Consider the following 72,089-nt stretch of genomic DNA (forward strand, 5'->3'; position numbering starts at 1 on the left):
TGGGGACACTTTAAAAGTTTTCCCAATTTTTCGGACTGACTGACCTTCATTTCTTAAAGTAATGATGGCCACTCGTTTTTCTTTACTTAGCTGCTTTTTTCTTTCCATAATACAAATTCTAACAGTCTATTCAGTAGGACTATCAGCTGTGTATCCACCTGACTTCTGCACAACACAACTGATGGTCCCAACCCCATTTGTAAGGCAAGAAATCCCACTTATTAAACCTGACAGGGCGCACCTGTGAAGTGAAAACCATTTCCAGTGACTACCTCTTGAAGCTCATCTAGAGAATGCCAAGAGGGTGCAAAGCAGTCATCAAAGCAAAAGGCGGCTACTTTGATGAACACTCTTTTTTGTTAAGTATATAATTCCACATGTGTTATATCATAGTTTTGATGCCTTCAGTGTGAATGTACAATTTTCACAGTCATGAAAATACAGAAAAATCTTTAAATGAGAAGGTGTGTCCAAACTTTTGGTCTGTACTGTATATATATATATATATATATATATATATATATATATATATATATATATATATCCATTGGAACTAACAGTCCTACTGAGGACTAATCCAGCTTCATATATTTAGTGGTGATAGCAGGATTTAGGCAGGCAGGCAGTGTATGTGGGTGACTGCAGTGCATATAGTGCAAGAGGGTGCATAGCACGTTACTGCTGCTGCTGATCTTACAGATATTTGTAGACATAGCCCCATGTTTTTTTTTATCTTAATCCTGGTTATTTGCTTAAAAATCAATCCAGAGTACACAATTTTTCTGCTCCATTTGCTTGTTCTCACTGCAGAATAAAGTCAGATCTGATCCATATTTCAGCGATAAAAATCCAGAAATTTAAACTGAACGTGGAAAATATTGGCCTCCTTTTCCATTCTTTTGCAGTGTGTCAGTCAAGCTATCCACACTAGGTGTCTGTGTAGGATAGTATTAGCAAATTACAGGCCTGCTATTTAAAACCGTGGTTCTCTGTCAGACATAACACCTATAACAGTGTTCCAAAATCAGACATTTCTTCCATTTTCATTTCGTTGCAATGTGCCGGTCAGGCTATTCACACTAGGTGTCTGTGAAGGATAGTATTAGCAAATTACAGGCCTGACATTTAAAATTATGGTTCTCTGTCAGATGTATCACATACTGCGTTCCAAAATCAGCCATTTCTTTTGAATGTGGAAAATATTGTCCTCCATTAAAAATGGGCAAGGTGCATGGCATGGGATGGGGAAGTGGATGAGATGGTGATGGTGCATGCAGAGTGAGAGGCCGAGGACATGTCCGTGGGCAAGTTGAAATTGTGCCACAGCAAACACCCACATCTTTTCGCTCGACCTTCCTGTCCCAATTAATAGGGGACCACAGAACACCACTATTGAGCACAGAGTAGTGTCAAAAGGTTATTGGTTGGATAGCAGATAATGCTTCCAGTCACTTAGCCACCACCACCACCACCCTGTCTTCCACACGGTCAAGTCTCAGTAGCTGTGAGTGTGGACCGCACATTCCTCTCCCTGATCCTCTTTCCTCCCACCATGCCGAGTGCCCAGGACAACTGATTCCATACTAGGACACTCAGAAGAGCAGTTCACTTTTCCATTTGTAGATTAGGGCCTCTCACCTGGCCAGCTTTAAGCGAGTCAAGAGGAGATGCCCAAATATTGGAGCAGCCACAGTTACATGAAGGCAACGGTGGGAAAGTGAAATTACTGTCGCAAGACGTGGATGATGATGATGAGACACAATTGCCAGAAAGTCAGGAGGAGGACCAGATTGCCAGAAAGTCAGGAGGAGGACCAGGGTGCGTAAGTGGAAGACGAGGTGGTGGATGATATAGTAACTGACCCAACCTGGCAAGGGGACATACAGAGCGAGGACAGCAGCACAGAGAGGAGGGAGGCGTAGCACCACAACAGGCAGGAAGAAGCAGTGTGGTGGCCGCAGAAAGAAGGCGGGAAAGTGTTCCTCGTAACGCCAACATGACGGAAGTTGCCAGTACAACTGTTAGGTCTTCCCGAGTCTGGTTATTTTTTAAAGGCTCTGCAGATAACCCGAAAAAGGCCCACCACCTGCCAGGTCAGAATCAGCAGGGGTAGAAAAACTAGCAGATTCACCACCACCAGCATGCCAGCAAAGCACATGACTAAGGGGGCCGAACTCCAGGGTCCAGCAATAGTGTCTGCGGGTGACACCACTGCTTGTTCTGCTCTTGAGCTTGCGTGCCAATCCTCTGTCCATGGAGCATGCCAAGATGCCTCCCGCCCTGCACCTGTCATTGCACACTCTCAAATAGCACCATCAGAAAGCACGTCCACGTCCCTGTCCCAGCGCAGCGTTCAGTTGTCCCTACCCCAGTCCTTGGAACGCAAGCGCAAATATGTAGCCAACGCCCCACAGGTCATACTACTAAATTTCGCTATTGCTTTCGCTCAAAATGTTGTCTTTTAGGCTCGTGGAGACGTATGATTTTCACAACCTCATGGCGGCGGCCATGCCTCGGCACTCAGTCCCCACCCGCCACTATTTCACCCTGTGTGCCGTCCCCGCATTATACAAGCATGTGTCCCACAACATTAGACATGCCCTCAACAATGCAGTTACTGGGAAAGTCCACCTTACCATGGCCATGTGGACAAGTGCTTGTTGGCAGGGATGGAACATCTTGCTGACAGCACACTGGGTTAATATAGTGGTAGCTGGGAACCAGTCAGACCTTTAGGGCAGAAAATGTCCTCCCGAAGTCGAGGATTGCGGGGTCTGGGTTAAACAGGGTTGCCCCCACATTCTACTGCTCCTTCACCTCCTCCTCCTCTTCAGCCTCCATCTATGAAATGACCACATTAGCCGCAAGCTGGAAGCACAGCAGCACTGCCTTGGCCAAGGGGCAATAGGCTGTTCTGAAGCTAATATGCTTAGGTGACAAACCGCACAATGCTGAAGAGTTGTGGACAGCTCTTAAAGAGCAGGCAGATCAGTGGCTGACACCACGGGACCTACAGCCAGGCATGGTCGTGTGTGACAATAGCCAGAACCTGGTGGTGACTCTGAGGCGAGGCGAGCTCACACACGTACAATGTCTGGCCCATGTGCTTAACCTAGTAGTACAGCGGATCTGCTTGTCAAAGGACTCCACCTGTGTGCCCATTTTAGAAAGTCAGCTACAACTTCCACCACCCTTGCCGTGCTTCAGCATCGTTTTGCAGCTTCCAGCTCACCGACTGATCTGTGATGTCCCAACACGTTGGAACTCTACATTGCAGATGTTGGGAAGGATTTGTTAGCAGAAGAGGCAGCTGTTGACTACCAGCATCAACAAGGCCATCAGTATTCAGATCAGACTCGACACATAAAATCTCAGGAGTGGACATGGATGTCAGACATTTGTACCATCCTCCAAAACTTTGAGGATTCCACCAAGATGGTGAGAATCATAACCATAATTAGCATCACCATCCTGCTTCTCTGTCTTTTGAAACGCTCTCTGCTCACAATTAAAAATTATGCATTGCAGGTTGAGCACGATGAGATGGAGCAAGAAAGCCTACAAGGTGATTCCACACAGCTTAGCAACATTTCATCCCAACGTGGATTGGGTGACAATGAGGAAGAGGAGGAGGAAGAACAGGAGCTAGTTTCCTGTGATATAGACGGTACTACCTGCACAACTTTCATACCGTCTGTTCAGTGTGGATGGCCTTAGGACAGGGTGGAGGATGAGGAGAAGAGCATGGTCAGTCGTCCTCTTGGTGACGACATGGAAGTCTTGCCTCTTTGCAGTCTGGCACATATGGCTGAGTTTATGTTACGCTGCCTTTCCCGTGACTCTTGCATTGTCCAAATTTTGGGTGACAGTCAATACTGTTTGGTGACACTTCTAGAACAACGCTACAAGAAGAACTTTCTGTCTCTTATTCACTTGCAGGACAGGCCTAATAAAATGGGGCAGTGCGAGAAGGCACTTATTGCAGAATTAGTGATAAAATTCCCATCTGAAAACGCTGGCGGCAGAGGTCACAGTTTGTTGGACAACAAAGGAGTACAGGCAAGAGAGACACAAATGCAATCCAGCAGAGGCAGGGGAACACTGTCAAAGTTCTGGGGCAGTTTTCTCAAACCCTCCCATCGCACAGGCCCAGAGGCATGGGGTAATCTACCAAGGAAGGAAAGGTTTCGGAACATGGTGAGGGAGTGCCTTGCCAACTGTACCAATGTCCTCCATGATTCCTCTGTGCCTTATAATTATTGGGTATCCAAGCTGGACACATGGCATGAACTGGCTCTCTACGCCTTGGAGGTCCTGGTCTGCTCTGCCACTAGCATTTTGTCAGAGCGGGTTGTTAGTGCCGACAGTGGAATTTTAACTGATAGGCGCATTCGACTGTCAACTGAAAATTCTGACAGTCTGACTCTTCTTAAATTGAAAAATGGCTGGATTCAGCCAGACTTCTCAACACCACCGAAAGATAGCAGTGTAACATAAGCTCAAATACATTGTCTTTTTTGGGAGGTCTAACGCTATTCCCATGCACCTCTGTCTTCACACTCAGACATGGGTATACACTTCCTGATTTTGTCTATTTGTTCTTATCCTCCTCCTTCTTCGAATCCTCATCCTCCATCACCATATCACCACCATATGTACCATATCAACATATCTAGGTCTCTTTCAAGGTGTATTGGAGTTCCTCCAAATTTTTGGCAGCTGCATAGGCAAATAGTATGGGAGACACACTTCCTAATAATGGGAGCATTTTTTGCAGGAGTCCCTCTGACCTCTACATCTCTTGCAAGCTGCAATGGAGTTGCTCCAAATTTTTGGCAGCCATTGCTTCACTGCATAGGCAAACAGTATGGGAGATGCACTTCCTAATAATGGGAGCATTTTTTACAGAAGGCCCTCCAAACCTCTACTTCTCTTGCAAAGGGCATTGGAGTTCCGACAAATTTTTGGCAGCCGTTGCTTTACTACATAGGCAAACAGTAACAGTATGGGAGACACACTTCCTAATAATAGGAACACTGTTTTCAGGACGCTCTCCAACCTCTATGTCTCTTGCAAGGGGCATTGGAGTTCCACTCGTTAATAATGGGAACAAAAAAGCATAGCCGACTGCTGGCCCTTTAAGAATAGAAAGGGCAGTCTGATGGCCCTATAAAAATAGTCTTTGTGACTTTCAGAGTCCCTCCAAATGAAGCAGGATGTGTCTGATGATGTGTCACACACCACATGGCCAGATAAGGTTGTAAAATGTTAAAATTACATTTCCCAGTGAATGCATTTGTCTTTTTTGAAAGCAATGCAAAAGTGCAAAAACGAATCAAAAACGCTATGTGTGACCATAGCCCAAGGTGTGGAGAAGCATTTTTGTTTTTGTATATTTATTTTGCCTTATATACAAGTCATTACCCTGGAAAGAATGTTCCTGAACATATTTCCCTGGAAAATCCATTTTGGTTTTGTTTTTGTGTGTTTTATTGTGAGTCCGTAAAAGTGGCGTAATACCTCTGACAAAATTATTGACAGAAGTGACCTGGGAGTCAGAAATGCTTCCAGGGGTCTTCCCCATACTGTTACCATGTTATTTGAACACTGTTCCAATCGATTTAGGCAATTTTTAGGCCCTCTGCAGACCGCCGGGGGAGCCGCCGGCAAAATGTTCGAGTTTCACATAGACTTACATTGGGCTCGTTACTCGGTCCGAGCACTTAAGCATTCCAATTTGCTTGACTCGAGCAACGAGTACCCAAGCATTTTAGTGCTCGCTCATCACTAATAAAGACAATTGTGAACAGGTACAAGCTAAGAGAGCCACTCTATCTGACTAACAAATTAAAACTGCACTCTGAAATGCTATAATATGTAATCATTTAATATATGAAATTAAAACTGCATTACACCTATAGAAAACATGTCAAAAAATTAAAATACTTAGTACACAAATTGGCCAATTTTTTGTGAGCCGAATAGCCAGCTAGAAGGCGTAGCTCTTTGTTGGGACCCTAAGCCTAACATGATGCCTCTACTTAAAAATGTTTTAGGTTGATGGGAGGAGTGTGCCCCTTGCAGCTGGCTGTTGGGCTCACACAAATTGGCCAATTTGTGCACTAAGTACCTTGTACTTAAGTACCTAAGTATGGTAAAAAAAAAAAGGGTTAAAAAAATTGTGGCATGTGTCACTATTTTTGAAGACCCTTAATATTTTTATTTTTCCATGGATGTAGCTGTGTGGGGGCTTATTTTTTAATACATATATGCAGTATAAATGACCTTTTGGTTTTTAAAGCAATTTTTGAGGAGGTGCAGTGACTGAAAAAAGTTATTTCTGATATTTTCATTTTGTTTTCTCTTTTCAATGTTTACTGTATGAGTAAATTAATTTTATGTTCTTATAGACTTGACTTTTACAGATGCAACTATACATACTATACATATTTTTTTAATTATTTTTTATAATATATATATAAAAATGGCATCAATGAGGGCCTTCAGAGGACCTCCGAATGCCATGTTAACCCATTGGTGCCCTGCTATTGCAATAATAGTGGCCAATGTGTGCATCGACAACCACTCCATTTAAAGCGGTTAATAGAGGTTAGCCAAAGGTTAACAGTGGCATCTAACTCTCACTGCAGCAATCAGAGCTCAGCACAGTTCTTGTATGTCATTTTGCGCTAAGTGTTTAAAGGCAATGTAATTGATTAGAAATTCATGGCTGACTTTTTCCAAAAGCAGTTCCACCCTGTTTAAAGCTTGGCACTGTTCCCTTTAAGGACTCAATCACACTCCCGTATAATACGACCATCTGCTATCCTATGATTTATCGGATTGCACTCTGCCAAATGTTATACTGTGGGGCAGTGCTGATCAGCGTTTATTTTCTCATGGCACAATTCGGCATGAGAAAACAAATGCAGTATGCTGTGCAGGCATCCCATGATAGGATCATGTGCATCCATACAAGTCTATGGGTGCATGTGAAACACTGGACTGTACTCAGATGTCATCCAAGTGCAGTCCGATGTATTTGCATAGACAATGGAGAAATTGGGTTCTCCACCTTCTCCCCATCTCTGATACCATTTTCTTATGTGAGAGAAATGGATCACAGTAAGCTGACACTCTGACCAAAATCTGACAGAGCTTGATCAGAGTGACATTAGCATAATTGGCCTGATTCTCTCGCATGAGAAAACATACAGCCCAGTTCCCCCGGACTAAGGCTATATTCCCATGATGAGCTTTTGGTGAGTTTTTGATGTTGCAGAAATTCTGCAGCATTTTTTTACTTATAATGTAAATTTATTGTTTTTTTCAATGTATTTTTGAGTGGTTTTTTTTCATTAGTATTTATCTAGTTTTCTGCATTTTTTGCCTATTGTTGATATGTCATGTTTTAAATAAAACTGCTTTGCTTTTGTTACTTCATGGTGTTTGGCTTTGACAAAACTTTATTGATGTAATAATTTGCTGATTACATGCATTTTTGATGTGTTTCCGCTACAAAAATGCACTAAAAACACGTGCGTTTTTACCTGTGGATTCTCCTTATCTAATACAAGTCTATGGGAAAAATCCTGCATATCCGTAGGAAAAATTTACATTTTGTGGATTTGCAACACACACCGCAGTTCACTTTGCGCTGAGAAAAAAGCATAGTGGGCATGAGATTTCTATAAATCCTATGCACTTTGCTGGAACTTTAAGGCGACATTCAAACATTCCTTATTTGGACAGTATTTTACATCAGTATTTGTAAGCCAAAGCCAGGAGTGGTTGTAAAATGCTGAAGCGGTGCACGTTTTTCTACTATACTTTTCCATCTGATCCAATCCTTGTTTTGGCTTACAAATACTATTGTAACAACTCCAACAAATGGCTTTACACAAGTGCCTAGTTAATGTTAAAAAGTAAATTTTATTGATCACAAAAAATATTTAAAAACATATTAAAAAGTGAAACAAACCAAATACACAGAAATATGGTGGGTACACCTGGATGTGGTTTAAATACACCTATATTAAATTACAATTAGCGTGTTATCCTTGATAATCAATAAATATAAGCAACACGAAACAATGCATTTCATTGTGAAACGCGCGTCGGGTGTGGTGGGTCCCTGAAAGAAATTACTAATGTAACGCATGGCACACTCTCTCTATGTATGTAGCCATTACAAATCTTGTCATTAACTTATCTCATATTTTGGGGTATGTGATTCAGCCTTTTGTGAATGTTATTGCTATATAAACAGTTATTATGCTATTATGCATTTATATTAAAATAGATATTTTGTATTAATGGACAACTACATGTTACATTTGTATCTGATTGGCTTTATGCTATCTAGTTCATTGTAAGGCTGTGTTGCTTATATTTATTGATTATCAGGGATACCATGTGGATGTCGTATTGGCGGTCATTAAGGGGTTTAGAAACAAGGAGACAAGTGATCATTATTGCATGGAAAGACTTTTGGAATTTTTACATTGTGCAATTAATGTAAACTTAGCCATAATTAATATAACATAGCTCGTGTGAGGTACAGATAAAGATATTTAAAACCTGCAAATTTATAGCTTGGAAAATGAACTGATAAATTATGTATCTTTAAAGGGAAATTTGCAGCTTTGTTATTAAGATTCTGAATTCCATCACCCTGATGTTCACATCAAACTATCACCTTGTCAGGCAAAAAGCCTTAATCATCCTTTTTCATATGAAAATAGAGTACAAAAATAGAACAATTTGCATTTTCATTACCTTCCACTCTTTTCCCACGACCATTACTTGCATCAAACTGTCATTTTGCAGACGTTACCAGACAAATGATAGCACTCTTACAAAGCATGTGCTTATTATATTGTGGCATAAAAGTGTAGAGTGGTTAAAATGAAAATTTCATCCATATTCACAAATATATAGAGAGTGGTTACACAACCTAATTGAGTAACATAAAACAATGTAACAGTTTTTTTTATTCACAGCTAAAAATATTTAGCATCATTCTACTTTTATTATAATAAAGTTGATTAATTATTTTAAATAATCTCACTGTTGAGTTCAGTGGAATAACTCAGGTAAAATCCAATGACTTCATTTCTCTACTTACAAAGACGATTTGCCTTTTTCTGCCGCTGTAATTATCTTACTTGTAATCACTGTTTACCCCACATTGATCCCTTTTCCAGTAGTTTCAACACTGTGATGTAATTATAATTATTTTACTTAACAATCCCCCCATTTGTAATTCATATCACTAAGACATTTTACTCTGCTTATTCACAGTGTTTTGTGTGGGAACATGAACATGTTCATTAATGTCCTCATGGATTTTAAAGGGTTATTCCCAACTCACACATTTATGGCATATCCTGTAAATATGATAAATGCAATTCTCAGACCATGGACATTTTAAAGCAAAGCTTGGCTGCACAATTCCAGCCAATTATATTTTATTCTGAAATGCTCCAAGGGAGAGGCCTTCAATGCCTAATGACGACCAATACGTCTTTTTACTGACCTTAGATATAAGAGAATATCATCCCCCAACAGGTGAAAATGCAGCAGCTGTCAACTGTACACTATAGCTGACACCCTGCTTCATCAGTCACAATTGGTGTTGGAACCAGCCATGGCCATTTAACCCCTAAGATGCTGCTGTCAATAGTGATGATGGCATCTAGATGATTAAAATTGCATGGCAGCTCCTTCTTTAACCCCATTGGCACCTAGAGATTGTCATTGTGTAGTCCTGATGCTTGCCATGGCAATCCAAAGCCAAGTATTGCCCCCAGGATCTGACAGCAAAGTGGCCTGCTCAGATTTTAGCATCACTTTAGTGATAAGAATAAAATGTTTAATTTCTGACATTCCACTTTGGATTCCTTCCTGAAAAGAAAAGTTAATAAACTACCTGACAGTAATTTTGAATATGCTGAGGGGTACTACTTTTATATTGGTATAACTTTTAGGGGTTTTCCATTATAGAGGTCCTCCAAGTCACTTCAAAGCAATATAGGTCCCTAAAAAAATAATTTTTGTAAATTTCCTTGAAAAATTGCTACTAAATTTTTAACATTCTAACATTCTAACAATATAAAAGGACATTGACAAATGGTGTTGATGCATGGTAGATATAAGGTAAATGCTTTTATTAATCATTTTGTGTGGTATGACTATCTGGATGGAAGACATAAGCATTCAACATTTGAAGATAGTTTACATTCTGCTTTTCAAGATATATTTACTCTTGAACGCTGCAGTGTTTCAGAAGAAAGCATACCTGGCTGCAACTACAAATCCAGTGTCTGATTTAGTCTGCCCATTGTTTGGGCAGCATGATTAAAATGACAGTTTCCCTCTAAGGTTTGTATTATTACTAGAGTTGATCAAAAATATTCACAGGACCCTGGTCCAACATCCAGGTCAGTAGGTGTGCTTTCTGGACCAAAACTGTGCTAACCTTTTCCTACCTGTCAGCATCCTGACACGTCTTCTGATTAGTACACCCAGCATAATGACATCATCGCAGAGTGACCCACATATGATGTCACGTCTTGTCTAGTAATCAGAAGAGATCTATGACGTGCAGGGCTCTGGTCTGAGTACTGAAAATCTTTTTGCTCAACTTTAGTTCTTACGAATGTGAAAATACCAATTATACATGATATTTTTACTTTAAATTCTTTTCTGACTAAGTTCTTAGAATATGCAATATCTTGATCACTTTTATATTACTTCTATAGTGCAAGTATTATGCCTGCCAGCAGCTTCAGACTGGAGTACTTTGGGCTCACTAGAGAAAATCATTCTTGGGGCCCACGATGGTTAAGTGGCACTAATTGCACAGTCTGACCTTACCTTTAGCTCCCATCTAGTCTGGCCGATATTGGGGACTAAGCGTTTGTAAGAATGCGTATTCCCAACTATCAACCTGTCTAAACAGTCCAGTACTTGCATTTTTGAGTGCGTTTTTTACATGTGGTTTTATCGCGTTTTTGATTCTGCGTTTTTTGCCTCTTTTTGGTATGTCATGTTATATATAAAGCTGTTTGTTTTTAAGAATTCCAGGTAATTGGCTTTAACAAAACTTTATTGATACAGTCTTGTGCAGAGTACATGCGTTTTTTGCCTGCAAATTTTGCTCATTGAATGCAATTCTATTTGAAATATCTGTACATAAAACTCCATGTACTTTCAAGAGAAATCGATATGTTGTGGATTTCAAATATGCACTGCTGGTCAGTTTACACTGCATTAAAAAAACACAGTGGGCACGAGATTTCCCTAAATCCCATCCACTTTGCTAGAACTGTAAGAAAATACATAGCGTCAAAAGCTCATTAAAAACTCACTGTGGGAAATTAACCTTACTATAAAATCTGTGGCACATCTGCAGCAAAATCTACAGCAAAATCCTCATGCAACACAAGGTTATTGATGCAGATAGTCTTAACATATGTTGTAAAATCATTTACCGCAAATCTTCTACTGTGACCACATTGGCGATCAAAGACAGATTGGGGCCCCTATGTAAAAAATGTGTCTGTGCCCATATTCTTTCTGGTGACAAAACTCCAGCTTCATTGCATCAGTGAAGACAAAAGAAGTAGATTCTTTATTCCGCGATATGCTATGTTTCAAGATTGAGAATGACTCCATTGAGCAGTACCACTTTTTCATTTTTCACTAAAGTGCTGTCTCTTTTATATTATATATTGTGTGTTTGTATACAGTATGTATATATATATATTTATTTAAATATATATATATATATATATATATATATATATATATATATTACAGTACAGACCGAAAGTTTGGACACACCTTCTCATTTAAAGATTTTTCTGTATTTTCATGACTATGAAAATTGTACATTCACACTGAAGGCATCAAAACTATGAACTAACACATGTGGAATTATATACTTAATAAAAAAGTGTAAAACAACTGAAACTATGTTTTATATTCTTAGTTCTTCAAAGTAGCCACCTTCTGCTTTGATGACTGCTTTGCACACTCTTGGCCTTCTCTTGATGAGCTTCAACAGGTAGTCACCGGAAATGGTCTTCCAACAATCTTGAAGGAGTTCCCAGAGATGCTTAGCACTTGTTGTCCCTTTTGCCTTCACTCTGCGGTCCAGCTCACCCCAAACCATCTCGATTGGGTCCAGGTCTGGTAAATGTGGAGGCCAGTTCATCTGGCGTAGCACCCTATCACTCTCCTTCTTGGTAAAATAGCCCTTACACAGGCTGGAGGTGTGTTTGGGGTCATTGTCCTGTTGAAAAATAAATGATGGTCCAACTAAACGCAAACCGGATGGAATAGCATGCCGCTGCAAGATGCTGTGGTAGCCATGCTGGTTCAGTATGCCTTCAATTTTGAATAAATCCCCAACAGTGTCACCAGCAAAGCACCCCCACACCATCACACCTCCACCTCCATGCTTCACGGTGGAAACCAGGCATGTAGAGTCCATCCGTTCACCTTTTCTGCGTTTCACAAAGACACGATGGTTGGAACCAAAGATCTCAAATTTGGACTCATCAGACCAAAGCACAGATTTCCACTGGTCTAATGTCCATTCTTTGTGTTCTTTAGCCCAAAGAAGTCTCTTCTGCTTGTTGCCTGTCCTTAGCAGTGGTTTCATAGCAGCTATTTTACCATGAAGGCCTGCTGCACAAAGTCTCCTCTTAACATTTGTTGAAGAGATGTGTCTGCTGCTAGAACTCTGTGTGGCATTGACCTGGTCTCTAATCTGAGCTGCTGTTAACCTGCGATTTCTGAGGCTGGTGACTTAGATAAACTTATCCTCAGAAGCAGAGGTGACTCTTGGTCTTTCTCTCCGGGGGGCGGACACTTTCAAAGTTTTCCCAATTTTTCGGACTGACTGACCTTCATTTCTTAAAGTAATGATGGCCACTCGTTTTTCTTTACTTAGCTGCTTTTTTCTTGCCATAATACAAATTCTTTCAGTCTATTCAGTAGGACTATCAGCTGTGTATACACCTGACTTCTGCACAACGCAACTGATGGTCCCAACCCCATTTATAAGGCAAGAAATCCCACTTATTAAACCTGACAGGGCACACCTGTGAAGTGAAAACCATTTCCGGTGACTACCTCTTAAAGCTCATCAAGAAAATGCCAAGAGTGTGCAAAGCAAAAGGTGGCTACTTTGAAGAACCTAGAATATAAGACATATTTTCAGTTGTTTCACACTTTTTTGTTAAGTATATAATTCCATATGTGTTAATTCATAGTTTTGATGCCTTCAGTGTGAATGTACAATTTTCATAGTCATGAAAATACAGAAAAATCTTTAAATGAGAAGGTGTGTCCAAACTTTTGGTCTGTACTGTATATATACATATATATATATATATATATATATATATACAGTATACAACAGGTGAAATAAGTATTGAACATATCACCAATTTTCTAACTAAATATATTCCTAAAGGTGCTATTGACATGAAAATCCCACCAGATGTCAGTAGCAACCCATCCAATCTACACAGGCAACGAAATCAAATCATAGATGACCATAAATTAGGTTATGTGTAATAAAGAAAAATGATACAGAGAAAAAGTATTGAACATATGAAGAAAGACAGGGGCAAACAGCCATGGAATGTCATGACACCAGCAGAAATATATCATTAATTAGATAGCAATCCTGCCACTTAGTGAAAAATTATATCAGCTGGTTCAACTAAAATAAAAAGGTATCTCATTTCCAAGGTGTCACACAAGAAACATTTCATGATGGGTAAAACTAGTAAGCTGTCCCAAGACGTTTGCAACCTTATTGTTGCAAAACATACTAATGGCATTGGTTACAGAAGAATTTCTAAACTACTGAATGTTCCAGTGAACAGTGTTGGGGATAATCTGGAAGTGGAAAGAACATAATTTCACCATAAGCCAGCCACGACCATGTGCTCTCCGCAACATTACAAACAAAGAAGTTAAAAGAATTATCAGGAGTAGTGTTGAGCCACCCCCGTAGTGTTCGGGTTCGGTTCGGTTCGTCGAACACCGGGATGTTCGAGGAACTGTTCGTCGAACTGTTCGTCGAACACCTTAGAACACCATCGAACACCGTTAAAACCAATGGCAGGCAAACAAAAACACATAGAAAAACATAGAAAACACCTGCAAAGGTGTCCAAAAGCTAACAAACTGCTCAGAAGACACTCTCTTTAAAAAAGCCGGCCGGCAAATTCAGCAGCGGCATACACCGGTACCCGACAATTTAGACAAGAAGGAATAGAGCATCACACATAGATTAGATAGATAGAAACATGTCAGTCACACATATAAGAAGCACAGTGACAGTGTTGGTTACTGCACTTGTCATTTAGTGTAAAGGATTTATTAAAAAAAATATTAGTGTTTTCATGCACCGTCTCTTTAAAAATGCCGGCCGGCAATTCAGCAGCGGTGCCCGACAATTTAGAATAGAAGGAATAGAGAATCACACATAGATTAGATAGATAGAAACATGTCAGTCACATATATAATAAGTACAGTGACAGTGTTGCTTTCTGTACTTGTCATTTAGTGTAAAGGATTTATTTAAAAATATAATAGTGTTTTCATGCACCGTCTCTTTAAAAAAGCCTGCCGGCAATTCAGCATCTGTACCCGACAATTTAGAACAGAAAGATAGAGCATCACACATAGATTAGATAGATAGAAACATGTCAGTCACATTTATATTAAGTACAGCGACAGTGTTGGTTACTGTACTTGTCATTTAGTGTTAAAATAAAGGATTTATTAAAATAAAAATTGGCGTAAGGTTCCCCATAATTTTAGTCTCTAGCGGAGGTTAAGCAGACGGCTGGGGCAGATGTTTGAAGCCTGGGAAGGGGGTAATACCCATGGAGCTTCCCAGGCTACTAATATCAGCCCCCAGCTGAATACTTAGCCTTTACTAGCTATTAAAATGGGGGACCCCCCCAAAAAAATGACGTGGGGTCCCCCCTATTTTAATAGCTAGCAAAGGCTAGGCAGACAGCTGGGGGCTGATATTAATAGCTCAGGAAGGGTGCCATGAATATTGGCCCCCTCCCAGGCTAGAAACACCAGCCGTCAGCCGCCCCAGAAATGGCACATCCATAGGATGCGCCAATTCTGGCACTTAGCCTCGCTCTTCCCACTGCCCTGTAGCGGTGGCAGTGGGGTAATAGGGCTGGGGTTGATGTCAGCTTATAATGCCAGCTGACATCAAGCCCAGGTTAGTAATGGAGAGGCGTCTAAAAGACACCCCCATTACTAACCCTATAGTGAAAGTTAAAAAAAACACAAACACCCAGAATAAAGTCCTTTAATTGAAATAAACACACAATTCTTTATTGTTCTAAATTAAACCATACTTACCGTCACGCCCATTCCAGTTGAAGCCAACGATCTCCTGTAATAAAAATAAAATAATAAACCAACATCATCCTTACCTTTCGATGGTTCCCAGGACAGCTCCAGCTCTGCTACATCGAGATGACAGGCTGGACCGCAGCAGAACGCTGCCATCCAGCCTGTCAACCCGCAGACACTGAGAAGAGCAGGCATGCTTGCGCTCCTCAGTGTCTCGCTGTGACGTCATCCAGATGAGCCGAGGTCATGTCCAATGAACTCGGCGCACCCCATGCACGTCACTGACAGCGTGGGAAAATTCTCCTGCACTCAGCGCTTCAGCGTGGGAGAATTCTCACGCTGAAGCGCTGAGTGCAGGAGAATTTTCCCACGCTGTCAGTGACGTGCATGAGGTGAGCTGAGATCATTGGACATGAACTCACCTCATGCACGTCACTGACAGCGTGGGAAAATTCTCACGCTGAAGCGCTGTCAGTGACGTGCATGAGGTGAGTTCATGTCCAATGATCTCAGCTCACCTCATGCACGTCACTTACAGCGTGGGAGAATTCTCACGCTGAAGCGCTGAGTGCAGGAGAATTTTCCCACGCTGTCAGGGAGGTGCATGAGGTGAGCTGAGTTCATTGGACATGAGCTCACCTCATGCACGTCACTGACAGCGTGGGAGAATTCTCCTGCACTCAGCACTTCAGCGTGAGAATTTTCCCACGCTGTCAGTGACGTGCATGAGGTGAGCCGAGTTCATTGGACATGACCTCGGCTCATCTGGATGCCGTCACAGCGAGACACTGAGGAGCGCAAGCAAGCCTGCTCTTCTCAGTGTCTGCGGGATGACAGGCTGGATGGCAGCGTTCTGCTGCTGTCCAGCCTGTCATCTCGATGTAGCAGAGCTGAAGCTGTCATGGGAACCATGGAAAGGTAAGGATGATGTTGGTTTATTATTTTTCTTTTATTGCAGGAGATCGTTGGCTTCAGCTGGAATGGGCGTGATGGTAAGTATGGTTTAATTTAGAACAATAAAGAATTGTGTGTTTATTTCAATTAAAGGACTTTATTCTGGGTGTTGTGTTTTTTTTAAATACTTTACTAGAAATTCATGGCGGTCATGTCTAATACTGGCGTGACCCCATGAATTTTGGGCTTAGGGCCAGCTGATAATACCAAGCTGGCCCTAACCCCTTTATTACCCAGTGAGCCACCGCACCAGGGCCCTGGATGAGTTGGGTACAGCGCCAGAAGATGGCGCTTCTATGAACGCGCCATTTTCTGGGGTAGCTGCGGACTGCAATTTGCAGCAGGGGGGGGGGCCCAGAAAGCTTGGGCCTCCCTGCGCTGCAGATTCCAGCCCCCAGCTGCCTAGTTGTACCTGGCTGGACACAAAAATAGGGCGAAGCCCCACGTATTTTTTTTTTAATTATTTCATGAAATTCATGAAATAATTAAGAAAAAAAGGCCTTCCCTATATTGTTGTGTCCGGCCAGGTACAAATAGTCAGCTGGTGGTTGGGGGCAGCCCGTTCCTGCCTGCTGTACCTGGCTGGACACAAATATAGTGCGAAGCCCCACTTCAATTTTTTTTAATTATTTCATGAAATTCATGAAATAATTAAGAAAAAAAGGCCTTCCCTATATTGTTGTGTCCGGCCAGGTACAAATAGGCAGCTGGTGGTTGGGGGCAGCCCGTTCCTGCCTGCTGTACCTGGCTGGACACAAATATAGTGCGAAGCCCCACTTAAATTTTTTTTAATTATTTCAGGAAATTCATGAAATAATTAAAAAAAAATTGACGTGGGGCTTCGCACTATATTTGTGTCCAGTCAGGTGCAGCAGGCAGGAACGGGCTGCCCCCAACCACCAGCTGCCTATTTGTACCTGGCCGGACACAACAATATAGGGAAGGCCTTTTTTTCTTAATTATTTCATGAAATAATTTAAAGAAAATTGACATGGGGCTTCGCCCTGTTTTTGTGTCCAGCCAGGCACAACTAGGCAGCTGGGGGCTGGAATCCGCAGCGCAGGGAGGCCCAAGCTTTCTGGGCCACCCCCGCTGCAAATTGCAGTCCGCAGCCACTCCGGAAAATGGCACGTGCATAGAAGTGCCATCTTCTGGCGCTGTACCCAACTCATCCAGGGCCCTGATGCGGTGGCTCACTGGGTAATAAAGGGGTTAGGGCCAGCTTGGCATTATCAGCTGGCCCTAAGCCCGACATTCATGGGGTCACGCCAATATTAGACATGACCACCATGAATTTCTAGTAAAGTATTTAAAAAAAACACAACACCCAGAAAAAAGTCCTTTAATTGAAATAAACACACAATTCTTTATTGTTCTAAATTAAACCATACTTACCGTCACGCCCATTCCAGCTGAAGCCAACGATCTCCTGAAATAAAAGAAAAATAATTAAGCAACATCATCCTTACCTTTCCATAGTTCCCATGACAGCTTCAGCTCTGCTACATCGAGATGACAGGATGGACCGCAGCAGAACGCTGCCATCCAGCCTGTCATCCCGCAGACACTGAGGAGCGCAGGCATGCTTGTGCTCCACAGTGTCTCTCTGTGAGGGCATCCAGATGAGCCGAGTTAATGTCCAATGAACTCGGCTCACCTCATGCACGTCACTGACAGCGTGGGAAAATTCTCCTGCACTCAGCGCTTCAGTGTGGGAGAATTCTCACGCTGAAGCGCTGAGTGCAGGAGAATTTTCCCACGCTGTCAGTGACGTGCATGAGGTGAGCTGAGATCATTGGACATGAACTCACCTCATGCACGTCACTGACAGCGTGGGAAAATTCTCACGCTGAAGCGCTGTCAGTGACGTGCATGAGGTGAGTTCATGTCCAATGATCTCAGCTCACCTCATGCACGTCACTTACAGCGTGGGAGAATTCTCACGCTGAAGCGCTGAGTGCAGGAGAATTTTCCCACGCTGTCAGGGAGGTGCATGAGGTGAGCTGAGTTCATTGGACATGAGCTCACCTCATGCACGTCACTGACAGCGTGGGAGAATTCTCCTGCACTCAGCACTTCAGCGTGAGAATTTTCCCACGCTGTCAGTGACGTGCATGAGGTGAGCCGAGTTCATTGGACATGACCTCGGCTCATCTGGATGCCGTCACAGCGAGACACTGAGGAGCGCAAGCAAGCCTGCTCTTCTCAGTGTCTGCGGGATGACAGGCTGGATGGCAGCGTTCTGCTGCTGTCCAGCCTGTCATCTCGATGTAGCAGAGCTGAAGCTGTCATGGGAACCATGGAAAGGTAAGGATGATGTTGGTTTATTATTTTTCTTTTATTGCAGGAGATCGTTGGCTTCAGCTGGAATGGGCGTGATGGTAAGTATGGTTTAATTTAGAACAATAAAGAATTGTGTGTTTATTTCAATTAAAGGACTTTATTCTGGGTGTTGTGTTTTTTTTAAATACTTTACTAGAAATTCATGGCGGTCATGTCTAATACTGGCGTGACCCCATGAACTTTGGGCTTAGGGCCAGCTGATAATACCAAGCTGGCCCTAACCCCTTTATTACCCAGTGAGCCACCGCACCAGGGCCCTGGATGAGTTGGGTACAGCGCCAGAAGATGGCGCTTCTATGAACGCGCCATTTTCTGGGGTAGCTGCGGACTGCAATTTGCAGCAGGGGGGGGGGCCCAGAAAGCTTGGGCCTCCCTGCGCTGCAGATTCCAGCCCCCAGCTGCCTAGTTGTACCTGGCTGGACACAAAAATAGGGCGAAGCCCCACGTATTTTTTTTTTAATTATTTCATGAAATTCATGAAATAATTAAGAAAAAAAGGCCTTCCCTATATTGTTGTGTCCGGCCAGGTACAAATAGTCAGCTGGTGGTTGGGGGCAGCCCGTTCCTGCCTGCTGTACCTGGCTGGACACAAATATAGTGCGAAGCCCCACTTCAATTTTTTTTAATTATTTCATGAAATTCATGAAATAATTAAGAAAAAAAGGCCTTCCCTATATTGTTGTGTCCAGCCAGGTACAAATAGGCAGCTGGTGGTTGGGGGCAGCCCGTTCCTGCCTGCTGTACCTGGCTGGACACAAATATAGTGCGAAGCCCCACTTAAATTTTTTTTAATTATTTCAGGAAATTCATGAAATAATTAAAAAAAAATTGACGTGGGGCTTCGCACTATATTTTTGTCCAGTCAGGTGCAGCAGGCAGGAACGGGCTGCCCCCAACCACCAGCTGCCTATTTGTACCTGGCCGGACACAACAATATAGGGAAGGCCTTTTTTTCTTAATTATTTCATGAAATAATTTAAAGAAAATTGACATGGGGCTTCGCCCTGTTTTTGTGTCCAGCCAGGCACAACTAGGCAGCTGGGGGCTGGAATCCGCAGCGCAGGGAGGCCCAAGCTTTCTGGGCCACCCCCGCTGCAAATTGCAGTCCGCAGCCACTCCGGAAAATGGCGCGTGCATAGAAGTGCCATCTTCTGGCGCTGTACCCAACTCATCCAGGGCCCTGATGCGGTGGCTCACTGGGTAATAAAGGGGTTAGGGCCAGCTTGGCATTATCAGCTGGCCCTAAGCCCGACATTCATGGGGTCACGCCAATATTAGACATGACCACCATGAATTTCTAGTAAAGTATTTAAAAAAAACACAACACCCAGAAAAAAGTCCTTTAATTGAAATAAACACACAATTCTTTATTGTTCTAAATTAAACCATACTTACCGTCACGCCCATTCCAGCTGAAGCCAACGATCTCCTGAAATAAAAGAAAAATAATTAAGCAACATCATCCTTACCTTTCCATAGTTCCCATGACAGCTTCAGCTCTGCTACATCGAGATGACAGGATGGACCGCAGCAGAACGCTGCCATCCAGCCTGTCATCCCGCAGACACTGAGGAGCGCAGGCATGCTTGTGCTCCACAGTGTCTCTCTGTGAGGGCATCCAGATGAGCCGAGTTAATGTCCAATGAACTCGGCTCACCTCATGCACGTCACTGACAGCGTGGGAAAATTCTCCTGCACTCAGCGCTTCAGTGTGGGAGAATTCTCACGCTGAAGCGCTGAGTGCAGGAGAATTTTCCCACGCTGTCAGTGACGTGCATGAGGTGAGCTGAGTTCATTGGACATGAGCTCACCTTATGCACGTCACTGACAGCGTGGGAGAATTCTCCTGCACTCAGCGCTTCAGCGTGAGAATTTTCCCACGCTGTCAGTGACGTGCATTAGGTGAGCCGAGTTCATTGGACATGAACTCGGCTCATCTGGATGCCGTCACAGAGAGAGGCTGAGGAGCGCAAGCATGCCTGCGCTTCTCAGTGTCTGCGGGATGACAGGCTGGATGGCAGCTTTCTGCTGCGGTCCAGCCTGTCATCTCGATGTAGCAGAGCTGAAGCTGTCGTGGGAACCATGGAAAGGTAAGGATTATGTTGCTTTATTATTTTTCTTTTATTGCAGGGGATCGTTGGCTTCAGCTGGAATGGGCGTGATTGTAAGTATGGTTTAATTTAGAACAATAAAGAATTGTGTCTTTATTTCAATTAAAGGACTTTATTCTGGGTGTTTGTGTTTTTTTTTAACTTTGACTATGGGGTTAGTAATGGGGGTGTCTTATAGACGCCTCTCCATTACTAACCTGGGCTTGATGTCAGCTGGCATTATAAGCTGACATCAACCCCAGCCCTATTACCCCACTGCCACCGCTACAGGGCAGTGGGAAGAGCGAGGCTAAGTGCCAGAATTGGCGCATCCTATGGATGTGCCATTTCTGGGGCGGCTGACGGCTGGTGTTTCTAGCCTGGGAGGGGGCCAATATTCAAGGCACCCTTCCTGGGCTATTAATATCAGCCCCCAGCTGTCTGCCTAGCCTTTGCTAGCTATTAAAATAGGGGGGACCCCACGTCAATTTTTTGGGGGGTCCCCCATTTTAATAGCTAGTAAAGGCTAGGCATTCAGCTGGGGTCTGATATTAGTAGCCTGGGAAGCTCCGTGGGTATTACCCCTTCCCAGGCTTCAAAGATCTGCCCCAGCTGTCTGCTTAACCTCCACTAGAGCCTAAAATTATGGGGAACCCCACGCCAATTTTTTTTAAAATAAATCCTTTATTTTAACACTAAATGACAAGTACAGTAATCAACACTGTCACTGTACTTCATATATATGTGACTGACATGTTTCTATCTATCTAATCTATGTGTGATGCTGTAGTCCTTCCATTCTAAATTGTCGGGTACCGCTGCTGAATTGCCGGCCGGCTTTTTTAAAGAGACGGTGCATGAAAACACTAATATTTTTTTTAATAAATCCTTTACACTAAATGGCAAGTACAGTAATCAACACTGTCACTGTACTTCTTATATATGTGACTGACATGTTTCTATCTATCTAATCTATGTGTGATTCTCTATTCCTTCTATTCTAAATTGTCGGGTACCGCTGCTGAATTGCCGGCCGGCTTTTTTAAAGAGACGGTGCATGAAAACACTAATATTTTTTTTTATAAATCCTTTACACTAAATGACAAGTACAGTAATCAACACTGTCACTGTACTTCTTATATATGTGACTGACATGTTTCTATCTATCTAATCTATGTGTGAAGCTCTATTCTTTCGGTTCTAAATTGTCGGGTACCGGTGTACGCCGCTGCTGAATTGCCGGCTTTTCATGTTTCACTGTGAGCACAGTTCCCATCGATTTGGGCAATCGCTGTAATGCCACAACCACCATGGCTGTGGCATTACAGTGAGTGGCAGACAATCCCTGCATGATTGGTGCTCTAAATAGCGCCAGACATGCAGGACACGCTTTTGGTGCACGAACAGTTATCGAACATAACCTCGAACAGCCGAATTTTTTGCAAATCGTTCGGGTTCGTCGAACAACTCGAACACCGCCCCAAACAGCTCGAATTTGAGATTGGCGAACAGTTCTAGTCGAACACCGCTCATCTCTAATCAGGAGTTGACCAAGAGCCAAGGACTACCTGTGGAGAGCTACAGAAAGACCTGGAATCAGCAGGTACTATTGTTTCAAAGAAAACTCAATCTCCATGGCCTGTATGTATGCTCACCATGCAAAACTCCATTGCTGAAAAAAAATGTGTTCAAGCATGTTTAAAATTTGCTCAACATCATTTAGACAAGCTTGTGAAATGCTGGGAGAATATAGTCTGGTCAAATGAGATCAAAATTGAACTCTTTGAATGCCATTAAACACACCATGTTTGAAGGTCAAAAGGCACTAACTATCACCCCAAAAACACTATACCAAGAGTGAAGTTTGGAGGTGGGAACATCATAGTGTGGGGCTATTTTTCACCATACAGCACTGACAAACTTCATATAATTGAAGGAAGGATGAATGGACAAAAATGCCGAGACATTATTGATAATAATCAGCTGCCATCCACCAGGATGATGAAGATGAAACAATGGTGGACATTTCAGCAAGACGATAATCCAAAATACGCAGCCAAGGAAATTCTCAATTTTTTTCAATGAAAGAAAATAAAGCTGCTAGAATTGCCCAGCCAAATACCAGCATGAATCCAATAGAAAACTTATGGAAGTAACTAAAACTCAGAGTTCATAGAAGGAGCCCACGGAATCTTCAATATTTAAAGATAGTTTGTGTAGAACTATGAACCAAAATCACACCTGAGCAATGCATGTGACTAATTTCTCCATACAGGAGGAGTATTGAAGTCATCACTAATAGGGATGAACAAACCCGAACGGTAAAGTTCAGGGTTTGTATCAGACACCAAGTGTCCGGTGCTGAACCCCAAACATGGACTTCTTACTGTAAGTCCATGTTACTATTTGGGTTCCAAAGCCTAAGAAAGCTTGTTGAAAAGCTGTAGCACAGTGAATCAACAAGCTTTAAGGCTGTGGGCACTTCCAGCCCCATCACAGCCATGCCCAGCAATGGCATGGCTGTGATTGGCCAGCACACCATGTGACCCGGCTTGACAGTATAAAATAGATAAATATATTTTTTTATATTTTTAATAACAAGGCAAAGGGAAAGCAGATAGCTGTGAGTTGGTCTTATTATGCTGGGAAGGGGCCAATATCCATGGACCTTCCCAGCCTTTTATTATCAGCCCCCAGCTGTCTGCTTTCTCTTTGCTGGTTATTAATAATGGGATGACCTTAAAAAATAATGTGGGATCCCCCCTATCCTCTTTTAATAACCATCTTAGGCAAAGCAGACAGTTGGGGCTGATATTAATAGGCTGGGAAGGTCCATGGATATTGGCCCCTTTCCAGCCTAATAAGACCAGCCATCAGCCATCCCAGAAATGGCATATCCATTAGATGCGCCAAATTCTGATGCTTAGCCTCAGCTCTTCCCGATTGCCCTGGTGCGGTTGCAATCTGGGCAATGGTTTTGTGAGGATGCTATCAGCCCCGACAATTTCCCTCTTTCACCTATTTATTAAAAAAAAAATAATAAACACCTGTCCACTGTAATCTAAATGGAGGTCCCACGATGAACCCTGTCTTCTTCGTTCAGAGAATGAAGCTACATAGACTGGAGCAGCAGCCACTGTCTGTTCTCACGCTGAACTCCGCTCATCACTCCGGCTCTCATACTGCCCTTGCGATGATTAAGACCGTTTAAGGCTCAAAACGTGTAGGCCAAGTGTTTCATATTTTTAACCCTCTATACTAAGAGCATATCAATAAAATAATGTTTTTATAAAAAAATATTTTTTTCTGCAAGAGCTGAATATTTTCTGTCAACAAAAAATTCCCTTGGTGTGGCAGGGTAGGCAGATTTCATAGAACTGATTATAGGCTGCAAAGTCTCTTCTCTTGCTGCAGCAATCTCTGGTTTATGAATGCTATTGACTCATTTTCTACTTATTTGCATAAATTAATATCAAGGATAATGATGTTCAAATATTACCTTTTGTCTGTCTGATGAGAAGTAAGAAGAAAAAGTTTTAAAAGCCTACATCTACATAAATCCACTGTCATCCTCCTATTGACTGTATGAAAAAAAAAGTATAACAGCTTCAATTTAAATGAAAGGATAAAAAAGTAAATAAAAATTGTTATATTGAAGTATCTTTCAAATCAGCCTATTAAGTTAAAGATAAAAATCCTCAAATTATCTCTTGATTTTCTGATATATTTACTGATATATTATAGATATATTATAGAGGACTTCTTGACATTGTTAGTCACCGCACATCTTCAATTATAAAGCCTCCTTACAGTCATGTTTCCTTCTAAATGTAAAATTTAATGTAAGTACACTTGTGAGCTCTAGGGGTTTAAAAGCAAAACCTGCTGTTTCTGATTATTTGGCTATATTTACTTGCAGAGGTTTGCAATCCCTATGGCCCTTTAATTATTAAGGCCATATATTTTCAGAATATGCTTAAATAGCATTTTTTATTTTCAAGCCAGAGATCATTCTTTAAAATCTGGTTCACGGCTATTTTTTCCTCTGCATACAATGCAAGCAGACATATAATTCATGCATATCATTATAATCAAACAAGCTTTCACTGTTTATTATATTTAATTTAGTTTTATAAAATGTTATACTTTACACTAGTTATGATAAACTTAGTGTTTTTTGCATATAAATTAGTTAATTAGTAAGTAAACAATTATCTTCAAAGACTTAAGAAATAAGAATAAAAAAAAAAACTACTCACCTTGTTAAACATCCCCATTAAACAAAGCTCAGATTCTGGTGTGCATACAAAACTACACAAAGAAGGGATAGTGCAACTTCAGAAGAATATACATTTTTTACTTGTCTCTTTACACAAGCTGATTAAATAAAATGCCAGTAACAAGCGATGGTTCGCTGGTTCAATATATATATATATATATATATATATATATAATGTGAGGCAGTGACCGGGATCGTATACGAGGGACATTTTTATATCCCCCAAAATGTATACAGAGACCTATTAAACCTGTTGGAGTGCATTGAATTCACAGACAGCTGCAGCTGCAATGCAGGAATGAAGTTGAGCATTGATCTGGTCAGAGTATCTGGCTAAGGCAGGTTAAGTAAAACCCGGCAGGGCCTTCATTTCTTGGAGGAGGCTACAGGAAGGCAGTGACCCAGGTTTTCCAGTGGCTCTTGCCACAGGTCCTTTAAAAACCCTGCACTAAGGGTTAGTGTTGTTCAGTGTTGGGACCTGCTAGGAGCATAGCAGGAAAGTTCGGCGGGCTTGTGAGTAGCTGAACCCACGCCTGGGAAGGTTCTGCACCTGTCAGGCTCTGAGCGGCCCTGCGTGGCCGTTGTCACCGGCAACCTTTGTTATGGACTTGTGTTAACACGGCTGCGAACCGGAGGACTTTCTGTTTACATGTAAGTTTTGCTGAATAAAAGCTGCTTATGTTGGACTTGCTTGGGTCACTGGCTCAGTTACTGCACGGTGTGAACACCGCCACCTTACAGCTTGGTGGAGAATGCGGGCATTGTGACTGAGGCATACCCCCACCAGCAGCTACATGACCACATTCCGGCCTGCACTCTTTCAGCCCCACCCCGTGGACAAAATTGAGTCGCTGTTAAAGCAGTTGGTACTCACCCAGCAGCAGCAGCTGCAGTCTCAGCGGCAACAGCAAGAGCGGAAACAGCAGCCAATCAGCAGCAGCTACTGTACCAGCAGCAGCTAAAAACAAATGAACTGATGCTGCAACAGATTGCTGCCCTGTAGGAAACGACCACAACACCAATCCCGGAACGTCGAGAGGCCCGAGACAAGGTTCGCTCACTATTGAGGAAGATGGGACCGGAGGACGCCGTGGAAGCCTTCCTGTCCATCTATGAACACACGGCAGAGTGGAAAAACCTACCAGCCGGTCAGTGGGCAGAAGTGGTGGCTCCGTTTTTGGTCGGCGATGCCCAGAAGGCCTACTTCGACCTCAGTCGGGAGGACGCCCAGGACTACCAGAGGCTCAAAGGTGAGATCCTTGCCTGCCAGGGGGTCAATACATACTGTACGTGAGGGCTCAGTGCGTATTTTCATGGGCCTTTGTGGAAACCCGACCCACTCGGTCTCAGGCTTATGACCTCCTGCAGCTGGTAAGGAGGTGGCTCCAGCCTGAGTCTTTGACTCCAACCCAGATGGTGGAGAGGGTGGTGGTCAACCGGCTGGTGAGGACTCTGCAGGCCGCTATCCAACGTTGGGTGGGGCAAGGGGACCCCGGCACCCTCGACCAGGTGGTCAGCCTGATCGAGCAGTACTCGGCCACTCAGGACTTTATACGGTACTCCGCCCCCTCGCGGCTGTCACGCCGGACCCTGCCAGACCAGGAAACAGGAAAGGGGTCGCGTCCCTCTGCTGAGGACAGTCAGCATTGTATCCGTGCTGAAGGGGAACCCCGGAGTGAGAGTGGCAGGAGACCGGTTCTCTCCCAAAAGGTCACAAGATCTTAGTACCTCCGCCATTAGGTGCTGGCGGTGTCAGGGGCTGGAACACGTGGTTGCTAACTGCCCCATGACTACAAAGCCGATGCACTGTGGGTATAAGCGCCGGGTCTCACTGTACACCCAGACCATCTGCTCTGCAAGTGCCGACCCCCTGGACAGTGAACCTCAACTGTGCCAGGTACTGGTTAATGTGTACCCAACGGAGGCCCTCTTAGACTCGGGGAACCTATTGACTTAGGTACATGAGTCACTGGTGGCAGGAGACAACCCCAGAGGACGGACAGTTGGGGTTGTGTGTATCCTTGGGGACCTCCGAGAATACTCAACTGTGGAGGTAGTGTTGTCCACGTCATTTGGGGACACAAAACATGTGGTGGGGGTGGTAAAAACTCTTGCTTATGGGACTGTGTTGGGAAGAGACTTGCCCCTGTTCTGGACACTGTGGGAAAACAAAAATCTCTCTTTCCGTTAAAATTTATTATGGGCGCTGTACCTGAAGAACCCAAGTGAGGGGTACCTGCCGTAGGGGTGTCAAACCTAGAGACAGAGTGTAACCCCGATAGGTTTCCCCTAGAGATGCTGGCAGGAGAGGTCAACGAGACCCCATTGATCCCTGAGCTGGAGGTGTCCAGGGGCATGTTTGGGACAGCTCAGCTACAGGATCCCACCCTGACTTGGGGGCAGAAAAGGGTGTTAGAGGTAAATGGTATAGCTCAACAGCCTGGTTTAGATACTGTGATTCCACGCATGGTGGTCAACGGTGAATTGCTCTAGAGGGTAGACAAAATCAAGGACGAGGTCGTGGAACAGTTAGTGTTACCTCAGTCGTACTATCGGGAGGTTCTGGAGATGGCACACACACACCTGCTGGGTGGACACTTAGGGGTTAAAAAAACGCAAGAGCTTATCTTGCAGCGGTTCTTTTGGCCAGGAATTTACACGGAGGTTCATAAGTACTGCGAATCCTGCCCCGAGTGTCAGCTGACCACACCCACCGCAAGCTTCCGTAGCCCATTTGTACCTCCGCCAGTGATAGAGGTACCTTTTGAACGGATTGCAATAGACTTGGTAGGGCCCATTGTAAAATTCGCTTGTGGCCACCAACATATATTTGTGGTCATCGACTGTGCCACCCGGTACCCGGAGGCTATACCGCTATGCCATACCTCGGCAAAACTGTTTGTACTGGAGCTGTTTGCCATGTTCTGTCGCCTTGGGCTACCTAAGGAGATCCTGACGGATCAAGGGACCCCTTTTATGTCCAAAGTGACGAGAGAACTGTGCAAACTGCTAAAAATAAAACAAGTGCGCACCTCAGCGTACCACCCTCAAACCAACGGGCTAGTAGAACGGTTCAATAAAACACGCAAGTCCATGTTAAAATAGGTGGTTTCTAAGGACGTAAGGGATTGGGACATTTTGCTACCCTATTTGATGTTCGCCGTCCGTGAGGTGCCACAGGCTTCCACGGGGTTCTCTCCCTTTGAGTTATTGTGTGGCAGACACCCTAGGGGTCTTTTGGACGTAGCCAAAGAGACGTGGGAACAAGAGCCAACTCCACAAAGGAGTATAATTGAACACGAGGCTTGTATGCAGGACCGGATTGCGGCGGTCATGTCCATCTTGAAAGAACATCTGTTAGATGCTCAGGCAGCATGGAGGCGCACATATAATAAAAGAGCCACGGTCAGGTCTTTTAACAAGGGCGATCGGGTGGTAGTACGTGTAACCTCAGCTAGGGGTGCATCCGGGAGAGGGGTCAGGATAAGTGATGCTTTCACTAAACAACTGGGACGGGAGGCTCGCTCGCTGGTGCAGCAGAATACCGACGTGTTCTCAGAGCTACCGGGTAGGACTGCGGTTCTCCAACATGACAGTGTCACCGAACCTGGGGTTAGGGTATGAATGAGACCATACCGGGTACCCAAAGCCTGGAGGAAAGCCGGCACGGCTGAGCTAAAACAAGTGCTCCAGTTAGGAGTCATCGAGGAATGCGCGAGTCACCAGGCGGTTTCTTTCACTGCAAAATTTCAGTCTCTCTGTAGAAGTCGTAGGCAAACGCGAATGCCGTGTCCCTGGCACCCTGTATGGTGACAAATGTTCAACCCCAGAAGTTGGAACAGAGGGGGGGATATGTGAGACAGTGACCGGGATCATATATGAGGGAAGTTATATATCCTCCAGAATGTGTACAGAGACCTATTAAACCTGTTGGAGTGCATGTCAGTCACAGACACAGCTGCGGCTGCAATGCAGGACAAAAGGTGAGCATTGATCTGGTCAGACTATCTGGCTAAGGCAGATTAAGTAAAACCCGGCAGGGCCTTCATTTCTTGGAGGAGGCTACAGAAAGGCAGTGGGGTGGCCTCCTCCCTCCAACCCGGGTTTTCCAGTGGCTCTTGCCACAGGTCCTTTAAAAACCCTGCACTAGGGGTTAGTGTTGTTCAGTGGTGAGACCTGCTAGGAGCATAGCAGGAAAGCTCGGCGGGACTGTGAGTAGCTGAACCCATGCCTGGGAAGGCTCTGCACCTGTCAGACTCTGAGCGGCCCGGCGCGGCCATTGCCCCCGGCAACCGTTGTTATGGACTTGTGTTAACCTGGCTGCGAACCGGAGGACTTTCTGTTTACATGTAAGTTATGCTGAATAAAAGCTGCTTATGTTGGACTTGCTTGGGTCACTGCCTCAGTTACTGCACGGTATGAACACAGCCGCCTTACAATATATGACTATGAAAATTATACATTCACAATGAAGGCATCAAAACTATGAATTAACACATATGGAATTATATACTTAACAAAAAAGTGTGAAACAACTGAAAATATGTTTTATATTCTAGGTTCTTCAAAGTAGCCACCTTTTGCTTTGATGACTGCTTTGCACACTCTTGGTATTCTCTTGATGAGTTTCAAGAGGTAGTCACCGGAAATGGTCTTCCAACAATCTTGAAGAAGTTCCCAGAGATGCTTAGCACTTGTTGTCCCTTTTGCGTTCACTCTGCGGTCCAGCTCACCCCAAACCATCTCGATTGGGTTCAGGTCTGGTGACTGTGGAGGCCAGGTCATCTGGCGTAGCACCCCATCACTCTCCCTCTTGGTCAAATAGCCCTTACACAGCCTGGAAGTGTGTTTAGGGTCATTGTCCTGTTGAAAAATAAATGATAATCCAACTAAACGGAAACCGGATGGAATAGCATGCCGCTGCAAGATGCTGTGGTAGCCATGCTGGTTTAGTATGTCTTCAATTTTGAATAAATCCCCAACAGTGTCACCAGCAAAGCACCCCCACACCATCACACCTCCTCCTCCATGCTTCACGGTGGGAATCAGGCATGTAGAGTCCATCCGTTCACCTTTTCTGCGTCGCACAAAGACGCGATGGTTGGAACCAAAGATCTCAAATTTGGACTCATCAGACCAAAGCACAGATTTCCACTGGTCTAATGTACATTCCTTGTGTTCTTTAGCCCAAACAAGTCTCTTCTGCTTGTTGCCTGTCCTTAGATGTGGTTTCCTAGCAGCTATTTTACCATGAAGGCCTGCTGCACAAAGTCTCCTCTTAACAGATGTTGTAGAGATGTGTCTGCTACTAGAACTCTGTGTGGCATTGACCTGGTCTCTAATCTGAGCTGCTGTTAACCTGCGATTTCTGAGGCTGGTGACTCGGATAGACTTATCCTCAGAACCCAAGAGTGTGCAAAGAAGTCATCACAGCAAAAGGTGGCTACTTTGAAGAACTAAGAATATAAGACATATTTTCTGTTGTTTCACACTTTTTTGTTAACTATATAATTTCACATGTGTTAATTCATAGTTTTGATGCCTTCAGTGTGAATGTACAATATTCAAAGTCATGAAAATACAGAAAAATCTTTAAATGAGAAGGTGAGTCCAAACTTTTGGTCAATACTGTATATATATATACGCTGCTCAAAAAAATAAAGGGAACACTGAAACAACAGAATATAACTCCAAGTAATTCAAACTTCTGTGAAATCAAACTGTCCTCTTAGGAAGCAAAACACTAATTGACAATCAATTTCACATGCTGTTGTGCAAACGGAATAGACAATAGATGGAAATTATTGGAAATTATTAAGACACCCTCAATAGAGGAGTGGTTCTGCAGGTGGGACCACAGACCACATCTCAGTACCAATACTTTCTGGCTTATGTTTTGGTCACTTTTGAATGTTGTGCTTTCACACTCGTGGTAGCATGAGACAGACTCTACAACCCACAGAAATTGCTTATGTAGTGCAGCTCATCCAGGATGGCACATCAATGCAAGCTGTGGCAAGGCTTGCTGTGTCTGTCAACGTAGTGTCCAGAGGCTGGAGGCCCTACCAGGAGACAGGCCAGTACACCAGGAGACATGAGGGGGCCGTAGGAGGCCAACAACCCAGCAGCAGGACCTGTACCTCCGCCTTTGTGCAAGGAGGAACAGGAGGAGCACTGCCAGAGCTTTGCAAAATGACCTCCAGAAAGCCACAAATGTGCATGTGTCTGCATAAATGGTTAGAAACCGACTCCATGAGGGTGGTATGAGGGCCCGACATCCACAAATGGGGGTTGTGCTCACAGCCCAGAACCGTGCAGTATGCTTGGTATTTGCTGCAGAACACCAGGATTGGCAAAGTCGCCACTGGTGCCCTGTGCCCTTCACAGATGAAAGCAGGTTCACACTGAGCACATATGACAGTCGTGACAGAGTCTGGAGATGCCGTGGAGAGCTATCTGCTGCCTGCAACATCCTTCAGGATGACTGGTTTGGCAGTGGGTCAGTAATGGTGTGGGGTGGCATTTCTTTGGAGGGCCGCACAGCCCTCCATGTGCTCGCCAGAGGTAGCCTGACTGCAATTAGGTAACGAGATGAGATCCTCAGACCCCTTGCTGGTGCGGTTGGCCCTGGATTCCTCCTAATGCAGGACAATGCCAGACCTCATGTGGCTGGAGTGTGTCAGCAGTTCCTGCAAGATGAAGGCATTGAAGCCATGGACTGGCCCGTCCGTTCCTCAGACCTGAATCTGTTTGAGCACATCTGGGACATCATTTCTCACTCCATCCACCAACGTCATGTTGCACCACAGACTGTCAAAGAGTTGGCGGATGCTTTAGTCCAGATCTTGGAGGAGGCCCCACAGGAGACAATCCGCAACCTCATCAGGAGCATGCCCAGGCGTTGTAGGGAGGTGATACAGGCACGTGGAGGCCACACACAATACTGAGCCTCATTTTGACTTGTTTTAAGGACATTACATCAAAATTGGATCAGCCTGTAGTGTGCTTTTCCACTTTAATTTTGGGGGTGACTCCAAATCCAGGCCTCCATTGGTTAATAAATTTGATTTCCATTGATGATTTTTGTGTGATTTTGTTGTCAGCACATTCAACTTTGAACAGAACAAAGTATTCAATGCGAATATTTCATTAATTCAGATCTAGGATGTGTTATTTGTGTGTTCCCTTTATTTTTTTGAGCAGTGTATGTATATATCTATCTATATATATATATATATATATATATATATATATATATATATATATATATTATATCTTTATATATATATATATACAGTGTATGTATGTATGTATGTGTATATATATATATATATATATATATATATATATATATATATATATATATATATATACTGCATATATATATATATACAATTGAAACCAAAAGTTTACATACTATATTTAAAAAGACACTTATGCATGTTATTCTCAATATCTGACAAGAAATCAGAATAAACCTTTCCCGTTTTAGGTCAATTAGGATTAACATAATTTTTAATATTTGCCAAATGCCAGAATAATGAGAGAGAGAATGTTTTAAGGCATTTTTATTACTTACTGCAAAGTCAAAAGTTTACATACATTTCATTAGTATTTGGTACCATTTCCCTTAAACTGAATGACTTGAGTCAAACATTTGGGATATCCTTCCACAAGCTTCTCACAATAGTTGGTTGGAATTTGGGCCTATTCCTCCTGACAAAACTGGTGTAACTGGTCAAGGTTTGTAGGTCGCCTTGCTCGCAACTGCCTTTTCAGCTTTGACCATAAATTTTCAATAGGATTGAGATCAGGGCTTTGTGATGGCCACTCCAAAACATTGACTTTGTTATCCTTAAGCCACTTTGTTACCATTTTGGCAGTATTCTTCGAGTTATTGTCCATTTGGAAGACCCATTTCCACTCAAGCTTTAACTTCTTGGCTGATGTCTTGAGATGTTGCTTCAGTATTGCCTCATAATCTTCTTTTCTCATGATCCCATCTATTTTGTGAAGTCCACCAGTCCCTCCTGCAGTAAAACAACCCCACAACATGATGCTTCCACCCTCGTGTTTCACAGTTGGGATGGTATTCTTAGGCTTCCAAGCTTCTCCCTTCTTCCTCCGAATGTAACGATGGTCATTATGCCTGTAGCGTCGGCGTCCCTGACTCCTGCTAGGCAGGGACGCTGTTCCCCTCACCTCTCCGCTCCGTGCCTGGCGTCTTCCTCCCGCTCTGCTGGCAGCGCGCTGCTTCCCGCCACTGTGCTTAGGGTGCGCGCGTGCGCGCTCCCCCTCTCTTAAAGGGGCCGCGCGCGCCATCCTAAGGGGTCCCCGGCCAATGGCCGGAGGACCTCACCATATATAAGGCACCTCCTCCAAAATGGAGGTGCCCGAGCAATGTTGTTGCATAGCCTATCACTCTGCTTCAGCCCTCAGATCTCGTTACCAGATACCTGCCAGTTACCTGCCAGTTACCTGCCAGATTCCTGCTTGATACCTGCCTGATACTTGTCTATCTGCTTACATTCCTGCGGTCCGACAGTCTGCCTACCAGCCCTGCCAGTCTGTCTATGGATCTGTTTTCCCCCTCACCTGGGAGCGCTCATCTGCTACCTGCCTGCTAGCCTACCTGGAGGCTCTGCTGTCACGTGCTGTGACCACCTGCCTGTCCACAGACTCTTACCCGCTCACCTGGGAGCGTCCGCCTGCTACCTGCCTGCTAGCCTACCTGGAGGCTCTGCCGTCACGTGATGTGACCACCTGCCTGTCCAGAGACTCTTACCCGCTCACCTGGGAGCGTCCGCCTGCTACCTGCCTGCTAGCCTACCTGGAGGCTCTGCCGTCACGTGCTGTGACCACCTGCCTGTCCAGAGACTCTTACCCGCTCACCTGGGAGCGTCCGCCTGCTACCTGCCTGCTAGCCTATCTGGAGGCTTAGCCGTCACTTTCTGTGACCACCTGCCTGTCCAGAGACTCTTGCCCGCTCACCTGGGAGCGTCCACCTGCTACCCGCCTGCTAGCTTATCTGGAGGCTTAGCCGTCACTTGCCGTGACCACTCGCCTGTCAAGAGACTGTCCCCGTCACTTGCCGTGACCTCCTGCCCTTCTACCCAGAGACTGTCCCCGTCACTTGCCGTGACCTCCTGCCCTTCTACCCAGAGACTGTCCCCGTCACTTGCCGTGACCTCCTGCCCTTCTACCCAGAGACTGTCCCCGTCACTTGCTATGACTACCTGCCCGCCTACCCTGGGAGCCACCCGCTTCCTTACAAGGACTGCCCCTTTGTATCGTAGCCCAGAGGTTCCACCTCCCAGACCCGTTACAGTTTGCTCGGGCCATGGAACCCGGTGGCACCCAAGCTCCCTCTCTCTCGGACTTATGTCATGAACTTTCCCGTCAGAGGTCCCAACAGGAGTCCATCCTGAGTCACCTGCGTAGTGTTAACTCCCGCCTGGACACATTGTCTACCTCTTCGGGAGCTGCCTCCACACGCACACTTACTACCCCGGCACCGCCGCAGCCCATCAACACCATGGCATCTCTTCCCGGTCCCCGCCTCTCCGCTCCTCCTCGTTTTGGCGGAGATCCCAGCCAAGCACGGGGCTTCATTAACCAGTGCACTCTGCACTTCGAACTGTTGGCACACCAGTTTTCCACCGACCGAGCCAAAGTAGCCTTCATCATGTCCCATCTCATGGGAGAGGCACTGGCTTGGCTAAATCCTCTATGGGAGAGAGGAGACCCCCTGGTGTCCAACCTGCCAGCCTTTCCCATGGCTTTCTGGAAAGTCTTCGACGAACCAGGACGGAAGACCTCATCCGGATCATCTCTGCTACGCCTCCGTCAAGGAAATCTCACCGTGGGCCAATATGCCATACGGTTCCGTACCCTTGCTTCATAGCTGGTCTGGGATAACAACGCCCTGGTGTCTGTCTTTTGGGAGGGTCTGTCCGGCCGTATTAAAGATGAACTCACCGGTTGAGACATTCCTACCACTCTCGACGACTTAATAACTCTTGCCACCCGGATTGACATCCGGTTCCAGGAGCGCGCGAAAGAGGTCACCCGTGAGAGGAGGTTTCCACGTCTAGCCCCTACCTTCCAGAAACTCGTCACTTCTCCCGTTACTCCCCAGGCGCACTCACCCGAGCCTATGCAGGTCGACCAGACCAAGATGGTCAAGACCCGTCAAGAGTTACGCCGAGCCGAGGGGAGCTGCTTCTACTGTGGCAGTAAGGAGCACCGGATCCGTTCCTGCCCGGATTGGTCGGGAAACGCCTGTGTCTAGGATCGCTCAGAGAGGTCGTCCTAGATAAGAGTAAACCCCTATCCATCTCTGTTGCTGTCGGTCTCTATCATCTGCGGGGAGAACCGTTATTTTGAACTAGCCCAACTTGACTCTGGAGCTGCCGGAAATCTCATTTCTCAGTCCCTGGTAGAGAAATACCGCATTCCCACCAAACCCCTAGCTGTACCCTTATCTGTCGCTGCCGTAGATGGGGGCCCCTTACCACATCCCATCCAACTCATCACCGAATCCATAACCCTGCAGGTGGGAATGTTGCACTCTGAGAGCATATTCATTCATGTTCTGCCTGGACTCTCTCACGCCCTCTTGCTAGGCCTACCTTGGCTTCAGAAACATGCACCCGTGCTTGATTGGCAGACCGGAGAATTCCTTCGCTGGGGACAGGACTGCCATAAGACTTGTTTTGTTCCCGTCCATCCTGTCCGTCCTTCTCCTACCCCAGCCAATCTACCTGGTCTTCCGGTTCCCTATTGGTCTTATGCGGATGTCTTTAATAAAAAGGAGGCAGAGACATTACCCCCTCATAGACCATACGACTGCCCAACCGACCTGATGCCCGGCGCTACTCCTCCCCGTGGGCATATTTACCCTTTGTCCGCTGCTGAGACCCGGTCCATGTCTGAATATATTGAGGAAAATCTGGCCCGGGGATTTATCCGGAAATCGACCTCCCTGGCGGGAGCAGGCTTCTACTTCGTCAAAAATAAGGACGGCCCACTCCGTCCCTGTATAGACTATAGAGGCCTTAACCAGATCACGGTGAAGAATAAATACCCCCTTCCGCTCATTCCGGAATTATTTGACCGTCTGAGGGGGGCTAGAATCTTCACCAAGCTGGACCTCCGTGGGGCGTATAACCTGGTCCGTATCCATCAGGGGGATGAATGGAAGACGGCATTCAACACCCGGGACGACCACTATGAATACCTGGTAATGCCCTTCGGTCTCTGTAACGCTCCCGCCGTCTTTCAAGAGTTGGTCAATGACATCTTCCGGGACCTTCTCTACTCCTGCTTAGTGGTGTACCTGGACGACATCTTGGTCTTCTCTCCGGATCTTCTCACTCACCGGAGGGATGTTCATCAGGTCCTGCTCAGGCTCAGGCAGAACCACCTCTACGCTAAATATGAGAAGTGCCTCTTTGAGCAGACCTCGCTTCCGTGTTTGGGCTACATAATCTCTCAGACCGGCCTACGAATGGATCCTGAGAAACTGTCTGCCATCCAGAAGTGGCCCCGACCAGAGGGGTTGAAGGCTATTCAGCGGTTCCTGGGCTTCGCCAACTACTACCGCCTCTTCATACCGCACTTCTCTTCACGGACTGCCCCAATCTCTGCGCTCACCCGTATGGGCACTAATCCCCGAGAATGGCCGCCCGAAGCAGAGGAAGCCTTTCTTTCCTTAAAACAGGCTTTCTCTTCCGCCCCGGTGCTGCATCGTCCGGACGGCAACAAACAATTCTTCCTGGAAGTGGACGCCTCCTCCTCTGGAGCCGGAGCGGTATTTACCCAAAAGTCGTCTTCCGGAAGAATGGTAACTTGCGGCTTCTTCTCCAAACTCTTCTCCCCTTCTGAGCGCAATTATTCTATAGGAGACCGAGAGTTATTGGCCATTAAGTTGGCACTGGAGGAGTGGCGTTACCTACTCGAGGGGGCTCTTCACCCGGTAATTATTTACACCACCACAAGAACTTGGCTTACCTCCAGAGCGCCCAGAGACTTAACCCGGGCCAAGCCCGGTGGTCCTTGTTTTTTGCCCGCTTTGATTTCGTTCTTCATTTTCACCCGGCAGACAAAAACATCATAGCTGACGCCTTGTCCCGATCCTTCCTGGTGTCTGATCTAGAGGAGGAGCCTAAGCACATCATTGATCCCGCCAGAGTAATGCAGGTGGCCCCCGTGAATCTAAATCGTCTCCCTCCCGGTAAGACGTTCGTAACAGTGCCTGATCGGAAGAAGATCCTACACTGGGGTCACTCGTCTAAGCTAGCTGGCCACGCCGGTCAGAAAAAGACCCTCCAGCTTATTGCCCGGCATTACTGGTGGCCTACCCTGCACAAGGACGTAATAGACTTTGTTTCAGCCTGTGTGTCCTGCGCCCGCAGCAAGGTTCCGAGACACCTGCCAGCCGGTCGCCTCCTTCCTCTTCCAGTACCTGCTGCCCCGTGGCAGCATATAGCTATGGACTTTATAATGGATCTCCCTGTCTCTGCCGGTTGTACGGTCATTTGGGTGGTCGCTGACCGCTTTTCCAAGATGGCTCACTTCATTCCCCTGCCCGGTCTCCCGTCTGCACCCGAGCTGGCTAAAGACTTTATCCGCCACATCTTCCGTCTCCATGGTCTGCCCCTCCACATCGTGTCGGATCGTGGGGTTCAGTTCACCTCACGCTTCTGGAGAGCCATATGTAAGCTGCTTAACATCACCCTGGACTTCTCCGCTTACCACCCACAGTCCAATGGTCAAGTGGAGCGGATCAATCAGATCCTGACCAGTTACCTCCGGCACTTCGTTAATGCCCACCATTCGGACTGGGTGGATCTCCTACCATGGGCCGAGTTCTCTTACAATAATCACGAGAGCGAATCTTCCTCCAAATCCCCGTTTTTTGTAGTCTTTGGTCAGCATCCTCGGATCCCATTTCCCGTCTCCACCTCGGTGGACAATCCGGCTGCGGAATCTCTCATTAGCGAATTCTCCTCCATTTGGGAGAGTACACGATCCGCACTCCTTCAGTCGTCCGAGTGGATGAAAAAACACTCTGACAAAAAACGCCTGGATCCTCCACAATTCCGTCCTGGAGATAAAGTCTGGCTCTCGTCCAAGTATGTCCGGCTCAAGATTCCTTCCTACAAGGTAGGGCCTCGGTTCATCGGCCCACTGGAAGTTATCAAACAAATCAATCCGGTGGCCTATAAATTGAAACTCCCGGCCAACTTGCGGATCCCTAACTCCTTCCATGTATCTCTCCTCAAACCTGTGGTACTTAACTCTTTTTCCAACTCTACAGGTACGCCTCCTGCTCCGGTTTCCACTGAAAATGAGTTTGAGGTAGAGAACATTCTGGCCACCAAAAGGGTAAGAGGAAAGACCTTTTTTCTAGTAGATTGGAAGGGGTTTGGTCCTGAGGAGAGAATGTGGGAGCCCCGATAGAACATCCATGCCCCTCTCATCCTTGATAAATTTCTGCCTGGCCAAAAAAAGGGGGGCCTAAAGGGGGGGTACTGTAGCGTCGGCGTCCCTGCCTCCTGCTAGGCAGGGACGCTCTTCCCCTCACCTCTCCGCTCCGTGCCCGGCGTCTTCCTCCCGCTCTGCTGGCAGCACGGGCTGCTTCCCGGCCATTGTGCTTAGGGCGCGTGCGTGCGCGCTCCCCCTATCTTAAAGGGGCCACGCGCGCAGTCCTAAGGGGTCCCCGGCCAATGGCCGGAGGACCTCACCATATATAAGGCACCTCCTCCAAAATGGAGGTGCCCGAGCAATGTTGTTGCATAGCCTATCACTCTGCTTCAGCCCTCAGGTCCCGTTACCAGATACCTGCCAGTTACCTGCCAGAGTCCTGCTTGATACCTGCCTGATACTTGTCTATCTGCTTACATTCCTGCGGTTCGACAGTCTGCCTACCAGCCCTGCCAGTCTGTCTATGGATCTGTTTGCCCGCTCACCTGGGAGCGCTCATCTGCTACCTGCCTGCTAGCCTACCTGGAGGCTCTGCCGTCACGTGCTGTGACCACCTGCCTGTCCACAGACTCTTACCCGCTCACCTGGGAGCGTCCGCCTGCTACCTGCCTGCTAGCCTACCTGGAGGCTCTGCCGTCACGTGCTGTGACCCCCTGCCTGTCCAGAGACTCTTACCCGCTCACCTGGGAGCGTCTGCCTGCTACCAGCCTGCTAGCCTACCTGGAGGCTCTGCCGTCACCTGCTGTGACCATCTGCCTGTCCAGAGACTCTTACCCGCTCACCTGGGAGCGTCCGCCTGCTACCTGCCTGCTAGCCTACCTGGAGGCTCTGCCGTCACGTGCTGTGACCCCCTGCCTGTCCAGAGACTCTTACCTGCTCACCTGGGAGCGTCTGCCTGCTACCAGCCTGCTAGCCTACCTGGAGGCTCTGCCGTCACCTGCTGTGACCACCTGCCTGTCCAGAGACTCTTGCCCGCTCACCTGGGAGCGTCCACCTGCTACCTGCCTGCTAGCATATCTGAAGGCTTAGCCGTCACTTTCTGTGACCACCTGCCTGTCCAGAGACTCTTGCCCGCTCACCTGGGAGCGTCCACCTGCTACCTGCCTGCTAGCCTATCTGGAGGCTTAGCCGTCACTTGCTGTGACCACCTGCCTGTCCAGAGACTCTTGCCCGCTCACCTGGGAGCGTCCACCTGCTACCCGCCTGCTAGCCTATCTGGAGGCTTAGCCGTCACATGCCGTGACCACCCGCCTGTCAAGAGACTGTCCCCGTCACTTGCCGTGACCTCCTGCCCTTCTACCCAGAGACTGTCCCCGTCACTTGCCGTGACCTCCTGCCCTTCTACCCAGAGACTGTCCCAGTCACTTGCCGTGACCTCCTGCCCTTCTACCCAGAGACTTTCCCCGTCACTTGCCGTGACTACCTGCCCGCCTACCCTGGGAGCCACCTGCTTCCTTACAAGGACTGCCCCTTTGTATCGTAGCCCAGAGGTTCCACCTCCCAGACCCGTTACAATGCCCAAAAAAGCTCAATTTTAGTTTCATCAGACCACAGGATATGTCTCCAAAAATTAAGGTCTATGCTCCTGTGTGCATTTCCAAACATTAATCTGGCTTTTTTATGTTTCTTTTGGAGTAATGGCTTCTTCCTGTCAGAGTGGCCTCTCAGCCCATGTTGATACAGTACTCGTTTCACTGTGGTTATTGACACAATCTTACCGGCTTCCGCCATCATCTTCACAATTTCTTTTGCTTTTGTACTTGGGTGGATATGCACATGTCGAACGAAAGCACATTCATCTCTGGGACACAGAAACCGTCTCCTTCCTGAGCAGTATGATGGCTGGACATTCCCAACTTGTTTGTACTTGCGTATAATTGTTTGAACAGATGAACGAGGCACCTTCAGGTTTCTTCAAATTGTACCCAAGGATGAGACAGACTTGTGCAAGTCCTCAATTCTCTTCCTGATATCTTGGCTGATTTCTTTAGACTTTCCCATGATGCTATACAAAGAAGCAGTGTGTTTCAGGTGTGCATTAAAATACATCCACAGGTGTGTCTCTAATTAACTCAGATGTTGCCAAAAAACCTATTAGAAACTTCCAAACACATGACATCATATGGGCAGTCCACAATTGTTTAAAGGCATAGTAATCTTAGTGTATGTAAACTTTTGACTTTGCAGTAAGTAATAAAATGCCTTAAAACATTCTCTCTCTCATTCTGGCATTTGGCAAATTTTAAAAATTATGAGAATCCTAATTGACATAAAATGGGAAAGGTATATGTGTATATATATTTATTAATATTAGTAGAGATGTGAGGATTGATCAGCAGAGGATCAAATTAGAGTTAGATTTCTTTCATTTGATTTACAAGGATTGTCAAAAAGAAAAATGTCTAGTGTTATCTCACACATGCTGCACACTCAGTGAGTTGGTCAATAATGTCTAGTGTGGCCACCCGAGTGTTCCAGTAATGCCTTGCAGCTATATGATCATATGGTTTAGCACTGCAAACATTTTATGCTTGTACTGTATAGTTATAGAAGCTCAGAGCACACAGCACAGAGAAAGAAAAAGACCTAATCAGATTAACCTTCGTCAGGCTGCATAATTTTACAACGTTAACAGGCTGCAGAGGTACAGTTGTACCTTCATGTATACCTCCACTGTGGGAAGACTTTCTCCTTTACTTGGTTTCAGAAACCAAAGGTCATTCAGCTACAAATGTTATGCTGATATCTATTGGCCAGTGTTGTTACTGCTCACTTATGTTGCTGTCAATTAAGTTGATTCAAACTGAGAGTGGCTTCTACTTCTCTTCCTGCCTCCCTCCTCTCAGTAGCCATTTTGCTGTTCATCTCATTGCTGTGAGCACACACATTTCTAGGCTTGTGAAGTCTTCAATTTCTTGGATACGAAGGTAGGAAAGTCTCACAGCATCTAACAGCCAGTTATACCTTCATTCGCCTTATATGGGGACAGAACAGTCAGAAATTGTCTTTGAGCCGGGACTTGGCTTACATATATTTTGTATGAAACTTATCACTATAGGTATGATTTTTATACGAAAAATGGATAATAATTAGTATATACATATTGTTTTACGATGTTTTACTTATATTCAGCACAAAATAAAGATGGTGGCTCTGTTACAATTTTCCTATTGGTCGAAAAAACAGTCGAAGATGGAATGAAAATTCTGAAACCGTATACGGTTTACATAATATATTAATGACATTTATAAATAATTATCACTAGAAATAATTAACTTTTTTATCTGCACTTTAGAATCGAGTTTCATTCTACTTGCCACGTGTTACTGAACTAAATTACGAAGCCAAAATTCATCTATCAAGTTATCATGAGTGATAGTGATGCTGGATCTAGTTTCCGCCATAATCCAAGAAAACGTGCTTGCAGGTTAGTATCATTTTGTGAAAAGCCAATAATGTAGTATTGTGTAGTTTTTCGGAAAATTATTTATTTTTCATTTTTTCATATTTACAGATTTACGTCTGACGAAATAATGTGAATGCTAGAAGAATCTGATTCTGAGCATGAGGAGGAACCATATGTTGCATCTGATGATGAAAACTATGTACCACAAGTGGATGTTACTGAAGAAGATTCAGACATTGAACAAGAAATGGTCATAGAGCAGGAAAAAGAATACGACTCAGACGAAAGTGCTGAGGATGAGTCTGTGCCTCAAAGTGCAGGCGACATTTGGACTGCTAAGGATAAAACTCAATGGTGTAGTGATTCACTGCCAAATGCACAAACAAAATCTCGTAATGTTCTATGACAAAGAGGTGGCCCTGCAGCAATCAGCAACCTGTATACAGCAAAAGAGCTATTCAAGTCAATCATGACTCCCGAGATGTGTGACATCATATTACGAGAAACGAATCGAAAGGCCAAGAGAGTTTGTGATGCTTACAACAACGAACTGGTACAACGTTTTCCTGATTCCTCTGAATGGCCACCACAAAAAACATTCAAGCAATTTACTGAAACTGAACTCCATGCATTTTTGGGCATACTGATTGCTGCTGGTGTGCACAGAGACATCAAAGAGAATCTGGAGGAAATGTGGAATGTTGCTGCTCTGCCTCTTATACGTGCAGCCATGTCTCGTGACGTCTTCAAGATGATACTCAGATTTATCAGATTTGACAACGAAAATACACGTGCAGAACGTGTGCAAACAGATAAAGCTGCACCAATACGGGACATCTGGACAATGCTGAACAGAAATCTGGAGAGAGCCTACAAGCCATATAATTGTATCACCGTCGACGAGCAATTATTTCCATTTAGAGGCCATACTAAATTTACCCAGTATATACCTTCAAAACCAGCTAAATATGGCATAAAGATTTTCTGGGCTTGTGACTCGTCAAACGCCTACCCATTACAAGGTAAGCTCTACATTGGGAAACCAACTGATGGTCATCGAGAAGTAAACATTGGTGAACGAACAGCATTGGACCTAGTGAGCTCGTATAAAGGCTCTAGAAGAAATGTCACCACCGATAACTTCTTTACAACCATGGAACTAGCTAAGTTATTGAACTCCTGGAACATGACACTAGTTGGTACAGTGAGAAAAAACAAAAGGTTCCTACCTAGCATCATGCAGCCTGCCAAAGAAAGGCCTGTAAACTCGACAAATTTTGCCTACAATCATGATGCAACAGTCTGTTCATATGTACCAAAGAAGAACAAATCAGTCGTGCTTCTATCATCTATGCACATGACGGGAGAAGTTGAAGAGACACTAGCAGCCAAGCCAGAGATAATAAAATACTACAACAAAACAAAAGGCGGAGTTGATGTTATGGATAAAATGTTGGGAGAGTACACTGTGAAACAACGAACATTACGTTGGCCTCTGGAATTTTTCTACAATATGATTGACGTCACTGGGTTAGCATCCTACATCATTTCCAGAGAACACAATCCAAGCTTCAGGACAAAGGATCAACGAAGAAAGTTCCTGAAAGATCTCACAAATCAGCTGTGAATGCCTGCAATTGAAGATCGTAGTACAAACCGAATGATGATGAGAAACCATTTTCTTCGAGGCGCAGTAGAAATGGTGCTTGGACGATGCATTCTGGTAGCATCGCAAGCAGCAGCTGGTCCTCAAATACCTCATGGTAGTCGTGGATCCTCCCCTGTTGTTGGTAGTTGCTATGTCTGTCGAGACCTGAGGCAAAAACAACGTAAGACTAGAAAGTCTTGTGTGGTTTGTGTGAAACCCATTTGCGATGAACACTCGGTAGCAAAGACAACATGCATTACTAGTGAAGAAAATCAATAAAAAAAGTTTCTTACATTTTCTTTTATAATGTAAATGAACAGTTTTTTTACTTGTTTATAATAATAAAATAGCATTATCATTAAAAAAAATATTATTCTTTTTTCCTTGCATTATCTTCATTCAAAATATATGAGGGTACATTTGTACCTATGCAGCTTGTTATGGATGCAAAAATATCTCGACCCCTTATCTCAGAAGGGGGTGGAGATATTTTATTGAAATTTGGCCAATATATTCTGGACCAAAACTGCAGAGATGTCACGAAATTTCAGCCCTCTACGGCTTTTCGAAAAAAAGTTATTGCAATTTTAAAACGGAATAGTTACAATTGTACCTACTCAGCCGGACGAAGGTTAATGAGTACTACTTCAGTGCTGATGTACCAGATTGAAATGGGAGTGCTGTGAATAGACATCCAAGATTCAAATGATATACAGTAAACTTTTGTACATCATCAGCATTCACATATTGGGTTACTGTGAATTAATATATCTGTGATATACAGCAGCAACTGCTCCTTAATAGCTGATTTTTTTTGTTTTCATATAGTGATAGTAAAAAGGTGAGTATTTAAACACTTATTGCAGATTTTGCCACTAAATTCATATTCTGAATTCAATGTATGTTTCTGCTTGTACATGAGTGCTGTCCCTTTGTATTGAGACATTAAGTTTCCAAATTAGGTAGATTTCGCTTTAAAAAATAAACACAATTTTTTACCTGCAAAATGTGTGTGTTTAAAATAATTTTTAAAGCCTGATTCACAACTTCAATAGCAGGTTAATATTATATGCATACACATGCCACCTGAATACAGCGGCTCGTCATTGCTCGTGCTTGCTATTAGGATTTGATTCTACCTTAATTTCCTGGTCCCATCCTATTTGGCACATGTCACATGGACTTCTTTAAAAAAAAGTGTATTTATATTGCTTTAAGATAAAAATACATAATACTGAAACTTAAACACAAGTGTTTACCTATTAAGTGTGTGCATTTTTTAAAATAATTTTTTGTGCACTCTTCAGTTCTCCAAAAATCGAATATTGAACACCTACACTCGCCACAAGAACACAATGGCGAGTTGCACATGATTTCTTAGAATCGGACCAGAAAATCTATTTCCTGGTCACATCCTATTTTGTAAATGCAAAATAATATGGGCATCATCAGGATATAAAGTATACAATGAGTACATTATAACCTCGTTCCCCCTCTGATGACGCCTGTGTGGTGAAATATGTTGGGGAGGCTAGTAGCTGACTACTTTTAGATTGCATATGCTAGGTAGGGAGGACAGTAATAATAAGATGATAGGATCTCTGCAATACAATTGCGGGATAGATTGCTTACGAACTATCTAATAGCTAGCTAGCTAGCACTTAACACTTTACCTATATAAAATCAGGATATCCGTGATTAAATTTAGCTCATAATCATGGTAATGTGCATTTTTAACAAATAAGGTATTTTCCGTTATTAACCAATATGTATTAATAGTTATGTTCAGTTTGGTTCTTTAGTTAGGGGATCTTTATTTGCCTATGGCAATATGTTTATATAATACAGTATTATAACACTATGCTGACCCCCTAAACAGTATTGATTTGGAGAAGATGGACAACAGAATTCTAATGCCAATTTTGTGTTGCAGGGCTCCGAAGAACAATGTCCATGTTAGTATCTCTCTGAGCTAGGGCAAACCTCGGGGTAAATCAGGCAGGGGGGCAAGGAGCACTGGCTACACAGAGAGGCTTCTGTCAGCCAAATAATGGATGATGATAAAGATGATTATTCTGTGTCTGACAAAACCTGGGAAGGAGTTAAGGTCATCAGAGGAGGAGGTTGCTGTTATCGGTGATAGCCAGTGTAGGTTATGTATGTCAAAAACATCCTCTGATGCCAAATCACCTATTCCTGATTTAAGCTTTAGAGAAAAAATCCCACATGTTCTGTTGGTGGAGGACATTCCACAGGGCCTGAAAAATCAAGTCATGGTGTTCATGAGTCGTACATTAGGGCTTCTCGTACAGTTGTGCTCAAAAGTTTACATACCCCGGCAGAATTTTTCTTTTTTTAGCCTTGTTTCAGAGAATATGAATGATAACAAAATGACTTTTTCTCCACTCATGGTTATTGGATGGATGAAGCCATTTATTGTCAAACTACTGTGTTTTCTATTTTTAAATCTTAATGACAACCAAAAACATCCAAATGACCCTGATCAAAAGTTCACATACCCCAGTTCTTAATACCGAGTATTGCCCCCTCTAACATCAATGACAGCTTGAAGTCTTTTGTGGTAGCTGTGGATGAGGTTCTTTAATTTCTCAGATGGTAGAGCTGCCCCTTCTTCTTGGCAAAAAGACTCTAGTTCCTGTAAACTCTTGGGCTATCTAGTATGAACTGCGCGCTTGAGATCTCCCCAGAGTGGCTCAATGATATTGAGGTCAGGAGACTGAGATGGCCACTCCAGGACCTTCACTTTGTTCTGCTGTAGCCAATGACAAGTCAACTTGGCCTTGTGTTTTGGATCATTGTCATGTTGGAACATCCAAGTACATACCATGTGCAGCTTACAGGCTAATGAGTGCAAATTTGCCTCCAGTATTTGCTGATAACGTGCTGCATTCATCTTTTCTTCAACTTTTACAAAGTTTCCTGTGCCTTTGTAGCTCACACATCCCTAAAATATCAGCGATCCACCTCCGTTCTTTACTATAGGAATGGTGATTCTTTCATCATAGGCCTTGTTGACCTCTCTCCAAATGTAACGTTTATGGTTGTGGCCAAAAAGTTCAATTTTGGTCTCATCACTCCAAATTCCCTTGTTCCAGAACTTTTGAGTCTTGTCTCTGTGCTGTTTGGCGTATTGTAGGCGAGATACTTTGTGGCGTTTGTGCAGTAATGGCTTTCTTCTGGCGACTCAACCATGCAGCCCATTTTTCTTCAGGTGCCTCCTTATTGTGCATCTTGAAACAGCCACACCGCTAGTTTTCAGAGAGTCCTGAATATCAGCTGATGTTATTTGTGGGTTTATCTTTGCATCCTGAACAATTTTCCTGGCAGTTGTGGCCGAAATTTTTGTTGGTCCACCTGACCGTGGTTTGGTTTTTACAGAGCACCTGATTTTCCATTTGTTAATCATAGTTTGAATGCTGCTGACTGGCATTATCAATTCCTTGGATATCCTTTTGTACCCCTTTCCTGTGTTATACAGTTCAACTACCTTTTCCAGTAGATCCATTGACAATTATTTTGCTTTCTCCATGACTCACAATCCAGAAACGTCAGTGGCTGGATGAAAGATGCAATAGTCTGTCTGGATACCAGAAACTCACTCAGCTTTTATTCACACACACTGATTACAAGCAAACAGGTCACAGGTGAGGATGTTACCTTTAGCAGCCATTCAAACCCATTTGTGTCAAATTCTGTGCATATTATCAGGCCAAAATCGCCAGGGTATGTGAACTTTTGATCAGGGTCATTTGGATGTTTTTGGTTGTCATTAAGATTTAAAAAGAGAAAACACTGTAGTTTGACAATAAATGGCTTCACTCAACCAATAACCATGAGTGAAGAAAATGTTTTTTTTTTTTATCATTCATATTTTCTGAAACAAGGCCAAGAAAGGAAAAATTCTGCCAGGGTATGTAAACTTTTGAGCACAAATGTATGTGAGAGTTATTTTGCAGATAATTCTTTAGCACTCTGCAGACTCTGGTGAAAAAAATAAGCTGTGGATTTCCTGTCTCTTATAGGCTAGGAACCATGGCTCTGCATGAGCACATGACAGGAAATCACCTACTCATTTGGCAAAGTCAATAGAGATGAGCGTTGTTCTACTCGAACTGTTCGCCAATCTCAAATTCGAGCTGTTTTGGGCGGTGTTCGAGCCGGTCGGCGAACACGAACAATTTGAGAAAAATTCGGCTGTTCGAGGTTATGTTCGATAACTGTTCGTGCACCAAAATCATAACTGGATTTTTTCTCAGTAATGATGAAAATTAATGTTAATACGCAGTTTGAGTGTACAGCGGGGCGGGGGGAGGGGCAGGGGATGGATCTCTGCAGGAACAATGAAGATCTCCATTTTTTTTTCTCTTTCCCGCATTTGCAGTGGGGAGGTGCAATCTGTCAGCCTATCAGCAGCGCACACACGGAGCGAAGTGCTTTTTTTCACACAAGCAAGGGCATGTTTGATAGGCAGTGTATGTCACATGTCCTTGCCCTATAAGACCAAGCCATTTTCCCCGTCGCCACCATTTTCTCACTGCTGCAGCTGCGTGTTAGACGGCACCGCTGTTGCTGTGTGCGCTATACCTTGTTAATTTCAAGCCAATTTTCGCACAAATATACAGATAGCTTGGGAGTAGGGAATAGTTGTGATTGCAGTCCTTTTAAGGACTAGGTTACAGCATTTCCTACGACTTTTATCAAGCAGGTCTGTGCTCATAAATAGATAGATTGTGGGAGTAAAGACTAATTGTAATTGGAGTCTTTTTCAGGACTAGGTTACATCAGTTCCTATCAGTTTTTGCCAGGCAGGTCTGTGCCAGTGCTGTGCAAGTTTTTTTCACAGCATTTGGCTGAATCTAGCAAAGCTAATCCTTTTTGGCCTATTGCAGAGTGTGTTAGTCAGTGGAGTAGCCTATCTGTGTTGCAAGATATACCACCTGTGTATAGAATACCAATTTTTTTACTGCACCTAGTGAAGTAAAATCTTTTGGGCATAGCATCATTCTATTAGTCCATCTATACTGACCTCCATCAGGTTGCAAATTAAAAATAATTTTTTTCTGCATCCAGCTCTGAAAAAATATTTGGGCTTCTAGCAGTGTGTGGGACTTGGTCTATTAGTCCATCTATACTGACCTCCATCAAGTTGCAAATTAAAAATAATTTTTTTCTTCATTTATCTCTGAAAAAATATTTGGGCTTCTAGCAGCGTGTGGGACTTGTTCTATTAGTCCATCTATACTGACCTCCATCAGGTTGCAAATTAAAAATAATTTTTTTCTGCATCTAGCTCTGAAAAAATATTTGGGCTTCTAGCAGTGTGTGGGACTTGGTCTATTAGTCCATCTATACTGACCTCCATCAGGTTGCAAATTAAAAATAATTTTTTTCTGCATCTAGCTCTGAAAAAATATTTGGGCTTCTAGCAGTGTGTGGGACTTGGTCTATTAGTCCATCTATACTGACCTCCATCAGGTTGCAAATTGAATAAAAAAAATTTCTGCATCTAGCTCTGAAAAAATATTTGGGCTTCTAGCGGTGTGTGGGACTTGGTCTATTAGTCCATCTATACTGACCTCCATCAGGTTGCAAATTAAAAATAATTTTTTTCTGCATCTAGCTCTGAAAAAATGTTTGGGCTTCTAGCAGTGTGTGGGACTTTGTCTATTAGTCCATCTATACTGACCTCCATCAGGTTGCAAATTAAAAATAATTTTTTTCTTCATTTAGCTCTGAAAAAATATTTGGGCTTCTAGCAGTGTGTGGGACTTGGTCTATTAGTCCATCTATACTGACCTCCATCAGGTTGCAAATTAAAAATAATTTTTTTCTTCATTTATCTCTGAAAAAATATTTGGGCTTCTAGCAGCGTGTGGGACTTGTTCTATTAGTCCATCTATACTGACCTCCATCAGGTTGCAAATTAAAAATAATTTTTTTCTGCATCTAGCTCTGAAAAAATATTTGGGCTTCTAGCAGTGTGTGGGACTTGGTCTATTAGTCCATCTATACTGACCTCCATCAGGTTGCAAATTGAATAAAAAAATTTTCTGCATCTAGCTCTGAAAAAATATTTGGGCTTCTAGCGGTGTGTGGGACTTGGTCTATTAGTCCATCTATACTGACCTCCATCAGGTTGCAAATTAAAAATAATTTTTTTCTGCATCTAACCCAGCCAATAGTTTTGGCCTAATACCACAGTTTGGCCACTCAGCTCTGCTCGGTTACCATCCATTGTTTTTTTGTGCAAACAACTCCAGAGTTGTGAATTAGTTAACCACCAAAATGAGTGGAAAAAGGCCTGCTGCTGGTGGAAAGGGGAATAGGCGTGTTGGGAAGGGGAAAAAAGGTTGTGTCCGTGGGGTAGGTGCAGAAGAAAGACCATCTTCCAGCCAAACTAAAATGTCTACTTCTTTTAGCGGACAATGTGATAAGATCCCTTTCTTACGGCCACGCCAATCGCTACAAATTCCAGATGAGGCACAAAAACAGCAGGTGCTTCAACGGATATCAAGTGCTCCTTTAAGTGGGCTCTCCTCCACATCAACTTCAACATCACAAATACTCCAGTCCTCAAAGGTGTCACCCAAATCGCACTTGCTTCCTCACAGCTCCCAAATCTCCAGCTGCCCGTCTGAGTATGAGGTAGAACAGATGGTTGAGTCTGCAGAGCTGTTTACTCATACTATAGCCTGGGAATCAGAGGTCGACTCCAGCGCTTCTGTGAATCCAGACGAGGAAATGATCTGCACTGATGCCCAGAATCTTTATGAGTCGGATCCAGGACCAGACGCAGAAGGTTCTGACCATAATGTAGACCCTCATTCCCAAACTGTAACTCCTGTTGGTGGAGACAATGAGGAAGACGATGATAAGACTCAAATACCTGATTGGAGCGACAACTTTAGTTTTTTGTCAGGGCAGGAACAGGTTGGCTCTGAGGACGACGGGTGTGATAACGCACAGGGTGATGATGATGAGGTCGGAGATCCCACTTACTGTCAACCCACAGTCAGCCAAGAGATGAGGTCAGCAGAGGAGGTGGAGGAAGATGCTAGTGACGACGAGGTCAGGTTGCGCCTTCCTGGACAGAGACGTAGTACTGGAAGCACGTCAACAACTGCATCCTCAAACACAACTCTGCCTCTCACCACAAGTCGTGGTGGCTCTTCAGGTCGCATGGGTGCTAAGCCTTGCATAGCCTGGGCATTTTTTCAGATCGATAAAGATGACCCAACTCGTGTTACCTGTAACATTTGTCAGCAAAAGCTAAGTAGAGGCCAAAAAATACATAGTTTGAGTACTTCATGCATGAACCGGCACATGGACATGAAGCATAAGTTGCAGTGGGAAGCTCAGTGTGCTACAATGCGGCCTAGCCGGCCGGGCCAACCACCGTCTGCCATATCTTGTGCATCCGCGGCCTCTTCATCCTCTGTGACTGGGGGGACAGCAGTCACACCTGTTTTGGGGCGCAGACCTGCCACCTCTTTACCCGCAACAGCCAGCGTGATTGGCAGGTCATCATTTTCTTTGGAGGTGGTAACACCAGCTGGTCTTGAGCGCTGTCCGACATCGATAGCACCACCTTTGGATCAAGGCAACCTAACATGTCCGCCTGCATCTTCCTCACAGACCGGCAGTTTGCCGGGGACACCCTTATCAACCCCGTCTAAGCACAATAGCCAGCCCTCGGTCCCTCAGATGTGGACAAGTAAAAGACCATTTCCTCCTAGCCATGAGAAAGCTAAGAGGTTGAATTTCACCATCTGCAAGCTCTTGGCTACAGAAATGCTGCCTTTCCGCCTGGTGGACACAGAGGATTTTCGAGACCTTATGTCCGTCGCAGTGCCCCAGTACCAGATGCCCAGTCGGCACTACTTCTCAAAGAAAGGTGTGCCTGCGCTCCACCAGCATGTCGCACACAACATCACCGCTTCTTTGAGAAACTCTGTGTGTGACAGGGTGCATTTCACCACAGACACTTGGACGAGTAGGCATGGACAGGGGCGTTACATGTCGCTGACTGGGCACTGGGTAACTATGGTGACAGCAGGACAAGGGGCTGCTGTCCAAGTCTTGCCGTCCCCACGAGTTGTGCGTCAATCCTCTTTATGTCAAAGTTCCTCCACTGCTTCTGCCTCCTCAACCTCCTCTCGGTCTTCCACCTGCACCCAAAGCCTGTCTGGTCATGCCACAAGCTTTCTAACTGCGCAGAAGGGATCCTGCACACCTCCTTACTATGCTGGCAGTAGGGCTCAACGTCATCAGGCGGTTTTTACATTGAAATGTCTGGGAAATGTGAGTCACACAGCTGAGGAGTTGTGGTCAGCTCTGGAGAACCAATTTCATGAATGGTTGTCTCCACTGGACCTGAAACCAGGGAAGGCCGTGTGCGACAATGCTGCAAACCTGGGTGCGGCCCTTCGCCGGGGCAATGTCACACACGTGCCTTGTATGGCTCACGTGTTGAACCTGGTTGTCCAGCAATTTTTAGCCCACTATCCCAGACTAGATGGCCTTCTGCAGAGGGCACGGTCGCTGTGTGCTCACTTCCGCCGTTCGCATCCCGCAGCTCAGCGACTTACATCTCTACAGAAGTCGTTGGGCCTGCCACTTCACCGGCTAAAATGCGATGTGCCTACCCGGTGGAATTCAACTCTGCACATGTTGCAGCGACTGTGGCAGCACCGACAAGCCCTGGTGCAATACGTTCTGACGTATAGCCTGGGCCAACGAGATTCAGAGGTGGGGCAAATCACGCTGGAGGAGTGGTCTCAGATCAGGGACCTATGCACCCTTCTGCACAGTTTTGAAATGGCGACGAAGATGTTTAGTGCTGACGATGCCATTATCAGCATGACTATTCCGGTGATTTACATGCTGGAGCACATGTTAAACAGAATTCGGAGTCAGGTGGTGGCACAAGAGGAGGTGGAGGAAGTAGAGGAGGAGGAGTTGTATGCGGAAGGGCTAACATCTGCAAGGTCCAGACGGTCGGCAGCACCAAGGCGGCAGGCATGTGAGGGTGGAGGAGATGATTTTACCAGGGCGCATGGTAGCAGCCAAACTAGTGAGGAAGGTGCAGGAGCCCAGGAAGAAGTGGAGGACGAACTGATGGAAGACTCATCAGATGAGGGAGACCTTGATCACATTTAAGTTGTGCGAGGTTGGGGGGAGAGGACAGAGGAAGGAAGCATGATTGTTACCTCGCCACCAACACAACAGGGACTTGGTGCTCTTGGATGCGCAACACACATGAGTGCCTTCTTGCTGCACTACCTGCAACATGACCCTCGAATTGTGAGAATTAGAAATAATCCTGACTACTGGGTTGCCACACTGTTAGATCCCCGGTACAAAAGTAAATTTGCAGAAATTATTCCTGCCATAGAAAGGGATGCACGCATGCAGGAGTATCAGCAGAGACTGTTGCAGAATCTTACATGTGCTTTTCCACAAAATACCAGTGGTGCACGTAGTGAATCTCACAGTTCCAACTTGCCAACCGTGGGACCGTCAAGTGTTCAGCACTCAAACCGTAACAGAACCACAGTATCTGCTGGTAACATCAATTTTGCGGAATCATTTCACCACTTTTTTAGCCCATCCTTTGCAAGGCCACAGGAGACAAGAAGTCTGACACATAGTCAACGCCTAGAGACGATGGTACAGGAGTATCTCCAAGTAAACATTGAAGCCACGACTGTGTCACTGGACCCTTGCTCTTTTTGGGCTTCCAATCTGGATAAATGGCCGGAGCTAGCCACTTACGCCTTGGAGATCTTGTCATGCCCCGCAGCCAGCGTTCTGTCTGAACGTGTGTTCAGCGCTGCTGGTGGTGTGCTGACAGATAAGCGCACGCGGCTCTCCACTGATAATGTAGACAGACTCACGTTCATAAAGATGAACAAATCATGGATCCGAAATGACTTTTCTACCCCTGTGTCATCCTGGGGAGAGTAAAAGCTTGATGATTGGTTAAAATCACCCTATCAACCGTTTTAAGCTTTCAAATTACTAATCATGTTTATCTGTATCTTGACTGGAAAATAATTTGGGCTTTGTAGCAGTGTGCAGCACTGATCCTATTAGGCCATCTATAATAAGCTTCACCAGATTTAAAATTAAAAATAATTTTTAGCTGCATCTAGCCCGGAAAATAATTTTGGGGCTCCGAGATGCGCAAGACACATAAGTGCCTTCTTGCTGCACTACCTGCAGCATGACCCTCATATTGTCAGAATTCGAAGTAATCATGACTACTGGGTTGCCACACTCTTAGATCCCCCAAACTTTTCGATCAACCTTTTCATTTTAATAAAGACCAAAAAAATGGTCATTTTTGAAATTATAAGCATTAGCAGGTTGTTAGAAACTGAAATCAAACAGTTTTCAACTCAAAACTTTATTCTAGGTGATGTTACATTTTCACATAGGACCCCTTGTTCGAAAGGAGCTTCTGAACTCTCTCGTCCATTGAATTTGGCAGGTTTTGGATGGCTTCTGCTTCAATTGTTTTGCATGAGGACAGAATACCCTCCCAGAGCTGTTGCTTAGATGTGAACTGCCTCCCGCCATCATAGACACTCCTTTTAATGATGCTCCAAAGGTTCTGAATGGGGTAGAGGTCAGGGGAGCATGGGGGTCACACCATAAGTTTGTCCCCTTTTATGCCCATATCAGCCAGAGATGCAGATGTTTTATGTGCAGCATGAGATGGTGCATTATCATGCAGAAAAATGATCTTGCTGTGAAATACACGGTTCTTTTTCTTGAACCATGGCAGGAAGTGCTGTTTGAGAAAATCCACATACATTATGGAGTTCATCTTTAGCGCCTTCAGGGATCCTAAAGGGGCCGACAATCTCTCTTCCCATGATTCCAGCCCAAAACATTACTCCACCTCCTCCTTGTTGGCGCTGTAGCCGTGTTTGCGTGGGGTGTCCATCAACCAGCCATCCTCCACTCCATTCATCTGGACCATCGAGCGCTGCATGGCACTCATCCGTGAACAAAACAGTTTTGAAATCAGTCTTCATGTAATGTTTGGCCCACTGGAGCCGTTTCTGCTTGTGTGAAGTGGATAGAGGAGGTCGACAGGATGGCGTATGCACAGCTGCAAACCTCTGAAGGACCCTGCATCTTGTTGTTCGGGGGACGTTGGAGGCACAAGCAGCTTCAAAAACTTGTCTGCTGCTATGACAAGGCTTTTTTGCCGCTGCTCTTTCAACCTGACGTAATTGCCTGTAGGAAAGAGTCCTCAATTTTCCCTTATCAGCACGCACACGTGTGTACTGTGAATCAGCTACATACTTCTTGATTGCCAAGACACTTCATCCTGATCATCGCACAATGTTGATTGTAGTCATGCCTTGACCTAAACACTCCACAATTTGTTGCTTCTCAGCAGCCGACACATCCTTTTTCTTTCCCATTTTGGCAGAAAATGTAGGCTGCTTAATAATGTGAGAGAGCCTTCTTAAGTAGTCTTGCCAAACTAATTAGCACAGGTGTCTGCAATTGCTTACAGTGATATAAAGAGCCCTGACACACATCACCATCAATGAGTTTAACTGACAAACAAACAAATTCTTCCCTTATCACTCCTAAACACTTTTTGCATAATAATTTGGAACGCGGTGTACATGTGCTTTTCCACAAAACACCAGTGGTTCACGTAGTGAATCTTACAGTTCTAACTTGCCAACCGTGGTCTGTATGGAATTGTTCAATAAAGGGCCCAAAATTAAGATAACATAGATGGGAGAGGTCTCTATGAATAGGAATTCCTAAGTATTTGATACCCTGTGAGGGCCAGGCAAAGGGAAAGTTGGACTGGATGGAATCCTATATGGATTTAGGGAGGGAGACATCGAGGGCCTCAGACTTCGCTGCATTGATTTTAAAATTTTACCATGTAACAAAGTGATCTATTTCAGCCCTAACAGCAGGGATGGATATATGTGATTGAGTGATATATACTAGGACATCATCAGCAAATAGAGAGCACTTGTACTCGGTGCCTCCCACCTCAATCCACCTAATATTGGGGTTATGGCGAATTGATGAGAGCAGGTGCTCCGTCATTAGGATGTATAAGAGAGGGGACAGAGGACATCCCTGCCTTGTCCCATTGGTGATTGTGAAAGGTGATGAAAATGTTCTGACGCACCCCCTGGGCCTTGGGACACCCGGAGCCGGACCCTTTTTGGTGGATGCTGGTGGTTGTAGTCTTCGTGGCGGCGATCCGGTTCCGTGGCTCAGGGCGGTCAAACCAGTGGCGGAACTATTTATGTGGTTTTGATGTTTAAATGTCCGACTACGCCACCCGTGGATTGCGGTCAGAGTGAACCGCCGCTACAGGGCAGACCGCTAAGGCTGGTGTTGTGGGTGCAGCAGAGCGTAGCATAACTCCCCACGGGAGGAGTATAGCCTCAGGGCAGTGTATGCGGAGGATGGGGGTGATGGTGCAGGGCAGCAGCAGTAACGACACGGAGTCAGTGATGCAGTTCAGGGCCTTTACTCACAGTTCTTATTATCCAGACCACGTCTGCAGGTAACGGCTGCCCACGTCGTACTGTGCTCACCAGGTGAGGGGCTCAGACAACTCCCAGATAACTTTGGAGCGCTTCACAGGACCCCCTTTGTGTGTCCTTTGTCTGGCCTTTCTTACCAACACTTCTGTCCGGCTGCCTCGGGCCTCCTCTTGGTAAACTTGGCGCCAGTTTCCCTGACCCTATGTGGTGCCTTCCTAGCGGGTGGAGCAAGGGGCTGCGCCACATAAAATGTCAGAGCCTCCGGTTTCTAGCTGAGGGTCGTTTCCTGCCTCCACTAGTTCGGGGACCGGTCTCCCCCTTTGGCCTGACCCCTCCACGCAGTTGGATTCGGGCGTGCGGTGGCGACTCGCCCGTCCGCACCCCTGGGATCCCTTCATTCCTCGTTCCTGGAGCCTTCTCCGCTCCTCTTCCTTCCTTCTCCCTCTTGCAGGCCTGGGCCTCTGTTACTAGGCCCGCCTCCGGAGCAGAGCTCATGCAGAGCCCCTGCTCCCTGCCACTTCTGCTCAGACTTCTCTGCACTGAACTAAGATGGTGCCCACCTTTTATACTCCCTTCTCAATGCACCCAGGAACTGCTTCCTCCCTGCTCCTGCACTGCAAGGTTCCCCTTCCTCAGTGTTCCCTCCCCCCACTCCAGCCAGGGACAGGGACTGTCGTGCCCATCTCAGGGGCATATTGGTCGCCCTGCCCCACGGCAATGTGGTGTAATGCATGCAGGTGTCGGGTCCTGATCCACACTCCATCCTTATCTGAGAGTGAGATATCACACCTCTGGGTGAGGTGCAATACGTCTGTAGCAACCGAGCCCTCGGTGCTACAGTTCCATTTATGTTCAGCCTAGGTGACGTATTGTGATACAGGGCCGTGATTTTGGCTATAAAAGGGTCCCCTAGACCTCTACCCCAAGCTTTTTAAGAGAATCATATATGGCGTGCCAGGAGACTCTATGGAATGCTTTCTCAGCATCCAACGAGAGTATCTACTTACAAATTTTTAACTGCATCTAGCCCAGGAAATACTTTGTGCCTAGTAGCAGTGTCTGCTAGTCAGCGGATTATCCCGGCTGTTAAGCAAGCTACACCACCTGTAGTTTGGACACTTAATTTTTTCAAAGGAAATGCTTCGGGACCACGGGATACTCAGTGAAGAGCATCAGGAGGCACCCCAAGGCATAGGGGCTGGGACTGGCACTAGGATGCCTTGCGGTGGACAGCCGAGCTCGATCCTTATAAAAGCTTTTTAACTGCAGCAGCTTTAGTGGACGCTACTGGAGCTGGAATTACGCGGCTGCTGGCATGAGACTTGCCCTCCAATAGATCCTTGTAAATGGATTTAAAGTGTATTCATTCAAATTAGAGGGACAATTTAAATTAAAAAGCTTAGAGCTGCCTCCACCACAGGGGGGCTCTCTCGACCCACCAGCGGACAGGCACCACTATTGGGAGAGGGGGGCTGGCCGTCAGGGTGGTATATCTTGCAACACAGATAGGCTACTCCACTGACTAACACACTCTGCAATAGGCCAAAAAGGATTAGCTTTGCTAGATTCAGCCAAATGCTGTGAAAAAAACTTGCACAGCATTGGCACAGACCTGCCGGGCAAAAACTGATAGGAACTGATGTAACCTAGTCCTGAAAAGGACTGCAATTACAATTAGTCTTTACTCCCACAATCTATCTATTTAAGAGCACAGACCTGCCTGATAAAAGTCGTAGAAAATGCTGTAACCTAGTCCTTAAAAGGACTGCAATCACAACTATTCCCTACTCCCAAGCTATCTGTAGATTTGTGCGAAAATTGGCTTGAAATTAACAAGGTATAGCGCACACAGCAACAGCGGTGCCGTCTAACACGCAGCTGCAGCAGTGAGAAAATGGTGGCGACGGGGAAAATGGCTTGGTCTTATAGGGCAAGGACATGTGACATACACTGCCAATGACACATGCCCTTGCTTGTGTGAAAAACAGCAGTTCGCTCCGTGTGTGCGCTGCTGATAGGCTGACAGACTGCACCTCCCCACTGCAAATGCGGGAAAGAGAAAAAAAAATGGAGATCTTCATTGTTCCTGCAGAGATCCATCCCCTGCCCCTCCCCCCACCCCGCTGTACACTCAAACTGCGTATTAACATTAATTTTCATCATTACTGAGAAAAAATCCAGTTATGATTTTGGTGCACGAACAGTTATCGAACATAACCTCGAACAGACGAATTTTTCTCAAATCGTTCGTGCTCGCCGAACGGCTCGAACACCGCCCAAAACAGCTCGAATTTGAGATTGGCGAACAGTTCGAGTAGAACAACGCTCATCTCTAGTCAGGAGATTCCATGGAGAGCGATCTGTTGCCTGAAACATCCTTAAACATGACCGGTTTGGCAGTGGGTCAGTAATGGTGTGGGGTGGCATTTCTTTGGAGGGCCGCACAGCCCTCCATGTGCTCATCAGGGGTAGCCTGACTGCCATTACGTACCGAGATGAGATCCTCAGACCCCTTGTGAGACCATATGCTGGTGCGGTTGGCCCTGGGTTCCTCCTAATACAGGACAATGCCAGACCTCATGTGGCTGGAGTGTGTCAGCAGTTCCTGCAAGAAGAAGGCATTGAAGCTATAGATTGGCCCGCCCGTTCCCCAGACCTGAATTAGATTGAGCTCATATGGGACATCATGTCTCGCTCCATCCACCAACGTCTCGTTGCACCACAGACTGTCCAGGAGTTGGAGGATGCTTTAGTCCAGGTCTGGGAGGAGGTTTCACAGGAGACCATCCGCAACCTCATCAGGAGCATGCCCAGGCATTGTATGGAGGTCATACAGGCACTTGGAGGCCACACACAATACTGAGCCTCATTTTGACTTGTTTAGGATCAGCCTGTAGTGTGTTTTTCCACTTTAATATTGGGGGTTACTACAAATCCATGCCTCCATTGGTTAATAAATTTGATTTCCATTGATGATCTTTGTGTGATTTTGTTGTCAGCACATTCAACTTTGTACAGAACAAAGTATTTAATGAGAATATTTCATTCATTCAGATCTAGTATGTGTTATTTGAGTGTTCCCTTGATTTTTTTGAGCAGTGTATACATATATATACTGTGTGTATATATATATATATATATATATATATATATATATATATATATATATATATAGTATATGAATTGTATGGTAGGGAAGGGATGTAGTTGCTACTCCTGATCCTCTTCTATCTAATGCTCTTTGGACTTGTCGTTAAAGTCAAAGTGCACTGGAGTAGCAGTTTGGCCAGGTACAATAAAGGTTTTTCCTCACTGACTGAATGTTTTCTGCGACAACAATGCACCACTGCATCTGAGAAAAGTGATGAGGCCTATGCGACTGAGAGCTATGTTTGTTTTAACTGATAGTTGGCAAATATCTGTCTCCTCCTACATCTCCTCTGAATCCTGCTCAACAGATATAAGCTCATCCTCACAAAGCACAGGACACATCGATGATTACACAAAGCACTCTGATTTTATTTTGATCGCAAGACAAAGCACTACCAAGCATTTTTACACTTTGTAAGGAGGAAAAAACAAAAATTGCTGCTGTACATAAAGCAGCAACTCACCCGCTCTCTAGCTTCCTGAGAACTGTAGCTTGGAATTGTCATGAGCGAAAATGCCTGCCAGATAAGCAAAATAACTCACAATCCATGTGTGGCACATTTACTGACTTTAATAGTGCAAGGTTTCTTTCACAAACATATATGCTTCAGAAAGAAAGTAGCTATGGCCAGAAAAGTGTCAACCCATTTAAATAGGTCTTATGAGGCATAGCATAACTGACTTTTGCAAAAAAAAAAAATCAGCTGCCAACATCACAACCCGCTAATAATCACATTTAAAATGTATATCCCATGCACCACTACGTGTCCCATGCTGACTTGGTACAACAATCCACTCGGTTGTAAAAACTTTGAATAATCCAAGAATCCAAGGCACCGGGTAGTATCCTTCAAAAAAGTTTTATTGGCAGAAGTGTACACAGAAAAAAATGGACATGCGACGTTTTGGCCACACAGGGTCTTTTTCAAGCCAAAAACAAGGTGTACATACAGGTGCATCTCACTAAATTAGAATATCATCAAAATGTTAATTTATTTCAGCTCTTCAATACAAAAAGTGAAACTCATATATTATATAGAGTCATTACAAACAGAGTGATCTATTTCAAGTGTTTATTTCTGTTAATGTTGATGATTATGGCTTACAGCTAGTGTTGAGCGAGCACTAAAATGCTCGGGTGCTCGAAGCTCGGGCCAAGCTCGCCGTGATACTTGGGTGCTCGATCCGAGCAGTGAGCCCAATGTTAGTCTATGGGAGACCCGAGCATTTTTGCGGTGGCACCCCCGGCAGTCTTTTAAAAGCCTAACAAGTGCCCAAAACGATAGTGACAGTGCTCAAATGACATGAGGACAGCATGGGGATCGCCCCAGGAAGCATTTCGTACCCCCAGGTCACTGCTGTCAACAACGTGGTCAGAGGTATTAAGCCACTTTTAAGGGCTCACAATAAAACGTTCAAAAACTAAACTGAAACTGCTTTCCTGTGAAATATGTTAAGGAAGTTCCTTTCCCGGGTAAAGACTTGTGTATAAGGTAAAATAAATAACCAAAAAAAATACTCCTCCACTCCTTGGGCTATGTTCACAAGTAGCATTTTTTATGCGTTTTTGCACTTTTGTATTGCTTTCAACCGTGACAAATGCATTCACCGGGAAATGTAATTTTAACATTTTACAATCTTATCTGGCCATGTGCTGTGTGACACATGCATACAGTGCTTAAAAGACATGGGAACAGCATAGGGAAGACCCCTGGAAGCATCTCTGACACCCAGGTCACTGACTAAAAGTGTGCCCATCAGAAGTGATCCTTGCCGCATCAGAAGATGCAGACTTGCAACCATCCCTGTGCAAGTCCTTGTCCCAGGGCAGTGTTCAATTGTACCTCCCCCATTCCTTGCAATGCAAGCGCAAATATGCAGCCAACCAACCACCCACCCACCCACAGGCTGCAATACCATACTGCTAGCTTTCACTTGAAATCTGGCCTTTTAGTTTGGAGGAGGCCGAAGCTGGTCACTACCTCATGGCTGCTTCGGCAGCGAGGTATCCATACTGAGTCCCCAGCCGCCCAGCGGCCGGGTGTCCACGCTCGGTCCCCAGCCACCAGGGGGCGGCCGGGTTTCCATACTCGGTCCCCAGCCGCCCCGCGGCCGGGTGTCCACACACGGTTCCCAGCCGCCAGGGGGCCGCCGGGTGTCCATAAACGGTCCCCAGCAGCCCCTATTTCTCCTGTCAACTTCCCCACACACACTTTTCTTAGCCTGGCCTGCTTTAGGGCAGCATTGGAAGAGACCACCAGAGAACCAGACTCCTCCCGTGGGCCCTGGCTTCTCCATCAGGGGTGATGAGAGTGCCAAGGTGAGCAGCATGATGATGATGATAGAAGTTAGCATTTGCTTTGTTTTCTTGGAATACAAGCTCAGGTATGTAGTAGCGGCTAGGCCTGAGGTGGTCAGCGTTTTGGCGCATATCCTACCTCGTCCGAGGATTGCTGGATGTTTTCCTGCTACTATCCCAGTTCTATGACTCCCGTTTAAGCAAAGCTTCAGGTGATAAATGATGGATGAGGTGGTGGCAAAGGAGAAAGAGCAGGAGGAACAGGGACCATTCACATCAATATCAGGCCAGTCAACCACACATGTCTAGTAGGATATGTTTCTGTAGCAAAAGGAGCAGTTTGGCTACACAGTTATAGGGCATACAGTGAGTGCAATGCCTACCAAAAATTTAGAGGCACTCCAATGCACCTTGGAAGTGACATAGAGGTCAGAGGGCCTTAAATAAACCATTTTTTCCATTTATAGCAACTGGATCTCCTGTGCACTGTTGGCCTAAACAGTGAATGGAAGGCTTTCCAAAAATTATGAGGAATTGCAATGCCCCTTGAAACAGACGTGGATTACAGCGTACTAAAAACCTTCTACCCATTATTGGGGAGTGGGTCTCCCTTAGTGTTCGCCTATGCATTGAAAATCAAAAGCTGACTAAACTTAGGAGGAAATGTAATGCCCGTTGGAAGAGTCGTGGAGGTCGCAGTAGCTTAACAAGACAGTTTTAATGCCCCTTGGAAGAGACGTGGAGGTTGCAGAAGCTTAACAAGACGGTTTTAATGCCCATTGGAAGAGACGTGGAGGTCGCAGTAGCTTAACAAGACAGTTTTAAAGCCGCTTGGAAAAGTGGTGGAGGTCACAGTAGCTTAACAAGATGGTTTTAATGCCCCTTGGAAAAGTGGTGGAGGTCGCAGTAGCTTAACAAGATGGTTTTAATGCCCCTTACAAGAGCCATACAGTCCAGCATCTTAAAAACATTATTCCCATTAATGGGGAGTGGGTCTCCCATAGTCTTTGCTTATGCCTTCCAAGCAAAAGCTGCCAAAAATTAGGACGGAGGAACTTGCAATGCCCCTTACAAGAGCCATGCAGTACAGCATATTTAAAACATTATTCCCATTATTGGGGAGTGGGTCTCCCATAGTCTTTGCCTATGCTTTCCAAGCAAAAGCTGCCAAAAATTAGGATGGAGGAACTTGCAATGCCCCTAAAAGAGCCATGCAGTACAGCATATTACAAACATTATTCCCATTATTGGGGATTGGGTCTCCCATAGTCTTTGCCTATGCCTTCCAAGCAAAAGCTGCCAAAAATTAGGACACAGGAACTTGCAATGCCCCTTACAAGAGCAATGCAGTACAGCATATTACAAACATTATTCCCATTATTGGGGAATGGGTCTCCCATAGTCTTTGCCTATGCCTTCCAAGCAAAAGCTGCCAAAAATTAGGAGGAAATGCAATGCCCGTTCGAAGAGTCGTGGAGGTTAGAGTTAATTAAAAACAATACTTCAATGCCCCTTGGAAGAGCTGTCGAATTCAGAGTGGTTTAACAAGACACTTTTAATACCTCTCGGAAGAGACGTGGAGGTCCCAGTAGCTTAACAAGACGGTTTTAATGCCCCTTGGAAAAGTGGTGGAGGTCACAGTAGCTTAACAAGACGGTTTTAATGTCCCTTGGAAAAGTGGTGGAGGTCCCAGTAGCTTAACAAGACGTTTTTAATGCCCCTTGGAAAAGTGGTGGAAGACACAGTAGCTTAACAGGACGGTTTTAATGCCCCTCACAAGAGCCATACAGTCCAGCATCTTAAAAACATTATTCCCATTAATGGGGAGTGGGACTCCCATAGTCTTTGCCTATGCTTTCCAAGCAAAAGCTGCCAAAAATTAGGATGGAGGAACTTGCAATGCCCCTAAAAGAGCCATGCAGTACAGCATATTACAAACATTATTCCCATTATTGGGAATTGGGTCTCCCATAGTCTTTGCCTATGCCTTCCAAGCAAAAGCTGCCAAAAATTAGGACGGAGGAGCTTGCAATGCCCCTTACAAGAGCCATGCAGTACAGCATATTACAAACATTATTCCCATTATTGGGGAGTGGGTCTCCCATAGTCTTTGCCTATGCCTTCCAAGCAAAAGCTGCCAAAAATTAGGAGGAAATGCAATGCCCGTTCGAAGAGTCGTGGAGGTTAGAGTTAATTCAAAACAATACTTCAATGCCCCTTGGAAGAGCTGTGGAGTTCAGAGTGGTTTAACAAGACACTTTTAATGCCTCTCGGAAGAGACGTGGAGGTCCCAGTAGCTAAACAAGACGGTTTTAATGCCCCTTGGAAAAGTGGTGGAGGTCACAGTAGCTTAACAAGACGGTTTTAATGTCCCTTGGAAAAGTGGTGGAGGTCCCAGTAGCTTAACAAGACGTTTTTAATGCCCCTTGGAAAAGTGGTGGAAGACACAGTAGCTTAACAGGACGGTTTTGATGCCCCTTGGAAAAGTGGTGAAGGTCACAGTAGCTTAACAAGACGGTTTTAATGCCCCTCGGAAGAGACTTGGAGGTCCCAGTAGCTTAACAAGACGGTTTTAATGCCCCTCGAAAGAGACCTGGAGGTCCCAGTAGCTTAACATGACGGTTTTAATGCCCCTTGGAAAAGTGGTGGAGGTCACAGTAGCTCAACAAGATGGTTTTAATGCCCCTTGGAAAAGTAGTTGAGGTCACAGTAGCTTAACAAGACGGTTTTAATGCCCCTCGGAAGAGACATGGCGGCCGCAATAGCTTAACAAGACGGTTTTAATGCCCCTCGGAAGAGACGTGGAGGTCCCAGTAGCTTAACAAGATGCTTTTAATGCCCCTTGGAAGAGACATGGAGGTCCCAGTAGCTTAACAAGAAGGTTTTAATGCCCCTTGGAAAAGTGGTGGAGGTTACAGTAGCTTAACAAGACGGTTTTAATGCCCCTTGGAAAAGTGGTGGAGGTCACAGTAACATAGTAACATAGTAACATAGTTTTTAAGGTTAAAGGAAGACTAAGTCCATCTAGTTCAACCCATAGCCTAACATGTTGATCCAGAGGAAGGCAAAAAAAAACCATGTGGCAAACACTTAGCTCCACATTGGTGAAAAAAATTCCTTCCCGACTCCATACGACAATCAGACTAGTTCCCTGGATCAACGCCCTATCAAGGAATATAGTATTTATAGCCTGTAATATACTTTTTAAGAAAGGCATCCATGCCCTTCTTAAATTTTAACAGTGAATCACTCATTACAACATCATGCGGCAGAGTGTTCCATAGTCTCACTGCTCTTACAGTAAAGAATCCCCGTCTGTGATTATGATTAAACCTTCTTTCCTCCAGACGTAGAAGATGCCCCCTTGTCCCCATCTCAGGCCTCAGAGTAAAAAGATCAGTAGAAAGGTCTTTGTACTGTCCCCTCATATACTTGTACATAGTAATAAGATCACCCCTAAGCCTTCTTTTTTCCAAAGTAAATAACCCCAAGTGTAATAACCTGTCTTGGTATTGCAGACCCCCCAGTCCTCTAATAACCTTGGTCGCTCTTCTCTGCACCTGCTCTAGTTCAGCTATGTCTTTCTTACACACCGGAGACCAGAACTGTGCACAGTATTCTAAATGTGGTCGCACTAATGACTTGTATAGAGGTAAAATTATGTTCTCCTCATGAGCATCTATGCCTCTTTTAATGCATCCCATTATTTTATTTGCCTTTGTAGCAGCAGCCTGACACTGGCCACTAAACGTGAGCTTGTCGTCCACCAATACACCCAAGTCTTTTTCAGTTACAGTTTTTCCCAGTGTTTTACAATTAAGCGTATAATTATACATTTTATTTCCTCTGCCCAAGTGCATTACCTTACATTTATCCCCATTAACGCTCATTTGCCATTTATCAGCCCAAGCTTCTACTTTACATAGATCCTCCTGTAGTATAAAATTGTCCTCCTCTGTATTGATTACCCTGCAGAGTTTAGTGTCATCTGCAAATATTGAAATAATACTCTGTATGCCCCCTACAAGGTCATTAATAAAAATGTTAAAAAGAAGGGGGCCCAATACTGACCCATGTGGTACCCCACTGTTAACTGAGACCCAGTCTGAGTGTTTTCCATTAATAACCACCCTTTGTTTCCTATCACTGAGCCAATTCTTAACCCACATACATATATTTTCCCCTATCCCCATTGTTCTCATTTTATCTATGAACCTTTTGTGTGGAACCGTATCAAAAGCTTTTGAAAAGTCTATATACACAACATCCACTGCATTTCATTGGTCCAGTCCAGAACTTGCCTCCTCATAAAAACTGATCAGATTAGTTTGACAGGAACGGTCCCTCGTAAACCCATGTTGATATTGGGTCATGAGGTTATTCTTCTTCAGATACTCTATTATAGCATCTCTTAGGAAACCCTCCAGGATTTTACCCACAGTAGAGGTTAAGCTTACCGGCCTATAATTTCCAAGTTCAGTTTTTGTCCCCTTTTTGAATATTGGCACCACATTTGCTATATGCCAGTCCTGTGGTACAGACCCTGTTATTATGGAATCTTTAAAGATTAAAAATAATGGTCTATCTATGACATTACTTAATTCCTGCAGTACTCGCGGGTGTATCCCATCCGGGCCCGGGGATTTGTCAACTTTAGTGATTTTTAGACGCCACCGTACTTCCTGCTGGGTTAAGCAAGTGACATTTAATGGAGAATTTTTGTTATCACTCATCATGTTTTCTGTCATGCGATTTTCTTGTGTAAATACGGTTGAAAAAAAATCATTTAGCATATTGGCTTTTTCCTCATCCTCATCCAACATTTCACCCAGACTATTTTTAAGGGGGCCATTTTTTAGTTTTTTACTATTTATGTAGTTAAAGAATATTTTGGGGTAATTTTTACTTTCTCTGGCAATGATTCTCTCTGCCTCAATCTTTGCTGCCTTGATTTGTTTTTTACATAATCTATTTAATTTTCTATATTTATTTAATGCCTCATCACTACCTACTTGCTTTAGTTCTCTAAATGCTTTCTTTTTGTCACTTATTGCGCCCCTTACAGCTCTATTTAGCCATAGTGGTTTCCTCCTATTTCTAGCATGTTTATTCCCAAAGGGTATATATTGTGCACAGGTCCTATTCAGGATGTTAATAAATGTCTCCCATTTGCTTTGTGTAGCTTTATGTCTCAGGATATCGTCCCAGTTTTTTGCACTAAGATCATCTATTAACCGTTGGAAATTTGCCTTCCTGAAGTTTAGTGTCCTTGTAACCCCTCTACTACACATCTTATTAAAGGTTACATGAAAACGTATTATTTTGTGATCACTATTATCCAAGTGACCCCCAACTCGTATATTTGATATGCGGTCTGGCCTATTTGTTAATATTAGGTCTAGCAGTGCCCCCCTTCTTGTTGGGTCCTGAACCAGTTGTGAAAGGTAATTGGCTCTCATAGTTGTCAAAAACCTATTACCTTTGCTTGAACTACATGTTTCTGTCCCCCAATGTATTTCAGGGTAGTTGAAGTCTCCCATAATAATGACTTCTCCTTGAGTCGCTGCTTCATCTATTTGCTTTACGAGGATATTCTCCGCTACTTCCATTATTTTTGGAGACTTATAACAAACCCCTATCAGTAATTTATTATTTTTTCCCCCTCCCCTTATCTCCATCCACAGGGACTCTACATTTTCATTAGATTCACATATATCCTCCCGCAAGACAGGTTTTCAGGATGATTTTACATATAAACACACACCCCCCCTCGCTTGTTTGTACGGTCATTTCTGAACAGACTATAGCCCTGTAAATTAACTGCCCAGTCATGGGTCTCATCCAGGCACGTCTCAGATATCCCTACCATGTCATAATTATTTTCCAACAAAATTAATTCTAATTCCTTCATTTTGTTGGTGAGGCTTCTGGCATTAGTGTACATGAATTTTATGTATCTCTCTGTACCTCTATTCCTTCTTACTTTATTGACTGTTCTAACCCCACCCCCAATTTCTTTATTTGTGCCCAGGTCACTATCTGCACTATCTTCCCTACCTATAAAATGAATAACCTCCCCCCCAATCCCTAGTTTAAACACTCCTCCAACCTTCTAGCCATTTTCTCCCCCAGCATAGCTGCACCCTCCCCATTAAGGTGCAGCCGGTCCCTAGCGTAGAGTCTGTAGCCAACTGAGAAGTCGGCCCAGTTCTCCAGGAACCCAAATCCCTCCTTCCTACACCAGTTCGTGAGCCACTTATTTATCTCCCTAATCTCCCGTTGCCTCTCTGGCGTGGCATGTTGTAGCGGTAGTATTTCAGAGAATACCACCTTGGAGGTCCTTGCTTTCAGCTTGCAGCCTAATTCCCTGAAATCATCTTTAAGGAACTTCCACCTACCTCTAACTTTGTCATTTGTGCCAATGTGCACAATGACCACTGGGTCCTCACCAGCCCCTCCCAGTAATCTGTCAACCCGATCAGCGATGTGCCGGACTCAAGCGCCAGGTAGGCAGCACACTGTTCAACGATCCCTGTCTTTGTTACAGATTGCCCTATCTGTTCCCCTAATAATTGAGTCCCCCACTACCAGCACCTGCCTGGCCTGCCCTAGTCTCCTATTTCCCTCTTTACTGGAGCTGACACTCCTCCGGCTTTCAGGGGACATGCGTTGCTGCAGTACTGCTATCCCTGTACCGTCACTCCCCTCATCTGCCAACTTTGCAAACTTATTGGGGTGTGCCAGATCAGGAGTAGCCTCCCTGGCACTCTTCCCTCTACCACCCCTTCTGTCACCCAACTAGCGACCTCACTGTCCTGCAGCTCCCGACTACCACCCTTCCCCACATATACACCAGTGAGCTGCTGCTCAGTGAGCAGCAGACTCCTTTCCATGTTGTCAATGGATCTCAGTGTTGCCAGCTGCTCATTTAGATCCAGTATCTGGGCTTCCAAACGAACAATGTGCACACATTTCGCGCAGCAGTAAGCAACCCCGACCGACTGTTCAAGGAATACATACATGTGGCAAGATGTACACTGGATAGCATTGTCAATAATGGAGCTCATTTCCTAATGGGGATTGCAATAGACAGAATGTTAAGTAAAAAGAAAAGTAAAGAATTAAAGAAATACAGACAGCAATTCAGTCGAAAGTCCTCCCTTCCAAACTCCCTGAATCCAAAGTCACTGAAAAATAAGTCACACACTTACTTTCGTTCGCACTTACGCTCCGGACACACTCAGCTCGTTCACACTCGCAAACTAAGAGATTTAAAGAAGTTTTTTTTTTTTTCCCTTTTCCAGCAATGCACCCTTCACCTCAATGCACTTCCAGAGGACTGGATGCCCAACCAGCTGTCCCTTATAAACCCTTAATTATGACCCCTTCCCCTTAATTAACCCCTTGTGTTAGCTTAACAAGACGGTTTTAATGCCCCTCGGAAGAGACGTGGAGGTCCCAGTAGCTTAACAAGACGGTTTTAATGCCCCTCGGAAGAGACGTGGAGGTCGCAGTAGCTTAACAAGACGGTTTTAATGCCCCTCGGAAGAGACGTGGAGGTCACAGTATCTTAACAAGACGGTTTTAATGCCCCTTGGAAAAGTGGTGGAGGTCACAGTAGCTTAACAAGACGGTTTTAATGCCCCTTGGAAAAGTGGTGGAGGTCGCAGTAGCTTAACAAGATGGTTTTAATGCCCCTTACAAGAGCCATGCAGTACAGCATATTAAAAACATTATTCCCATTATTGGGGAGTGGGTCTCCCATAGTCTTTGCCTATGCGTTCCATGCAAAAGCTGCCGAAAATTAGGACAGAGGAACTTGCAATGCCCCTTACAAGAGCCATGCAGTACAGCATATTACAAACATTATTCCCATTAATGGGAAGTGGGTCTCCCATAGTCTTTGTTAGAACTCTCCTGTTAGGATTTTTTTAGTTTGCTGGTCACATGACCATGTTTGCCTATTTAATCCGGCTCCGCCCTCCTGGTCTTGCTGGACTTCATTGTATTTACTACTCTTGAGCTAGCTTGGTGCTCTGTTGCCGTTCTCTGTTAGTTTTGCTAGGTCTTCTGACCTCTATGCTTTTTGTTGTGTGTTTGTCTTTGACTGCTACTATTTCTGCTAGGAGGTGTCCAACTTATCCCAGTCCCTAGTTCTGGTAGGGATCCCTCCCTCACATCTATAGGTCTTCGTACAGACTAGCCGAGGACTTTAGCGGGTCTGATCGCAGGATCAGGTTCCCCGTTACATCGTAGGGATCTAGTTTAGTTCTATTGTAGGGACAGTTCTCCTGTCTTTCCTTAGTCCCTGTAGCAGATCATAACAGTAAGTCCAGCCCTAAAAGAAAAAAAAAATTTTCTCTAAGGAAAGACCTCCAGTTTTCCATCATGGTCTCGGTTCAAGATTTGGCTCAACGCTTGCAGGGACTCTCTCTGGAGGTGGCCGAGCTCCAACAACACGTGAGTAGCTGTTCTGGAGCGCATTTTGTGGAACCAAAGGTACGTCTGCCTGATCTATTTTTTGGCGAACAAGATTTTTTTTCTTTTAAAAATGCTTGTTTATTGTATTTTCGTTTGAGACCCGGATCCTCTGGTGATGAATCACAGCGCATAGGGTTCATAATGTCACTTTTGCGCAAAGATCCTCAGGGATGGGCCTTCTCTCTCCAACCTAGTGATCCGTGCTTTAGATCAGTGGATAGTTTTTTTCCTGCTTTGGGTTTGTTGTATGATGATCCTGATCGTGTCTCATCTGCTGAGTCTGAATTGAGACGTTTGAGGCAGGGATCAGGTAATGTGGAAAAATATTGTTCTCACTTCCGTCGGTGGTCTGCCCAGGTGGGGTGGAACGATTCAGCTTTGAAAAGCTTGTTTCTTGCAGGGCTAGGTGAAAGGGTTAAGGATTTACTGATTGCTTATCCCACACCTGGAAACTTGCAGGAGGCAATGCAATTAGCTATACGGGTGGACAGGAGACTGCGTGCCAGGGTTAATGAGAGCAAATCCTCTGCTATGTCAGCTCCGAGTCCTGAGAGGGTCTGTGCTGACAATGGAGAGCCGATGGAGATTGGAGCAATGACACCCCGCTCTCAGGAAAAAGACCGCAGGCTTTCTGAAGGCTTGTGCTTCTATTGCGGAAATTCTGGTCATTTTATTAAGAACTGTGTGCTTCGTATGAAGAAAGAAAAAAAAATGGTCAGTTATGCCCGTATTGCCTGTTTAAATTCTAAGGGAGTATTCCTATCTGCCACTACTGCTGCTCAGGATGAATTAATTGAATTTCGGGTATTTGTGGATTTTGGTTCTACTCTGAATGTGATTGATGGGGGATTCTTGGAAAAACTTAGATTAGAACCTAAAACTTTGTCATCCCCTATTGCTGTGGTTTCTGTTGATGGCTCTCCCTTGAAGAGTGTTACTCATAAGGTCTGTGAATTTCCCCTCACTATTAATGGTATTCACCAAGAAAATTTGGATTTGGTGGTATTGGATAATTTGCCTTCTCCAGTAATATTGGGGTTACCCTGGTTAAAATTGCACAATCCTGTACTGGATTGGTCTACCAATGAAATTAAGTCCTGGAGCCCTAAATGTTATGACAAGTGTTGTAACGGACGTATTGCTGCGGTAGAAAAAGGGGAATTACCTGTACCTATTCAGGATTTTTGGAGAGTTTTTTCTGAGGAGGAGTCACAAATTTTGCCTCCCCATAGAGACTATGATTGTACCATTGAATTTGTCCCTGGAGCGACTCTTCCTAAAAGTCGTTTATTTAATCTTACTATTCCTGAGAGAAAGGCTTTGGAGGAATACATACAGACAAGCTTGGCCGCCGGTCACATTAGGCCTTCCAAGTCTCCTGTGGCTGTTGGATTTTTTTTTGTAAAAAAAAAAAGATGGCGGTTTACGTCCTTGTCTGGACGTTCGTGAGATTAATAAAATTACTGTACGCAATCCTTACCCACTGCCATTGATTCCTGATTTATTTAACCAGTTAGTGGGGGCCAAGTGGTTCTCTAAAATTGATCTCCGGGGGGCATACAATTTGTTGCGCATGAAGGAGGGTGATGAATGGAAGACTGCTTTTAACACTCCTGTGGGTCATTTTGAGAATCTGGTTATGCCTTTTGGTCTTACCAATGCTCCAGCATTTTTTCAGAATCTTATTAATGACATCCTTAGACCTTTAATCGGCAAAAATGTGATTGTGTATTTGGATGACATTCTGATTTATTCGCCTGATCTGGAGTCTCATTGGCGGAGCGTACGTGAGGTATTACAGTTATTAATGGACAATTCGCTTTTTGCTAAGCTGGAGAAATGTGAGTTCGCTGTACAGAGAATTAGTTTTTTGGGTTACATTATCTCCAGTGAAGGTTTTGAGATGGACCCGGTTAAAGTTCAAGCTGTGCAGGAATGGCCTAGGCCTATTGGTTTGAAATCGATACAGAGGTTTTTGGGTTTCGC

Source organism: Phyllobates terribilis, unplaced genomic scaffold (assembly GCF_046119375.1).
Source record: "Phyllobates terribilis strain yellow unplaced genomic scaffold, ASM4611937v1 Scaffold_3__8_contigs__length_932513732, whole genome shotgun sequence".
NCBI classification, from domain to species: Eukaryota; Metazoa; Chordata; class Amphibia; order Anura; family Dendrobatidae; genus Phyllobates; species Phyllobates terribilis.